The following is a 68634-nucleotide window of genomic DNA, read 5'->3' as shown; positions in this document are numbered from 1 at the left end:
AGTATCTCAGATCGTCCGGGTCTTGTTTCGTAATCCAATATATGAATGATTCAATCGGATAGATTGCCTTGCCAACTACGGTTAGCTCACTATTATTCTGCCAGCAGGAACTGCCAAATAGAGATCACTGCTTGCTATTCCTTCTTCTAATTGAAGGAGAATCAAGTGATTCTAAAGCAATGGCATACATATACTTTTAGTAAATAAGGACGTGATTCAAATATGGGTACCCCCTAGACAAAAAATTATGAAGAGGTCCATCTCTCACAGCCTCGTCAAATTACTCGAAGAAATGTGGCACAATGACATTTCGAGCCGATTAATGCGGTTGTGATAATACTGAATTGTACTCATAATAGATGGGAGAATTCAAGTACCAGGATGTTGATCCATTCATCTTCAACAATTGATGCTAACGGGGACACTTGGGCAAGAATTGCAGAGCAATATCCCCTTGGCTAGGCCTCCATATATGAATATGACAGGGTTAGAGGATGTAAGCACCGAGTTGAAATCGACTTACTGCACGTGATATGTGAACTCCTGCCTCCGCACCCACGTGCATGAACGTCCTGGAAGGAAACATTACCATCCCTTAGCCAAAGGCAAGAGTTCCTTTTAATGAGAAGCCACATTTAATGAGAAGCCACAGCACAATCACCGGGCCCGAGGCAGAACCGAGAAGGAGGAGCTTCGCGAGTTCATCACGATGAAGGCATGCCTTCCCACCTCCTTTCCTGTGTCTGTGTGCAACCTAACCTAAAGTGACTGCTCACCAAGAAAAAGCAAAAAGGTACGAAGAGGAAGTTGAGAATTTTCGAATTTATCCCCGACTTATTCGCATTCATAAATTTATTGTTGTTCCTTTGTTTTCCGTAACCAATCTCCCGAACGTTGGCGTCAATTCCGTCCCCGATTTTACTGCCATTCACAAATTCCACCAGCGTAACTTTTTGCAGGTTGAAGAGCAAGTTGTCACTTTATTACTTTAACCATGATTAGCATCTCACGATCGGCATCCCACTGTAATCAATTCATTCGTTCCTCCATAATAGAAGCTGTTTAAGTTCAAAGACTAATTTGAAACGGTTAGGAAAAACTTGGAACGAATTTGTTAGTGAGGCCGGCAGTATAACGCAAGAGATGGATAAGAAAAGCAAGAGAGGGAAGGAATTTTTACTGTGCCTTTGTCATTGGCTTTCGGGAATTCGTCCTTTCTGTCTCTCTCTCTGTCGCCATATATATATACATATATATATGGTGCGGAAGAGGTGGGAGACACCCATCAGCAGCAATGGAGGCAGAGTTGGTAGGGAACGGGAAGGGTACAACTACAAGGGGGCGCTGCTACTTCCATCCCATTTCAGAAGCCAACTCCCTCAGCCCCTTCGGGAACCTGACCCCTTCCGAGTTCTACGCCCGCCATTCCGTCTCCCACTCCGCTTCCTCCTTCCTCAACCCCAGGGGCCTGAGGATCTTCACGCAGACCTGGTCCCCTCTCCCCCCAACCCCTGTAGTAGGCACCCTCTGCGTTGTGCACGGCTTCACCGGCGAGTCTAGTTGGTTCGTGCAGTTGACGGCCGTCTCTTTTGCGTCTATGGGCTTTGCCACCGCGGCGCTCGACCTCCAAGGCCACGGTTTCTCCGAGGGCCTCTTCAACCACATCCCGGACATCAACCCCGTCCTCGACGACTGCTCCCACTTCTTCCACTCCTTCCTCTCCCAGCAACAGCTTCTGCAGCAGCAGCGCTCCTCCTCCTCTGCCCCCCTCCCTTCCTTCCTCTACGGGGAGTCCCTCGGGGCAGCCATCTGCCTCCTCCTCCACTTGCGCCATCCAGAAACGTGGGGAGGTGGGCTCGTACTCAACGGCGCTCTGTGCGGCGTCAGCCCCGCCTTCAAGCCCATGTGGCCGCTGGAGCACTTCCTCAACTTACTCGCGGCGCTGGTACCCACTTGGAGGGTCGTGCCCACGAAGCCAATCCCTGACGTCTCGTTCAAGGAGGAATGGAAGGCACGGCTTGCTCGCGCCAGCCCAAGGAGGAGCGTCGCCCGGCCGAGGGCGGGCACCGCCCGTGAGATCATGAGGGTCGCCAGGGAGGTGCAGTCCAGGTTTGGGGAGGTGAGCGCCCCCCTTCTAATCGTCCATGGCAGCGAGGATGTCGTCTGCGACCCAGCCGGTGCCAAGGAACTCTTCCAGAAGTCGCCGAGCAAGGACAAAACTATGCGCATGCACGAAGGGATGTGGCACCAGCTGGTTGGGGAGCCCAAGGAGAACGTCGACCTGGTTTTTGGCGAGATGTATGAATGGCTTAGGGTCAGGGCGGGGAGAGAGGCTTCCCGAGGCAGCGGCCCACCGGACCCCGATAAGAAGGCGACGGATGCAGATGGGCAGGCGTGATCATGTGATGTGAGCAATAGCAATTAGCCACATTTTCCCTTGATTACCTTGTCCTTGGCCTTCATCTCATCTCTCGTGGCCCCGATTAAAAAAGAAAAAAAAAGAGCTAAACTTGTGTCCTCAATTGCCGCACGTCCTCCTCTCTGCTAATGTTTATTAGCTATTGCTACAGCGTATGGTGTTTGTCGTCTTGTTTTGAAACTGAAGTTGTTCCCACGTTTTCTCGCTTTCATAATGGAAATGTCATTTATTATGTCTACTTTCTCTAGTTTTATGGTTGTCGATTGTCATAAAGCTTCCTTCCACACACCCCTCCCATTGGTGGAAATTGACAAAATATCCCTTCACTTAGGCCATGAAGAGCCCATCGTGTTTGTGGCTTTCCCTCTCTTTCGTCATTTTTTTTTTTTTGAAAAATTAATTCAATCTTCCCGGTGAGATAGCAGAGGAGGGTCACTCCAGGATCACCTGTATTGAATCAAAAGGAATCTGTTTCTTATGCATGCCGGAGGCACGCATTTGTGCAGCCAAATTAGAAAACACAAAGGGAGTCCCGATTTTGCATCGGCGAAGACGCCCGTGCTTGTTGGATGGGAGGGCCTCCTCCGCATCCGCGTGATATAAATAAAATTGTTGGTGGGAAACCGGTCGATTGGCAGTGGGAGGAGGGAAAAGAAAAGGGCTGGGAGTTAATTGATGGGTGAAGAGTATCCTCCACCAATATGTACATTTGATTTGTTACTCTCTTTTGAGGGCAAGACGGGGTTACTTAGGCAGACATTTGCATTTGTCTTGTACATCCAATCCAACCTGTCCTTTTCTTTTTTCCAGTGGGATTACAAGTATCGGAAAGCGAGACACTCTCTTTCTTTTCGAGGTTTGCATATATTATTCACACCATTCTGTGTATTCTAAAAAAGTTAGGAAACGAGGGAAGAAGAAGAGGGAGGGGCGACAAAATTAAGTTAAGGGACGTCCAATTCCAATCTCAACTACGTGTAAATCTGTCCGTGGGCCCCACTAGCTTTTTTTTTCCCAGAGGGCCATCTGTGGGCCCCACTTCCTTTTTGACAGGTTTCCTGTCATAATCCAAGCGAGGTTGGCATTCTGATTAGAAGAAGACGAAGGCCTGCAGTGCAGTCGTATGAGGCTGCAAATATACAGTTTAATTCCTTCATGCCATCATGCTTCTTTGTCTTCCCACCATAATAATTTAATCCGTCAGAAATTGTAGCCACAACTTACTTTAATAATAATAAGTGCACATCAAAATGCAAGGTTACCTGATTTCAGATTTGTGTAGTTAAGTTTCTTGAAAATGTAATCGATTGAAAAATGAGTTGAATTTTGTCATCGACACATCTAGAGGAGTACCCTACAACATGCATATACTAGAAAAAAACGAACTTGAGTAATCTTTTTGGTCAAGCAAGACGAGAGAGGCTTTTCGCCACGTTAATAAAAATTGATGGAATATTCCACCATCTATCGTCATAATCACCCCATATGCTGGCACACATATTTAATTTAACCATTAATTGTCTACCACGTTCTCTAACCCGGTAGCATGTTTACGATGGTGGATAATTAAATTAAATGGCTTTTAGAAAAATGAAAATGTTGGTGCTACCACCGTTGCCATAAAGGATTGGCGTCCATCGATGATAACATGCGGACCTAAACCTTGTGTTTCCACTAGCATCAGCTGCCTCATATTGAAGGGAGGAAACAATCTCGGCCGTGTTATTTCAAATTTTCCATAACCCTCGATCAAAGAAAAGGACTTGATGGTGATATTCTTAATCCAAGCGGTCGAAACATTCCCAAAAGAAAGAAAGAAAGAAAAAAAACACCCCAAATGATTTGGGAGAGTCTTCTAAATAACTGACAGTTAAACACTCGTCCTGCTCACCAGTTATCTGACCGTCCACCGTACTTCTTAATACTTGTATCCATCTTTCTAAACAAGTACCAAAACGTGAAGGTAAACTGCCGAAAGAGTTGCACAAGTTGAAGGCGAAATGCAGAGCCACGAAAGGGAAGATGTTTCGTCTTAAAATCCAGATAAAATTTTTCGTGCACCAATTTCGGTTCGGGAACCATAATTTCGATGCTTCTTAACTTGGTGACAAGCGGCAAGAACAGGAGTGGAAAATGCAGGGATGAGTATCCTACTCATCATTCCAGTACATGTTCATGAATAAGTGGTTCCCATTTGGCACATGCGGAGCTCAAGTCATAGGAGCTATCATTCCATGAGTGTTGCTTTGAAAATTATGTCGACCGAGAAGAAAATAAGTACCAAGTAATTGGCAGATCGCTGAAGGACGACAAAACCAGACAATTAAAAATTGATTGTTGCAGTATTTTCCTTGCATAACCTAACCATACAGAAATGATCTAAATATCATTTAAAGAGAACCATACACTAAGTCAGACATTTTTTTTTAGTTTAACATGTTTTCTAATAATAAAAAAAATTAAATGGCTGTTATGACATCATATATAAAAAAATTAGATTTTTTTTTTCTGCTTTAAAGAACGACTTGAACTAAAACATGCATGTTTGACGATGAATGAGTATTTGCGAACCTAGTAAAATGTTCATATTGTGATTAAAATCCAGGCGTTAAAAATGAAAGTATGACCCTTACCAGCTGTCCCGCCGACATAAAATTAGCAGACCACTAGGCTAACGGATAGAAACTGAATCTCAATTTCGTGTTAAAAAGTACTTTAAACAAAATGTGAACTATCTAATAAAGTATGATTTAATATAAATCATAGTTTAATCCAAGTCATTTTTTGCAAAAAGAAAAAAGAAAAGTCGTTTTACTCTCAAAATTATGATATTTTAAGAGCCGTTCATTTTTTATTATTAAAAACTTATTATTAAGTAAAAAAACGGATGCTAACTTAATATATGTTTCTCACTAAACCACTTCTAACATCATATCTGTAAAGATATATTGCAACAAAACATTTGAATAATTAATTTTAATGGGTCTGATTTTGTCATAGATGTCCAGAAACAGAGGGGTAGGCTGATAGTGCACAAGAGGGAGCCGTCCGTGGAGGTCTACAGCTTGCCTTCCGGTGAAATGGGCTTGCAGGAAAGAGACCTGAGTTACCCTTCAGTTTATGTTCTGGTAATGGGGACAACTTGTAAAGGTTTTGATTTTTTTTAATCCCTCAGAAGTTAGAGGCTTTCCTTTCACCACAACCCGTTTTATCGCAATATAATTAATGCATGTAAAAGCAATGGCTGATGTGGTCATTGACATCTAATCATATACATATAGATAGTATGCATGCGTACAAATAGGTGTCAATTGAAGGAACTTGAAAAGGAGAGAAGATGAATGGAGCAGGTTGGCTTGTCCTCCCCCTCATATTACATTGATATACGCAAGGAATGGTAATTAAACAACAGGAGGAGGCTGACACAATTGCAAGCAATATCAACACAGAACGTACGTAATTAAACCTGTTCAGGGCATCAGATCAAAGCAAGTGGTTTACGGATATAAACTGGCAATCTGGACAAGTATGGAAAGACGTATACAGAGTAACGCTTGCTATCCCTTTCCACATTTTCCTCATTCCGCATATATACCAGTTCTGGAGGATAAAAGGACCAGAACAGGTTCGCATGCGATTGGTGTATGTGCATTAGATCATAATGGCTGGCAAATAATCGAAAATCCAAGCCTACTTGTGGAATTAAGGGTCCATGCCCGACAAATTTATTATAATTAAACGAATTTTATGCAGCAGGGATTTCATTTTCATTCCGAAGCTGCTGCTACACGGTGTCAAAAGTCTCCTGGTTTATAAAAAAAATTGAACAGTATTAGTACAGCTGCAACCGCAAAGTTCACATCGAACCTGACACCCACATAAGCCGTTTATTTCCTGTCGGATTGGCACAAAAAACTTGGTACCATTTAAACAAATACTACTTGCAAACTTAATTAGGATGATCAAACTGTACGCAAGAACAACATAGTGCATTCATCTTCCAGGCTTTGAAACAAGCACTAACCACCCGTGCAAATGTACACAAGAAGCATCAAATCCTCCTACTTTATGCTCTTTACAACACCCTCCAATCACTTGCTGGCTTCATCGCCACACGCTGAGCACATAAAATGTTTTGCAGCAATTGTCAAGCAAGTAAGTAGCATATCAGAAAATTGTCACACGAGCACATTGAAGTATATGCCACTCATTGCACAGTTCTCTCGGATGATAAATGGTAACATCAATTAAACTACGAATTGATCACTTCACACGAACTTTTCTCTTGACAAGGTGCAGGTTAAGAAATCAACAAATGCATGTCTTCATTTTCAGGAAAATATAGCAGCGACAAAGGAAAAATATACGAAAGAAAAGGGAAGAAGACAGAGGCATGCATCAGATTTTTCGAATGACACCAAGAATGCAGTAGCACAAGCATGGTATAAGTCCAACACCTTTTCCGGCCAATATACATTCCACTTCCAGAATGAGCACAAAAATTGGTTTCACACACACAAGCACGCGCACACAAGCATCTATGATCTCTTTTATGGCACAGTGTAATAGCTAATCTTACAGAACAAGTATGAAGCTTAGGTAGGTAAGGTGGTCAAACATATAAGCAAGATTAGGTCTTCTCTCAGAGCGTGCACCTGCATATGGGGAACCCGTCTCGCGGAGTAGAGCAGCAGTCAAGAGTACTTTGGTGAAGGTCCACGCAGTGCTAAGTCGATAAAACGCCGTCAATCGTTTGTGGCGCTGTCCTACAGGTGAGGAACTAAAGAGAGTTGAAGTCGATGCTGCTCATTGAGCGGCTCTAGACAAATAAAGAGGTCTGCAGAGGTCTCCTAGGCATTCGATCACCATGGATGGAAGAGCGTCGTGGAAACTGGACTTGCTAATAGAGTAGAGTTGCAAATGGGGCTTTTACTCGAGGCTGTCCTGTTATTGAGCATATACTTGGTTGCATAATCCTTTCACTTTACCAAAGGAATCTAAAATATCATTTACATGCATGACATGGAATTTTGCTTCTTATACGAAATGGCATCCAAACACTAAGAACACCATAGAACAGTTCTCAGTTTGAGATTATTGTAGTGTATACTGCAAGAAAGATCTGCCCCTGCATAAAAGGGAACCTGATTTCTGTACAGCTCCCGTCTTACAAAATTGTCCTGGGTGCCTCTTGCATCCCATTCCCATTTAATTGTTTCACTTCTGATAAGCCTTCTTATCTATGCCGAACCCGACTTTGTGCCTTCTCAGCAGAAAAGGATCTAGGAAATCCATTGAGAGGGCTCCGTCAGGAGAGCCAGAACAGGCGTTCCTCCAGAATATGAATCAGTTAATAGTCTTTAATACACTAAATCTGAGGACAGAAACGACTTCAAGTTGATTTTTTGCTCCTAAAGTTTCAATGGCTGAAAGAAGCAGGGCAGCAGAGGGATAGCAGAACCTTTTTTTCTTCTTTTATCTTTTTTTTAATTAATATATGAAAATAGAAGAAGGGTCAAGAAATATCTCTCCTCAGCCAGTATGACACGATCAAACACGAGAAACCAAAAGGGAGAACGGTAATAGCTGATATCAGGCAGGATTTCTAAATTAGCAGTTGATCGACTATTTACTGGTAAAAGGAACCGAAAAAATGAAGGAGAGAGAGAGAGAGAGAGAGAGAGAGATGACCTCCACAACAGAAACAACAATAGCAGCACGAGAGAATCAGGAATAATTCGCTGAGTAGGATGAGAATCCAGTTGGTGGTGGGGATGGGAGGTCCATCGGCCTTGTCGGCGTCGGACTGCACTTGGGGGGTATCATCGCCGACGTCCGATGGCAACAGCAGGAAGGAAGAAGAGTTGTCGGGTTTGGGATGAGGGGAGGGGGAGGAAGAGGAGGCAGAGGTGTTGTGGCGCTGCCGCCGCTGTCTGTCGCTCTTCATTCTTTGAAGGTTGCGGTCGAGGTTCTTGAGGTAGTCCCACTTGAAGGAATCCCTCAACCGAAACGAGGGCCAAAGATGCATCTCCTCTCTCTGGCTCTCTCCCTGTTCTGTGAGGTGAGTGGCGGGCGCTAAAATGATTGGCCGATGCAAAGAAGACGCTGTCATCCCCTTCTTCTCATACCATTTTTTGAATTACTCGTCGCATCAAAATTGGGAGAAAAAGAAAAACAAGGATAAGAGGTTCTGGGGATTGGCACATCGCGTATCCACGGGAAGATTAACCAAATATAGATACATATCGGTGAGAAAGGTTGATCTCAAACCACGGGTAACATCCGCACATAATTTCCAGTTCCGGATTTGTGGAGAGGGTTGATCGAAGGTAAGGGTCCACTTAGCCCCAAAGTCAACCACCTGAATGCTGGATGCCTGTAAGGTTTTGAACTTAATTCAACTTACAGTGCGGCCATTTCTTAACAGAGAATTTCAGAAAAGAAAAAAAGTGTTGAGAAACATTCAGTAGGTTAGGTTCTACAAGAGTGGCAAGACGCCCGATCACCCTGCATTTTTCTATTAATCAGTTCTTATTTTAGGACGTGTAGATTTTATCTGGATGATGCGGGGCCTTTCAAAACTGATTCTTCCCGAGTACCGTGATCCAACAGTGGAAGAATTTCTGCTTATCGGTACCTCACAATGAATTAATTTATGCAGTTCCTAGAAAGAGAACTTCCCCACCTGCAAAATGGGGAGCTTAAGAATATGAATAAGATGGAGTTAACTATTACTGAGGGCATTTGACTATAACACTGTTGGCAAAAAGGAAAAGGAGAGCCATCAACAGCAATAATAATAATGATACTGTTGGGAAGGATATAAGTTTATTGTAATAATGATCATAAGAGTTTTATATAATATCATGTTTTCGTAGCCTTGAATTTGAAATGCAAAAGTAGCCGTTATAATTGTTGGGTTCAACCAACACAAGGAAGGTGAGGCAGATTGGCGTTCTCCAGCTGCAAAGAGCAGGTGGAGTGTGCTGATCTACACCGACCACCATTCATTTGGTGTTGAACGTCCGGACCCATCCCTTTTGATTGTCGGACCGTCGGTGTTTCCGGACGGATCCCGTGCCTCACACCTACCAATCCAATCACCATGGATGGATGGGTGAGCTTAATTTTCCTTTTCATTTTCGCTTTTATAACCAAAACATGAGCGATAGACACATGGAAGGAAGACTGCAGTTAGCCAGCAACTAATGTGATTGATGCTACCTCGCTACTTGAAATAGAAAAAAAAGGATGAACATAATTAGGAGGTTCGATGCTGCATAATTCAAGGAGCCGGTTTCGCAGGTTGTGCCGCACTAGCGTCACGCCGGCGAGCGACGAAGACATAGTAGGCAGACAGCGCCAGAAGCACCAGGAAGAGCAACGTGAAGAAAATACCAACTGCTCCTGCCGCTCCAATTCCATGGTTACTGCCCGTTGCTTCGCTTCCCTCCACCATCACCTGCCTCCCACGTATCGGGGTGGCATTCGGCTTCACGGACGACTCTGGGGACATCTTCTCCCTGGACGAGGTGGGCGGCGCCTGGGGATTGAAGAACTCCACCGCGCTTGGTGACAGCTGAAGAGGAGGTTGGTAGGCCAAGCCATGAGGTGCCCTCAAGGGGACCCCGGACTCTGGCGATTGTGACAGAAAGAAGGAACAGAATGAGAAGAGGAACAGGATCCCCATGAAAGAGATGATGAGGAGATGGAGGGGAGGTATTGGGGTGGGAGCTGGTTGCTTTTATATATAGCCAGGGCATGCATCGAATGCCAATTATGGTTTGCTTGCGAAGGCGTATTGCTCCCCGCCATCAACACGGGATGGTGGTGGCGCTTAAGCTACTCCTTGCGAATGCATTTTAATCCCAAACAGGTCTTTCTTTGCATATAATTGCATTTGGCGCGAAACAATGGCAAGAAGCTAGCGCCCGAGGTCAAATCTTGGTCCTGCACTAAACTCATGAATCGGGCACCAAACTAGATGAACCTTAAAGTGATTTTAGACATGTAAAACTCGTTTGTAAAAAGATCACCTTGTGAGAAGGTGCAGTAAATTAAGAGTGGAAGAAGAAGATAGATTGTGTTTTTGAAACACGTTCTTAAAATGCATATTCCGAAGAACATTATGTGATTGTGTACATAGTATACTATGTTAATTTACTTGAAAGGAAAATGATGAAGTTGTCGAAGTATATGTGATTTTGTCAAACACTTTTTATTTGTTCGCAGTTCGCACTCAGAAAGTCTTTACGTATACCATCTTATACGCTCGCCGCGCAGGTTAGCTCCCTTATTGGCATCTTCAAGGCAAATAGCTGGAACTCCAAGTAGACGTCTTCGGTGTTCCCCTACTCGGATGTTGTAATTATATTTTAATCCATACATACAGATGAGGGCTCCTATTAATAACGTGCAAGGAACTTTAATTTGTTTAATTTTTAAGAGAAAGTGGGGGCAAGCCGTTCGCTTGCGTCTGGATTCAGGATGGTGATGACAAACAAGCTCGGTTCGGCAATCATATTGCCAACAAACGACCATGTTTGCTGTATATACATATATAATGTGGCTTTTAGTTTGGCACTAGTTATTAACACCAAGTGTAACTCAGGAGATCGATGCTTAATCAAAAGCAGAACATTAATTCTTCACCTACTGTCTACTGCAATGCAGTTGACTCGGAACACCAAATAAAGTTGCGGAGCAATGAAAGTTAACAGCACTTGTGATTGTGATCGACGATTATATACTAGGTACGTAGGAGCAGTCTCACATATATTGTGCGAAGACGGTGAAATTCATAAATAAATAAAAAAAAAAAGACAGTACACACCACACGTACGTACGTAACATTGAATTCATTGATAAAATTGAGAAGCCTAACTTGGTGCAGTCCCCAGGGTGTCCTTGCAACTCTTGTGACGCTGGTAAATTAATTTATCATTAATTGGGAGGAGGCGGGGGGCGCCCTATCCCGCCCTCCAATCCATCATTGCGCTCTTCGGCCTTTTATTCCTTCATCGACTGAGCGTGACCCAGTCACGCTTGCTTTGTCTCCAAGTCTAATAATGCTCGTATGTTTGTATTCATTACAATCCGCAAATTCCCGAGGGAAACCCCTTTTCCACCCCCATCGCCGATTCACCTTTACTTTGTTGATATTTCCGTCTTTCTTCTTATTTATAATTTTATCAAGAATTTTAGCTTTTTCTTGTTTTTATTTCTTCTCCATACTTGGAGTAACATTTTAAAGTTTAGTTTACATAGAAATCTTCAAAAGAGGTTGGTATAGCTATTTGTTGTTATAGTTTTTTTAACTTTTTTTTTTTTTTAATTGAAACCAAAACTGTTAGATTTACAAAATTAAGAGCCCACGTCCGAGAATGGTTGGGTCCTTACACCTGAACAAACATAAAGAAAACATTTTACTTTCATATGTGAATGATGATAGAGGACCTCGCATGACCAGAAATCCATATCAAACTGATGCCAAGCCAATGACAAGGAGGGGGAAAAAAAAAAAAGAACAAGAAAGGAATGATCACAATACTTCTCCTCAAATTTGTTTTCTCTTCCAAAGTTATTTAATTCCATCCACAGGTTTCCCAAACCAGGATCAAACCTTTGGATATGTACATGAGACATTTCCATGATGCGAAATCTTACGGATTTAGGAGTTACAAGTAGGTGTGGAGACAGAGACCATTTTACAGAATGCTGTTTAACTATCGAAATCAACAAATGATTTACAAAGAGCCCCCACAAATGGTAAACGTTATGTAACACATGAAAGGATGAAAAGCACTCCCATCCTATCTGAAATTCTCTATTACTTTTCCTTACCTTTATTTTCGGCATGCTAAAATCAGTATGGTTTTCAGCTACTCTCTCTCTCTCTCTCTATAGTGCTCGATGAAGGTGCGACTTTTCTTTTATTGTGACAATGGTTTTCTTTCATATTTTTCTATTCAAAGAAGTTTTTTTCTTCGCAACAATTTTGTTTTCCATTGCCTTACATTTACTTTTAAGGTTATTCTAGAAGTACTGCTGACGCGCATTCTGCTTTCACAAGACCATTTGGGAGTCGTTCTAAAATGCGTTTCAGTTTCAGAAAACCCCGCAAAACATGGATTCTCCTGCTCCCTCTATGCAACGAGGCAACCACCACTGACTACCCAAGGTTACGGAGGTCTTAGACTCTGCCTCCCTCCATCTCCCCCTCTCACGATCATTCTCTTGAACTTTCAATGCCCGTGCACCAAAATCAATTGCCTCGTAACTGAAACTTAAGGCAAACAAAAATAAAAACGTACCGCAATTGATTGCATCGAAGACCAAATTTGAGTCCCTAAGGTTAGAACGATTTTGAGCTTCAACAGAGGAAAGATGAGATAGCGAGAGATGAAAATTCATTCAAACAAGACACGAAGGGGGCAGCGTCATTTGGTTCGCAAGGAGCTTCAATGGTGGCATCGAAAATTAGTGAAGCAGATGTCGAAGTCAAATTGTTGTAACTGCAATACTTTGAAGAGGGCCCTCGTTTTAGTTGTTGAATGGATGTGACCAGTGCGCGTGCGCGTGCCTAATTCATTGGCAGACAAATTAAGCAGCAGAAGCATTTTATTTCATACTGTGAACCCCAAGTTTTGACAGTGAATCGTGCCTCTCGTGCACGCGCAGAGAGAGAGAGAGCCCAGTCGTTAATTAGGGTTGCTGCGGAACGAGCCCATAGCCCTGGCAGAGGCCCTTAGGATGTGCTGGTGATAAGCAGCAGCTATGGCGGCTCCGGCGAATGGTCCCGCCCAGAAGATCCACTGTGCAATTAATGTCGCCCCGACGCCATAACAAAGAGTGAAAACAAACCAGAATTAGTGGTCGGCCGGAAAATGTCCACAAAAATTCTGCAGCCGTCAGCCACGATCGACGGTTGTGTCTCTAAATACAGTAAGGGGTGTGGCGATGAAATAAGAATATTGGGGACTCACATGAACACGCCAAGTCTCCTCGTGATTGTAGATGACGGCAGCCCCCAAGCTGCGAGCGGGGTTAATGCCTGTTCCCGTCAGGGGGATGGTGGCCAGATGAACCATGAAGACGGCGAACCCAATGGGCAGCGGCGCCAGCACCTGTTGGAATCGCCCAAAGTAACTAATTAATGGGCTTATTCGTGAATGTGCATGTTTAGGGTGTTGTTCCACTGAATTTCTCCGAGAAATTCTCACGAAGCCTTTCTTTTCTAGTTTATGTTGTGTACGTTCAATAAACTTTGGCAAAGGGAATTTCAAATTAGGACGTGTCACGGGGGCGAAAAAATGGATAATAGATGTTCGACTAATAATATTAAGCACGCATGACTTTCCCATGCATTAAGACAAGAAGCTGAGACTCCCTCTACTGAGGATTAATGGAGGGGAGAGAGAGAAGCGGCATACTGGAACGTGGGAGTCGCGCGCGTTTCGCTTGGGGTCGGTGGCGGAGAAGACGGTGTAGACCAGCACAAAGGTTCCGATGATCTCCGCAGCAACTCCGACGCCCCTGGAGACGCCGGACGCGAGACCGTTGGCGCCACCGCCGTAGCGGACGTAGTTGGCAGACTGGAAGCCCTTCACCAGACCAACACCGCAGATCGCACCTAGGCACTGAGCCACCATGTACATCACCGCCCTGACCAAGGAGACCTTCCTCGCCAGCAAGAGACCGAAGGTGACCGCCGGGTTTATGTGTCCCCCTGGTAATCATTATAATAAAACAGTGAGGCAGGTGCGACCAGCTACGCTACACACACACACCGTCGAAAGAGAGAGAGAGAGACCTGATATGCCGGCGGTGCAGTAGACGAGGATGAAAATCATGCCGCCGAAGGCCCAGGCGATACCCAGAATGCCAACGCCGGCACAGGGATCGGTTGATGTGGCCGCCTGGTGTTTGTACCCTATTACGGTGGCCACCGTAATGTAGAGGAAGAGGAGCGTGGCGATGAACTCGGCGATGAGCGCCCGGTACAAGGACCATCTGGTCAGCTCCTCGGCGTCGATGAGCGGGGCAGGCGGAGGGTCCGCGTAATCCCTCCCGCCCATATCCGTCGTCCCCCCTTCAACGCCCTTCCCCATTGCGGCTCTCCCTCTCTCTACCCTTGACTTGGGAGCTGCTGCTGTGTCTGAAAGCCGACCGAGGGTGTTGGTGTTTAGGTAGAATAAGTTGATGCTACGCCGAACGCTCTTATTATATTTATGGGAAGAGGGTGAGACTGAAGGTGGTTACTCACCAAAGTTGTATCTGCAGAAAAATGCCGACCAGACCGACTTATCGCGTCATAGTGGGGGCAGCCACCGCTGGCGCTGTCCCCTCCTCCTTCTCCTCGACGTCATCCATGCATCAGGTTTTCGCCATCTCACATCCCTCCTCCCACGCTCAGTGTCAGTGCTAGTGCTTCTGATTTTGACAAGAGGGCCAGCGGAGTGGGTGGCGTCTCTCGACCACCGCCGGCGGAGCCACGCGCGGTCTGGCGAGGAGTCCAACCGATCGTCGAGCGCCGGACCATACGTCTACCATGGCAACCCCTACATTCACCCTTCTTATTTTAAATAATGGACCAAGTTTTGACCGCGACCGTTGCCAGCTCCTTTCTCTTACTCTTTGAGAAGCAAATGCCTGCGCAATTTTACGTAACTGTTCCGAGTTCCCACCGTTCCATTCCCTGCTGAAGACAGGGACGTTTGTGTTATTACTGGTTCGACCCCTCCTCGTTATGTCAATTATTCACAACTCACTCACGCATACAAACACACTCTTGTTCACAACACACGCACATACTTTCTCTCTCTCACTCTCTCTCTCTCTCATACAATATAGTATTATTGATGATGACCTGCGACTGCATATTTCCACGTTATGTAATCTTGGCATCGCCTTTTTGTCATGCACCTTTCGACGCTACTGTTTTCGCTGGCACAATGACATTTGCTGGACCATATATATGGCAAAAATAAGTGCATTGACCGACCTTTATACGTCAGATTCACTATCGACCACATTCCATAATTTAACTTAACATTCGTTTGACTTAACCTTCACAAACATAAAAGTGTCCGTACCACTGGTAGTAAATCGTTGTCCCGGTTCAGTAACTTTTGTAGGACTTATATATATCTCTTTTAACCATTCTGTTTTGGGTTCGCATGAGCCAAATTCTTTTTCGTTTACCTACACAATATATTTAAATATAAAATTATCCATTTTAACATGACATTTATTTATTTATTTACTTTGTTTCTTCATGGAATTTGTTGCATCATATGTGTTGCTGACCGCCGGGTAAAGCCAAGTTCGTTTTTTAAGGCAGCCAAACTGAATGCTGCAGGTCACATCAAATGGACAACAATTGATATACGTATATTTGTATTAGAGTTAACTGAAAGACATACAGATGCATTTTCTTTTCTCTAAAGTGTTAATTTAAAATTTGACCGAGAGCTATTTTTAGTAATACACAGGAAGTAGTTACTATGAACAATGCCTCGTTTAAAATTGTTTGATTCATAAAAAGGGAAAAAAAATTATTCATTGAGGACTCTCAGATATTATATTATGAGGCATTGATTTATGCATTGGGTCCAGCTACGGCCTCAGAGCTTCCTACACCACACCCTTGCCCAAGCGTGAGTTGGGTTGGGGCAGAGGAGAGTGGGAAGACAGCACACGGACACGCACTTCCTCCACCTTTTCTTTTTCCCTCTTCATCATCATTTGCTTTTGCTTTTGCTTTTCTTCCGCCCCCTCACAAGTCCTCAGTGTGCATGCGTGGAAACGGGTTAACAGGAAAGAGGTCCACATCATCGAGAGCCGCCCATTACTCGACAGCCACGAGGGAGGGTGGACGGCCAGAGGCAAGTCAGCGGGTGGAGCCGAGTAAAATTTACATTCGGTCCCGCAAAAAATTTTTTGAAATTTATATAGTGACCTTCCTTAAAAAAATTCCCTATCTCCGGCCGTCATCATCCTTTGGTTTGGCAGGCTGGCAGCTTCCAAATGCACCGATCCCGATAGAAACATATCTGGATTCCTTTGAAGATTTTAGATCAGATTATAAAGTTGCCACGGTCATTACCAAGATCAGTTAAATATCACAGAAGTCACTGAAAAGAAATCTTAAGCATTCCAAGTGTCACGGGCCGACTCTTTCGAGCCCTGCTTGGCCCGCGCGGCGCCGAAGGTTTCCTCAAAGCCTTCGACCAGCCTGACTCTCTCTTGAGTTAGCGGAAACGTTCATCAACCTGTTGAGACTGTGGACTAGACGAGGAGTGCAAAACACTCGACATACCATCACCCATGTTTTATCCCATTGTAGACCATCGGCAAGCCGTGGCCATGAGGCCCTGTCAGAACTTCGCCATTCCTCCAAGTGCCTATCTACATCCATGCGAAATTTGGGTAGGAGTAGACTTCCCTTGAGAGGAAGTCCCCAACCGAAGCCAGTTGACAACTATATGTCATTAAGTAAGGCGGCCGACCATCGCCTTACTCGACGACGAGCATTCACTTGCTCACTCCTGCGTGACTCTACGCGGTTGTGGAACGCAGCATATGCGTCCACTGGGGGAATTGTCCCTAACCCATGCGCACCCCTTTGTGCATCCAAACACTACGCGTGGGGAACCTATCAGATTCCCCAACGACGAACTTGCACTTTCAAATGGACTGTTCACCTTGATGCATTTATACGCTTCGTCGCTGCACATTCCACGTGCATTGCTTTCTGCTTGACTTAGCGTTCGATTGGATCTCACATGCTTCCTGAGCTTATACCTAAACTGGCCAAGCAGTATATCCATCTACTAGTTTGGCCGGACCAGACATAGTCAGCTAGTCAGCCGGCAACACCAGGACAGATTTAGCTAATTATCAAAATCTTACCGAAACGTTGGTAGGAAATCCCCATCCACTGCGTAAAATTTATCAAAGTCGCCAGCGTACGTTGTCTCCGTGCACTATCTAGCAGGGATCGGATGTGGATGTAAATATCATGTACCTTACCAGGGAGAGATCGTTTTCTTTCCAACCTTCTCCTTCATTTGTTTACATAGTATACCTCCAGTTAGATATGTAAACATCCGAACAAAACATAGCTGAGTTCAAATTCAATCATGCCAATCTACATCAATTTGTTTGACATCTGGATGATCCCTCAACGCAAGAAAATTGAAATTGAACGACAACATTCTGCAAATCAAACATAGAGGAGGCTTCATACTCAATACTAACATACGTTTCTACACCAAAAACAGAAAACCAACAATTGACTGGAAAAACACACACACACACACGTGTCCAGACTAGGCTCTGCAATGTATACACACAAACATGAACATAAAAAGGATTTGGTAAGCGAGGAACCTACTTTTGAGTGGCACAACAGACTAATCAACACTTTCCATCCTGCGCTACAAAAGCCCAGCCCTGATGCATCGCCAAACTGGCTAGTAGGGAAAGGTCTGTTAGGGTCCTTCAAACCTAATATATTTTCATTAGAAAATAGTTGCTTGTTGATGTTCGGGTGTCTTGAACTGCAACCTTGCATTTCATCCTCTTCCAATCTGAAAAGAAAGAGAACAACACTGTGAGATACTTTCACTTGACATTCATAAGATCTAGAAGCTAGGAAACGCCATACTACCACCTAGTAGTGGTTCACAGTGATTGCCACTCAAAACTTCATTTGGACTTGCAAGCAAGGAACTCTTTCTATTAGATTACAGAATTTCAACACATAAAAGCTATCATGTTGCACACACTGTCAAAGCTACAATTAACAAAACAATCTTTTGATCTAGAGAATTTACAGGCAGCAAAGCTCAAGAAGAAGTGAACTCTTTTCCAAACAAATAGAATTATTACTGACCATGACAATGCATTTGCACGTGTAAACACAAAAGAATGGATGATACATTATACTTATTAATGCAAGACAACATAGATCACCTCCATACTGGTTAACTAGTTCTTTACCCTGATCCTGAAGATATAACATAAATATTCACATGAGTATAAATACCTTAGATGTGCTCTCTCTCTCTCTTCCTCTGTCTTTCAAAACATCTATTTGTAATTGTTGCAAATAATTACATAGTAGTTAAGTTGTTTATTTCAGATGCCTAACTAATTAGTTGGCCAATATAAGCATAAAGAATTGTCACTCGGTAATTTACAATTTTCAGAAATCCAGGTGAGCAGCACCTACCTGAAATTATACCTACATGTCATGTCAAGAAAAGTGATCATTTGATTTCCACATATACAGTTGACTAGTCCACATTATCTGGAAGTACACTTTCTTACTACAGTATGTAGCTGATAACAAACACATCAGTTGATATCTGTGCTCAACTTTTCTACATATTTTTAAAGGAATAATTGATAGTCCAGAGACACCCTTGCAAGAAAATCTAACGTATCTTTTCAAAAGCCAACTAGTAAGAAATCTGTTCAAGAAGGCTACAAATACTGACCAGCGCCCACTAGGAGCGGCAGGAGCCTCCTAAACTCTGCGCAACCATATGTCACAGATGTTTTTCCTTCGGATGCCCCCTAGATCTCTTTTCTACCGATGTCAGCTAAAGGCTTCCTTGAAATGAAAGAATATAATCTGTGTCAACAAGCCAACATTGGCCAGTATTCACATACTAAACAATCTTGAAAGCAGCTAAGACTTAGTTGTTGATGATATCGACAGATGCCCCTAGTTTCCATTCTATAAATGGTGGAGATACGAGAAGTCTTCTCCTTTGATTTCCACCATAGATTACCTCTACCTCAGTCCTCCCAGAAATGGATGTTGTCTCCATTCCCGATGCTTTAGGATACCAGGTCTTTTCACGCACAATCACCCCACCCAAGCCAAGCCCTGGAATATGTTGTTCATTAGGCTGCTCCTTGATAGGTACATCTTTTAAATTGTTTTGACCACCAAGGGATGAGGTCGTGCTAGTTATTAGGCCCATGCTAGCCCCTTGGCCTTTCTGATAGGAAAAAGACCCACGCCTCCCTCTTCCTCCAGCTAGCAGATGCTGTTGCAACTGATTACATCTTTTTCACCTCATTCACATTCATGAAGCAAGAGCCGTCATTGAACTGCACTAAAATTTAATCCTGGTGATCTGCACATCTTAATAGTTTTTTATCCCAAGTTGAACAAGATGCCTCTCAACCTTTTAGTCCTCAGAAGTTTTAAATTTCTTGGCTATGCTCATCTGCTTATTCTCCTCGTCTTTAAAAGGCTTTCAAAGTCCCCTGAAATAGGGTGCCAGAGAAGTCAATTTAAAAGCCACGAGGAATTGATGCATGTTGCATAGAATACCAAGTCTTCGCCTCAATACACGGCTAGGCCTAAAAAACTACAATCATGTTCTAGCCCTAGGGCCCCCATAGACTGCTATCCCCTCTCATGTTGTAAAGACTGATGCTTTGTCTCACCAATAATCTCCACATGAACACGAGCCATCAGTAAAATGGTGGAACCGGTTTGCATCCCTCACTATAATAAGACGGTGCATCACTTTTGATATGAACTTTGTGGCAGTGTGACAATCTAGGCAAACCCGCAGGTTCTTGATAATCCTAATGGGTGTCCCAGGTTCGGTGCTAATCAGCCCAAGAGCGATGGCCAGCTTCTCACTATGAACGTTGAGCATGCTTTCCTTCTCCTCTTCCTCCACATCGTGCAAAGCCAAGTCGGTTGCAGCCCTGTAACCCACTTCCATCATCTTTCCAGCCAACTTCTCCAACATTTTGTATATTTCACTTGAACGAGGGTGGCTCCAGTCACCGGCTCTGAACGTATGCACCTTCTCATCTAGCTCGATGAGGGTATAGCCACGCGTTTTCATCATCTTCTTGCTCCGCACCAATTGACGGACTCCCGCGGCCTCCTGCCAACGCCCGCTCGTGGAGTACACGTTGGAGAGCAACACATGGTAGCCACGTTCTCCGGCTCCAACTCAAATAACCGCTCGGCAGCAAGGCTTGCGAGTTCAACGTTCCGATGAACCCTGCAAGCTGCAAGCATGGCTCCCCAAACACCTGAAGTAGGCCTTATGGGCATCGCCCTGATGAAATTGAGTGCATCATCAAGCCTACCGGCCCGGCCGAGAAGGTCGACCATGCAAGAGTAGTGCTCAATCTTAGGCAGTATCGAGTGATCGCAGGTCATTGATTGGAATAGCTGCCACCCTTGGCTCACTAGCCCGGCATGACTGCAGGCGAACAACAAGCCTACGAACGTGATGTTGGTAGGCTTTGTGCACAAACGCAACATATCCGAGAAGAGTTCCAAAGCTTCCTTGGCATGCCCATGCATCCCAAAGCCCGCTATCATGGCGTTCCAGGAAACAACGTTCTTGTTGCGCAATGCATCGAAAACATCAGGAGCCTTATCAACCTTCCCACATTTGGCATACATGTCTATTAGTGCAGTGGAGACAGACATTGTTGGAGTCGTAGCCCTTGCTGACGATCAGCTCGTGGATCCGTTTTTCGAGCATCAAGGCACCCAACTGCGCGCAAGCAGAGAGAATGCTGGCCATTGTCACCGGATTAGGCTCCACATCCTGCAATTGCATCTCCTGGAAAAGCTTGATGGCCTCCTCGGTACATCCCATCTGTGTGTAGTTGGAGATCATGGCATTCCACGACGCCAAACTTTTACCAGGGGTCTGGTCGAACAGCTGCCTTGCAGATTCCACGTTGTTGCATCTGGCATACACAATCATGAGGGCAGTAGCGATGGACGTGTTCTGGTCCATGCCCGCCTTGACCGCATATCCATGTATAGAACTCGACAACATCAAATGCCCAAATGGTGAGAAGACTGGAATTGCGGCCACAATGGTGCTGAAATTCACACAAGCACCTACAGTAGCTCTCATTTTGGTAAACAAGGAGATGGACGCTTCGATGTCCGCGTTGAAGGAATACAGGGAAATGATTGCGTTCCAAGATATAGTGTCACGATTCTTCTGCGTCTGGTTGAAAAGGAACGAGGCATCTTGGACGTCTCCGCATTTTCCATACATGGAAACAAGGCCGGTGATGACACAAGCGTGAGAGTCGAACCCTATCTTGATGGAAAGGCAATGTATCTTCCTCCCAAGTTCCAATCCCTGCAACTCTGTAGCTGCTGGAAGAAGGGCGGAGAGGGTAGTGCCGTCGAACGCTTCCCCAGAAGATACCATCTGCTCGAATAGGCTCAGAGCTTCTTCAAAACAGCAGTTTTGGACAAGCCCGGAAACCATGGTGTTCCATGAGACTGTATCACGCTCAGGACACCTGTCGAACAGTTGGCATGCAGAGTTCAGATCCTGGAAATTCAAATACAAGGCGGTAAGGGCGGAGGAGACGAACCGGTCTAGTCCAAACCCATGGAGTATGGCGTGGGCATGAAGCTGCCGACCAGGCTCGGGCGACCGGAACGCGGTGGAGGAGGAGACGACAAACGCAAATGTGAAGTTGTCGGGGGAAAGGCGACGAGAGAGAAGGCAAGAGTAGAGGGAAAGGGCAGAGACAGGGGACACGTGTTGAGCGTGAGCTCGAAGAAGGACATTGAAGAGAAAGAGGTCGGGGTTGGGAGTAGCGGAGAAGAGGGACTGGGCTTGGGAGAGGCGGCCGAAGTCGGAAAGCCTGTGGATGAGCTTGGTGGCAACAACTAGATTCTGTTGCAGGCCGCCGACGATGATGTGAGACTGGATCTGGTTCAATTGGTCGAGGGTGAAGCAGTCCTTAAGGAGCCGCAGGTAGGTGCAGAGGTCGGGACTGCTTCTCAGTCTACTACTACTACTCAGGCTGGGTGTTGAAGAAGAAGAAGAAGAAACCACCTTCCTGCAAAACATCAGAGGCAGCCGAAAGAAGGCGAGGAGGTCCAGTCATGTGGTCTGATAGCCTGGATGGTAGGTTAGTGCTTAGAGGCTGGAGCCTGCTCCATAATCAGGTCAGCTTAATGTCGTTTGATAACTGTACCTCCGGACGGAACAAACGCGACGTTCTGTCCACCACCACTTTCATGTTCGTGCTTTCACTTGTGTTTTCAGTTCATAGGTTTGATGGTTTTAGGAACGAAACACCGGATCTGTGTTGCGTGGCCTATTTTGCCTATTGTATCGGTTCTTTGATAATAAAAACATCTTTTTTGTTAGTGTTGCTTGTCCTCAATTTAACTAAAACTAAAAAAAATTATACATTAAAAATGATTTGCTTAGTATGACACAGTTAGCATCATCTTTTTTCATTCCATATTCTTTTATCATTCGGTTTCAAGTAGAGTGAATTTGGTGGATATATCTACAATGGGAATAAACTTCATTTAAACTAAAAAACGTGAATCAAGCATCTGAAAGGCATAAAAAAAAGGTTCGGGTGTGAATGGCTTAAGACGCCAATCTCAAAATCACCCGATGAGCGGTCAGCCATATATTAGTCTATTCTCACTTCTTCTCCAAAGTGCATTTAAACTAATTGGACATAAAAATTTCTTTAACTACTCTCTCGCTCTTTCTCTGTGTGTGTTTTTCAGTTTCCCTCAAACATTAAAGAAATCACACATGAAAAGTGCAAGACTAAAATAAGGGGAGAAAAACCACACATCAAAACCAGGAAAAGCACAGGCAAAATTAAGGAGAGAAGGTTGACAGCATCTGACAAAGAATCATTTTTTTCTAAGAAGCAATCTTTTCTCTAGTGATCCTTCGTGTTCAGTTATATGGGAACATGTTCAAAGTGATCAATCTTTTTAAGATCGAGAAATAGTGTAGGTACAAAACATTTCAACACATGTACAATTCGATCCGATTTACAACATCAAACATTGAGCAGTGCTCCCCCCTTCATCAAACATTAAGTAGAGGAACGACGGGCACATGAGAGAATCAAGGGTTGCAATATTGTCAGTGCATCCAATGAGCAACAGAACCACAAAAAGGTATTCTACAAATAACTCGGCAATAAAAGTACCTCCATCAATTTGCTTGACATCTGAATGATCCCTCAATGCAGGAACAGGAATTGAAATGACAAACAACATTCCGCAAATCAAACATAGAGGAGGCTTCGTACTCAATACTAGCATACGCTTCTCCACCGGAAACAGAAGGCCAACAATTGACTGGAAAAAAACATGCGTTCAGACCAGGCCTTGCAATAGATACACACAAACACAAAAAGGACTTGGTAAGCCAGGAACCTACAGCAGACTTATTAACACTTTGCATTCTCCACTTCAAAAGCCCAACCGCTGATGTATCACTAGATTGGCCGGTAGGGAAAGGCCAGTTAAGGTCCCCCCAAACCTAGTATATTTTCATCAAAATAATTCCTTCTTGTTGTTGGGGTGAGTCTTGAACTGCAACCCCGCATTTGATCCACTTTCAATATGAAAAGGAAGAGAATGACACTTTCAACACTCTTACTTGACATTCATGATGTTTAAAAGCAAGGAAACGCCATACTACCACCTAGTTATGGTTCTTATTGGTTGCCAGGCAAAAAAAAAAAAAAAAAAATTCATTGGACTAACCAGCAGAGAATACCTTCTATTAGATTATAGAATTTTAACACACAAAAACTGTCAAAATTGATGTTGCACTATATCAAAGTGACCATTGACACAAAGCAACCTTTTGTTCCGTATAATTTACAGGCAGCAAAACTCAAGAGACGTGAACTATTTTCCTAACAAACAGCATTATTACTTATCATGACAATGCATCTTCACATATGCAAACACAAAAGGATGGATAGTAAACTATACTTATTAATAATCCAAGACAACCTATATCACCTCCATACTGGTTAACTACTTCTTTACCTGATCTAGAATATAAAAAAAAAATATTCATATAAATATAAATACATTTATATGAATTTATATCGTTGAAGCTACTTCCAATTCTGGTAGAACAAGACAACGGCGGAGACATAAAGCCACCTTTTTCCACTGTCTTCTTCTCCATCTGAAGAGAGAGAGGAAAGAGAACAGGCACACACAGCACACGTGAGGAGAAAGGTTATCAGAAGCCAGCAGAACATTTAGCTTCTACTTTTGTAAGGAGAAACGGTTGCACTTTATATTAAGAAAGTCTATAAATACCCAAAATAAAAATGTAGAACTTGTTCTTGTCCATTTCGCTAGCTTGTCTCTTCATAACATCCTTGGTTTCATTTGTCTTGCTCTGCATAACTAGCTTGTGAAGCCTTTCTTCAAGGCTCTCCATTTCACAGTACTACTGCTTGACTTGTGCAACAGTTACGCTTTCTTTGTGACCAAGAGATATTACTTCATCAGATGCAAAAAATCAACACAAAAGCCATCCTGCAAACGGCTTCTTCATCAAGTGAAGGGGGAAATTCAGGAATGGCAATATGCATCTATAGAAGGAGATAGTGCATACATACGTACACACACACGCAGACACAGACACAGACACATGAAACTCAAAGATAATTCAAGAAAGCCAGTGTTACAGCTCTATTCTTTTAATATGGGTTTTTTTGGTCAACTGCAAAAAATTAAGAGTGTTATTTAAAATTTCGATTTTATTCTCTTCTGAAAATTATAGAAGCTTATTCTGAAAATTGAGATTGGTGGCCATTTCTTAAGTGATTTCTGCCAATGTTTGTGAGGGGTGGGGGGAAGCATATGATAGGACCAGAATTGCTAACTGTAGACAATCTTTAGTGACACATGCACCCGATGCAAATGCACGGGGGCATATGCATAATAACACCATCGCGATGCATCGGGCCGGTGTTAATGGTGGGGATCTCCATGATTCATGGAGGAGATGGAATATATGTATATATAGAATCAAATCGGGTCAGCCCTACATCTATGTACTGCATTAGGAGACAAAAAGTTGTAAGCTACTTTCACATCCTCACTTTATGTGAGCATATCTTAGTGAGGAATATTCAGTACTACATTAGAGATATTAATATGTTAGCCTTTTGGATGAAATATCGTAGTTATATGCATGCTTCTAACTTGTAACTAATCATGGCCCTTCATTCATGGCCACTTGGAATCCTGGTGAATCAGAATCATATTATTCCTCAGGATTGCCGTCAAAATGGTTTCTTATCCTTCTCTGTGGGGATCGATATTAATTTGAGGCACATACGTAGTGCATCTACTGTTTGCTTGGGTAGTTTTCCCTACGTCCCGAGTCCACCCCACTTGATCGAATAGCAATCAGTTTTGCCGAACAATTATTTATTCACAGCCTGCACCTAAAAACCATCGATTTGATTTTAGAAAATATGACCATATATAAAGGATCAATAATTTATTGGGAACCTTGCAGACTTTGTGGGCATGATTTCAAAAGCGGGACTTAGGCTGATGGATTTTGTAGGGCTGCCTAATCTTTACAACTAACCATCAAAAGAAGGCCTGCCTCTACTATTGCTAGTCACAACTTACTCAAGTAAAGTGAACCGACGGAATAAAGTCCGGTGGCTTTATTTGTAGCTTCACAAACAGCCAGTCCGGTGTTGTCCATCTAACATTTCGCCGGATGAGGATCAAAGAATATTCCCAAAAAAATGTGAAGACGAATGGGCATTAAAGAAGAAACAGGTAGTTTCTGCCGTAGATATATGGTGCACATGTAGAAGTGGTAGTTTCTGCCGTATATGCGTATGGCTTCTTAAAGAAAAGAAAGGTGCCATATTCCGCAACTCGATGGAGAGGGAGGGAGGGAGAAGTAGAGAAGTCTTCTTAATTTTCATTCATAAGTAAACCACCAAAGCGATGTGGATCCAGCAAATTAATGAATATAAGAGCACTGAAAAAAAGGTGTCTGCGATAATGAATAATGGGCCATCACTGCTTTGAATTTTGTGGCCATCTCCTCATCATCAGCCAAGTCTCCCCATCGAGGATGTGGACGACGTCAAGGGCCGCTGCGAACCGGACTCTTGCCGTCTTCATTAGTTTCATTCATACCTCTCAGCCGGACATCTCTACTTTACGATTCATTGTAATCGTTTTCAGGCAAATGATTTAAGACCCCAATACGTATTATTGCGTGTCTCCATGGCCATTCCGCTCTTTGCATAACTTCACTTCGACAGTTTGAATGGACAATGTAGAATATCCAAAATCACAAAAATTAAGAAAAGAAACAGCGAAAGTTTAACCCACATATTTCATTAGTTTAATACAATTCCGATATTAGATTTTTTTTAAGAGTATCATCATATTTATTTTAAAAAAGAGCATTTTGGACAAGTGGACAGCAAAAGCCACGCATGCACCATGCATGTACAGTTGAAAACAAGTAACACCCATGATACCGGATTTGACCCACACGCTACGAGAACCGTATTTTTTGCCAAATGCGCCTTGGCAGTGTGAGTCGTGAGTGTCACCACCACAATTTCTGAATGGGGAGAAAGTGAGGCCGTGCTCCTTGTTGATTACCTTCAACTGCATGCTCGATAGCTAGCTTCAAAACATATTCGTGCAGTGTGTACATAGTCACGCTCCCCTCATTTTTCTTTTGCTTCATCTTCGAGATGCAAGAATCCGGTGGCGGCAGCAACTAAAGGAGACTACAAGCGGCTAGCTTTCAAACGGTCCCGTCCCTCCTGCCTACCCATCACAAAAAACCAAAGGAAAGGATCGACACGCTAGTCGCCACAATCATTATTACTAGATTGACTTTATCATTTCAGCTTTCAACAATTACAATTTATTATGGAACACGGATTCCGGTTATCTGGATCTAAGATATATAGATGCTGTGTAATTGCCGGTTTGTAGTGCTATAGGTTACAATGACGGCGCCGGATTTCTCCATCTAATAAGCCAAATGCAACTGCAACAGGACTTGTACTTCTTTCAGAAACAGGGTTGTCCATAGTTTTCAAGTGATCATTTTAGCTGCCAAGAACTTATTGGAAATGTCGCTATATATTTTGCAACAAAGGATATGAGAAACCGTCTTTGATGAATGTGCATATATGTTTGTGGTTTGTGTTCGTGCGCCTGAAATTTGCCAGCAGGTTCATTATGTTTCGGTTCGACTTTAAAGAATTGTTCCATACCATCTTTCTTTATTTTGGTGTTTGCAGGGGATGCGTCCTTGTTTTCTTTTGTTTTTCTTCTCTCTCTCTCGTTTTTGTTTCTTCTTTAATGGGTGGCTTCCATTTTCTGTTCTGTTTCTGGTATGATTTGTCAACTAGTTGTCTTCACTTATTTCTTGGTATTTACAGATCGGAAAAACTGCCGGCATGGTTTTACGGTCAGCAACCCAAGAAGGTGTAGATGGTGATCCAGTACTCAATGGGAAAAAAGGCGGAAAATATTAAAACGAACTGATAATAAATGGACAGTCGGACACCGCGCGGTCAGCAACTGCGTAAGCTCGAACGTTCCCCCTGCTTTTCATAATTGTCAAAGCGTATTGGTTCGTTCACCAAAAGGCAAATGTTTCAGCTTTAATAAAAGAAAAAGAAATGTTTCATTGGGGCGAAGAGAGAGACATTTCGTTGGGGAGATTGAGAGAGGCAGAACAAGTTGAAAAGGTACGCGTTTCTTGGTCACCCTCCTCTTGCAATATATTAATTGAGCCGACGGCCGCAATTAGTGATATCAGACTTCAAAAAACAAGATGTTTGACTCCGAAAGTTCATACTGTTCCAACGTCTTTTTAAGCAACATTAGGAAATAAATGCCGGCATTTACGCTTAAAATTTTGCACGGTAGGAAGAAATTTAAGAATAAAATAAAAGAGGAGAAGGAAATGCAATGCACGTAAAAGAGGAGGAGGTCAAAATGTAGAAAGGGGTGGTAGGGGAGGATGATGCCCTTACTCCCATCACAGTGCACGGAAGCATGCTGATGAAAAAGCTCATGGTTGACCCGCCGTAACCCTTTTATTTTTCTTTTTGAAAAAAAAAAATTGGCTAAGAGGACGATGTGAAGAGAGGAAAAGAGAAAAGTGGTAAAGGAAAAGCAGGCACCGGACCAGACCACTAGAAAGACAGAGAGGAAGCGGGGGAGGCAGCCGCAGGGGGGAGAGAGAGAGAGAGAGTCTCTGTTTCCTCGCAACGCCGCTCCACACTTCAGATCTCCGTTCGGCAGGTCCTCCTGCCTTCTCTTCTGGCCCCCATCTTCCTCACCGGATTACCACCCTCTCCTGCTCGCCCTCCCCCCTGCGCCGTTCCAGCAGCTTCCATTACGCTTACCCACATGGTTGCTGGCAAAATATCCAGTGATTCTGGCGGCTGAAGCTGAAGCCCGAGTCGTCCTGCTAAATCCGATCTTTGTTTGTTGCTTCTCGGTGCCACTCAATCGACGGATCTAACACTTAGAGTAAGAGTTTCAGGTTATTTGGTACGTGGGGGAAAACTTGTTTCCAAAATCGCAGAAGAGATGTATAAGAACCAGCTGCAGGAGTTGGCACAGAGGAGCTGCTTCAACCTCCCCTCCTATACCTGCATACGGGAGGGTCCAGATCATGCCCCCAGGTTCAAGGCCACCGTTAACTTCAACGGCGAGGTGTTCGAGAGCCCAAACTATTGCACAACCCTCAGGCAGGCGGAGCATGCGGCGGCGGAGGTAGCGCTGAACACTCTCTCCAACAGGGGCCCCTCCCAAGCTCTGGCTGCAAGGATTCTGGTCAGCTGTTTCTTCCACTCCCCTTCCGACCTCTCTTCCTTCCAATACGGCGTCTACTTTTCTTTTTCTTGTCCCTTGCGAGTTTTTGTTTAGGGCTTCTTCGAAGCTCTGCGCTTTCTTGAGCTTTTCCCTTTTTAGATGCTTCCGTCTTTCAATCTGGCTAGTTGCCGTTCACACTCTCTCCCACCCCAAGCTAAAGGGAGCAGTTTTTTGCGGTGGTTAATTTGGTGGTGTTCTTTCTTCCATTCATTTATGGGAAATGTTGGTGGTATGTGGAGCTTGTTCCAGTCAATGGTTGATATCTTCTCCATTGCATCCCTTCGCTGCGTCCTCAATCCACCAGTGCCCAAAATCACGTTAATAAAGAAAGATGATAGGCTTCTCTTATTTATAACCACTATATGGTTGATGATGCCTCCCTTTAAATCTCGTTTTACAGGATGAGACGGGTGTGTACAAGAACCTGCTGCAGGAGATCGCTCAGAGAGCTGGGGCTGCACTTCCCGTGTATACGACCGTCCATTCCGGCCTGGGTCATCTCCCCGTGTTCACTTGCACGGTAGAACTGGCGGGGATCTCGTTCACAGGGGAGCCGGCTAAGAACAAAAAACAGGCGGAAAAGAACGCGGCGATGGCTGCCTGGTCTTCACTTAAGCAATGTATGTATCATCCTCCCCACCCTACCTCCGGCTTTTTCCTTTTCTGTGGAGTTGGTCTCTAGGGATGTTGTCAAAGTAGGGTTTTCAATCCAATCATCTTTCGAGGGACTTCAGAGAGTCGGCTGAACCAAATCGCTCTTGAATGGAAAAAAAACTGAGAACATGAATTTTTAATGGCGGTGGTTTGTAAAGAGACACACTGTGTGTGTGTGTTTGTATGTATGTGGCACTTTGAGGCCAAATAGATGGAGGGAAGCCTGTGGTATGCTTGTGAATGAAGAAGCCCGCCCAAGTTGTGGTAGAGGGATGGGATCTTGGCTGCTAAGTCGGTCCTATCATTGTAGGTGAATGATGGTGTATATAAGAATTTTCACTGGTCAAGACAGCTGGGTGAAACTATTTCCAAGCCCCGCTATTTCGTCGCGTTTTTGTCGAAAGGTTTGCCTGATGGTGGCTCACATATGTAGAGGCGCCTTTAGGTCGTGTGCCTTCATCATCCCCCAGACTGAGAACTCCTTTGGACCTTGACGTCTATGGCTCGTACTTCTGTTTGGCGCCTGGACTGATGATGCCTGTCCGTGATCATGCAAGTCAATTCTCTAAACTTAAATACGATGAAGCTAAAGTACCAGCGCCATTTTTCTGTCGTAAGTGCCAGTGTAGGTCTCGGCTACTCATTCCACTGAACCGACATGCCTCCAGGCTACTGTCCTTACATAGCTCTGGTTGGTCATCGATTGCTTCCTGTTATTTCCTAACTTGGAAGTCACCCGTGATTGAATTTCTTAAGCATCCCAGCGAGACAATAAGCTCCATCTGACTTTTGATCGGAACCAAATGGCCCAAAGTTGCTCAGCAGCTTTAGCTGCAACATGGTGTCCAATTTCGATTTGTGAATAATTTTGCTTACTTATTGTAAACTTTCAGTGGCAAAACAAGTAGCGGCAAGCTCGTCTGAGACCGAAAGCAACGACGAACAGGAGCAGATCACCATAGCTAGAGCTTTGGTGAACTATCGCCTCAAAGAGATGACGTTACCGTCGAAGGGCGTGCCAACAATGCCAAGGAGACCTGCATCCCTTGAGCGAAAGCGGCTCCTCGCACCACTGGCAGAATCAAAGATCCTCCCCCTCATTCCATCAAAGCCCGCTGGCCCACGAAACAGGGTACTCACTACGGCGGCAGACTGTAGCCAATTGCCTCAGCCCAAGGTATCACCGTCATTCTCAGGGCCACCGCCGTTCCATGGCATTAGGCACGTCAGGTACCCAACTCCACGATTGCCTTATCTGCCGTATAGGGCTGCGTATCATGGATCGCCTTCCATGGCACCGCCAGTGACAATCCGGAACGCAGTTCCTGTCTTCTCCGCAATGCCACTCCCACCGCCGATGTGTCGCCCCCCTCAAGTGGTAGCCCCGCCGGTTCAGATAAGGCCAGTGGTGCGCGTGTTCGCTGCTCCACCGCCACCTCCACGTCCTTCACCATCGTCGCCATCACAAGTAGCGGCCTCGGCGCCCACGCCGTCGCTGCGTGCCACACAGCCAGCAGCATCACCGCGTCCAATACAACCAGCAGCATCACCGCCAACGGCAGCACAACAGGAGCACCATAAAGAAGTTAACACCATTGATCGGCAGATAGAAATAGCTGCAATGGAGAGTTTGAAGCAGCTGGAGCTTTGATCTGCAACAGCGCAAGATGCGATTAACGACACTGAAAATTTGTGTCTGTTTCACCTTTCCTGCTTTCTCAAAGATTTTGAAAGAGGAAAAAGAGGGGGAGAGAGAGAGAGGGAGGGAGAGAGAAGGAAACGATGAGTCCGATAGAGTCTTAGACCCACGATATACATTTTTTTCCATATCAAAGTAGAGGACAAAAGAAAGTTTGGAAATAAATTGTTGGAAGAACAAAAACTGGTTCCGCCCATTGCCACCGTGGTGCGTCGTTAGGTACGAATATACATGGCCGCTGTCGTCCACGCGAAGAAAATACGGCGGGGGAGGGGGAATATGTATATATATATATCCTCCATGCCAAGCAAAATGGCACACCCTACAGAGCGGCTATGGTGATTTGTGGGAATGGTGTTGATGACTTCCTAGTAGTCCGTGGGCCATTCTGTCCGGTCGCTAGATTTATGAAGGGGCCCAGGGCAGATGAACTCGGGCGGATGCTTCTTGCTCACACAAGGTTGCTTGATTTCTCCGCCTTCTGTTCAATTACTAGCGCCTGAGTAAAAGGGTTCACACTCCTAAAGAACAATTTCGTTGACATTGCCAACTATGTGAGAAATCAGATGGCACGAGTTACGAGCATGCTGTTGTCCTGCAGAAGCCAGCAACCCTTTGAAATTTCTCGCTTCTGAAGAATTATTTATAGCCATAGCCACCCTCACCACCAACACCCCCCCTTAAAAAAAAAAATTGTAAGTTGGGGTTTGTATATGTACACACACAGACGCACAATCTTTACAGTACGCGAGATAACTCAATTACGATCATTATGTAAATTCAATATCTGGGTGAGTTTTATTGATGATTTAAAAGTTTTATGTGCAAAGTTATTTTTTCAAAGTATCATTTCTTTTATAAAATAAATTTTTCACGACACTTTGTAAAACAGTTTACATTTTGTCCACAGTATTCTTATAATTATCCAATCCAGAAACCTCCTTTTCCTTCAAATTTATGTCTTTGCAAATGCTAGGGCCTGAAAATACCATCTTTTGGAAAATGAGCTTCACAATTCCATGCCCATTTTTTAATCACAAAAGAAGACAATCATGCGTTCAACCACCTTCAAATGAAGACGCGAACTTTTGTTATGGCGGATAAGGATCATCCGGGATGGACTTATCAACAGCTGCACAAGATAGATGTGCCAGTTGATTGGAAAACCTGAAAAGTGCTAGTAATACAGAAAAGGAAGTCTTCTAAGCCTTGGACCACCGAATTTCTCTATCCTAATACCGTTGCACGTAGTGAAGAGGCACAAATCGAAGAACAATTAAGGATGACTGGCTGTTGCCGATTTGTTTGAATTTGCACAAGCTAAGAAAAAGCCAACACCGTACGAAATGCGTTCTCATAGAGGCTACAACAGACCGACTAGAACAGGAAAAGGTGATACGAAGGCCCGCGAGAAGAACGAGGCACTTAAAGAAGATTAAAGCAACCCAGAAGAAGAAAAAGGAACCAACATCTGATAACTTACAAGTACAATTTGAATTTAAAATTCATTTTGGTTCTAACTAGAGAGTCTAGCCGAAGATAATAATACAACACTTTTGTTCCAAACCTTTTTTGTTTGTATTCTTTTCATCGGCTAAAACTTCTGATCACAACAAAATGTCCTCCTGATTTTTCAATAATATAACATTCCAGTTCCCTTTCCGGTCGTGAAGCTGAAATCAGAAGATTGGCTTTTAAGGACAATTGCCAATCGCGGACAAGCAGCTTAGAGATGCCAGCAACATCCATAAATGGAAAAATACCTGCCCGGGGCACAAATTTCAACTGCATAATGCCCCATTTTTCAATGACATGATCGTTGGTCATCCTACAGAGAGTTCCTTTGCCTGTCTCTCTAGTCTCTAGCAAGTACAAAAATAAAACATCCTCAACGACGCTCTGCCACTTTAGCACATCCCAATATAGTGGCCTTAATAGCAAGAAAACACGGCGCCAACACATTCTATCTTGTAAAAGCCTGAGGGCCTGTTCATACACAACACTGTTCTGGCCACAAGAACCGTATGGGATGCTGCTTACTTTCACTTGAGAAATAAACTAGGAATTGTATTTTCACAGGGCAAGAGAAAAAAGAACAGCTATCAAGTAACACACATACAAGGGGTCACCGAAGTACCATCTAACACTTGGCAAAAGCAGCTTCCAGAACCCTTACAATGAGAACCAGACTCAAATCCGAAGTTTCCTGAAGATTTTAATAGGACTAATGACAGTCAAATGTGCATTGGTATGCCCATATACACCAGTTATAGAGGGTATTGCATCACTCATGCGTCCAGTTGAGCTCGCTTTTGCCTTCCAGCATGTTGCACCTTCAAAGAATATTACACCACATTAATTTTTATCAAGCAAGTAGCTAAACTTTGAAACATAAACAGCTGACCAAGAAATGACCAACATTCCCATTTTACAGTTAGTTAGCCATGCTTAGATCACCCAGTGCCATAGAATACAGTATTTCCAGCACAAAGCACATTGTAAAATAGAGACTGCTGCACCACTCAAACAACCAAGGAAAATGTTCATGCCAACATAATAATTAAGAGATCTCCAACCTTTCACCACAGAAGGGGCGAGACAAATCTTTTAAACAATCATGTGCATGTGTGTGTGTGTGTGTGAAAAGAGAGAAAGAGAGAGAGACCTTTCACAGAAACATCAAATTTCTGACCTGTAGGATAATGTGCAGACATCCACGCTTTAACAGGCCTGCATAAAAAAGGGGCCAAATTAGTCGAGAGACAATCACTGCCATAGTGGGGTAAGGCAGGTGGAAGTACCTACATCAAGACGGGAGCGACCATAAACAGCTTCAACCCATTTGATCCACGGGATATTACATCATTACCAGCTGGCTGAAGCTCATCAAGACGATGCCAAGAAATCCCCTGTATGGCAGAAGGTAAAACATAAATGAGACCAAAAACTCCTTTTGCTTCAACTTTCCAGGCTTCTCGTCACATTCAAGCTCTTGAAAGCATTCAGGCCATTATGCAACATGCTGAAATTTGCTTAAGCTTAGAATAGTTCAAAAAATTAACTTGGGAAAAGAAACCCTAGAGAAACAGCTTAATCTATGGGGAATAAGACAGGGTGATCTCCCGAGAAATTAACTCATGAAAAGCTTCTTTCGGTAACTTCCCTCGGGAATAAGACAGGCTCATCTCCCCATACACTAACTCGTGAAATTTTGGTAACTACCATCCTCTTACCCCTTTCTTGCCCTCACCTTTCTCCCCTGTGAATGTGCCTGTGGTATCATAGCCAAGAGAGAAGCATCTTCCAAAGGTATAAAATGTGGTTGCTTAAACACATAGGAACAGAGAAGAGAGAAGCGAAAAATATAAAATATGCAAATAGTAAAGAACATTCCTCATTCAAACTAAAATTGATGAATTCTGGAATTACAAATAGTTAGGACTTAATTGTTCTCATAATAAGAATACTGATGTCATTAGATATGTGAATTTCCAAAGCAATTACTTTCCTGTTACCAAAGCAGGTGTTAAAGGTATGTAAAAGCTTCCAGTAACCAACGTTTTGTCCCTTTTCTCTAAAAATTGGTAAGGACATGATAGAAGCATACTAGTAGAAATCCCGAAGTCATAGAAGAAAAAAGCTTCGGCTCATAAAGAAGTTCCATCACCATAAAATGAAAGTCAAATTGCAATGCAGATCACGAAAGAGAAAAAAAATTCTGACAGCCCAAAAGGACACATGAGCATGAGAGAGAGACAGGGAGAGACACAGAGACTCAAGGATGATAGTGGTCACCAGAGAAAAGTAGTGATAGTATCTACAATGATAGTAGTGGCCATATAACAGTAGATAAACAACGCTGATGGTGAGAATAATAATCTGTAATCTTATGATTGCAAATGGGGAAACCGTGGTGGTAGTGATAGCAAACAAAGAACGTAGATGATGATCAAACACTCAGCATGTGAGAACACCTCAAATGAGAAGTTGACAGATAATCTCAACAAAATGATTGCAGTTTCTAATGTGGATGAAAACATACGCTTATTTTTTTCTTTGTTAGAGGTGCAAAGACCGTATCTTTCTTCACTCCAGCAATAATGTAGAGTCTCATTCTTTGCTGCCCTATTACAACTTCAATATTGTCTTCCAACTTCAAAAGCTTGGAAATGTCAAATCCAGTTTTCTCCAAGACCTGATTTATTGTTGAGAAGGAAAAAAGAACCACTATTATAACTAGTGAAAAGAAGTGCTCTACCATAACGAGCAGATAGCAATCAATAAATAACTATTTTTTACACTGTTAGTGAGTCTAATTGTCAAGGAACAACAAAAAGGAAGACTAAACTGCAAGGAAGGACACACAAATAACAAACAACAGAATACAAAATCTTTCCATAAGACAAGTCACAACATATTCAATTGGAACTTATTCAGAGCATAAAAACAAAATATACATCAACGCCTAGCTACAAAGAGTTAATACCTCTCTGATTGCACAGGTGTGGTCCTCCTCATCCTTGTTTTTCTTTCCAAGGGGAAAACTCCAACTTGCACCAGCTTTCCAACCTTTCACTAGCAAGCATTACAAAAAATTCAATGTGCTATTTGCATCAACCATACAACAATATCCTGACTCCTCAAAAAAGGAATAGAGAATATGGTAGTGCAAGAAAGCATGAACAAACTAATCTCTGCTTGCATCTGAAGGGATGCAAAATTATCAGGACAATGGAAACTGCAAGACAAAGAAAAACTTCAAAAGCAACAAAAAGACAGACATTTTGAACTTTATGACCATGAAACGCAAACTGTACTCTAACATCAGTCACACAGCATGCTTTGAATTCATTTAAATTGCCAAGGCTCGATTTGTGGACATGGGATTTGATCTAATGTCAAAGGAATACCCCATTTCAGATCTCAGAAGAAAGAAATAGACTCCAAAGTCCAAACAGTATACCTTTTAGAGGAAACCTAATAACTTACCTGCTCATAGGATTTGCCTAAGATAATTAAAGCCGTCACTGGTACTCGAACTTCGTAGGACCTAAAGTCCTCGTATATGTCATCAATATGAGCAATATATGGTCCAAGTGCTGCACAACTATTGAACACTATAGGACTTAAGAAAATAAAGGGCTGTCTATCATATAAAATCCACACAAAACAAATTTATGTCGCAAATTAACCAGTTACACCTGCACTGTTCATATTTATGGTCACTATGCAGAAGAACAACCATTAAATACTATGAAGGACAAAAAGAAAACAAAGGGCAGTCTATCATACAATACCCACACAGAACAAATTCACTTAACCAATAGCTACTTACACCTTTGCAATATTATTTTTAGTCATTCTGCAGAACCATTAAAAAGCCAATAAAGCTCTCGCACTTTACACTTTATTTAAGACACTCATGAACATGTGTCTATGGTCCAAATCCATGAGCATATTAGACTCTATTCTTGCTCGACATGGTGAAAAGAACATGTGAAATAAACAGTAACCTGCCTGCAAAAGAAGAAATCTTTTGGTGTCACCTTATGGTGTTTAGCCTCCAAGTCCAACATAGTGAGGCCAAGTTCAAGTTTTACATGCTAGGCTACCTAGTATTATAGGTCATCACTCCATTCTTGTTGGATTTCATTTCTATATGCTCAGAATACCAATTGGCAAGACTCAGTTTTCAGGTAAAGATCCAAGATATAGTTCAAATCTGGAAGGGAGGTCAGATTACAAACCCCACAATTAATAAGTGACTGATCTCGTGATTGTGGCCCCATTTGACTCACCTTGATTGTTTTACCTGCTAAATCTGAAGTATGCCTGACTGTAAACTAATTGCAAGTGGAACCACAACTTTCAGTGCTTCAAAATTTGAACAATGCATCTGACATCTTACACATAACTAGGACATGCAGGCTCACTATCAATACCAGACCATACTTTGGAGTATTGGCAGTTTTCATGGCCAAATGCATCTTTGCAACAAAGAAAAGAATCTTTCAGTTTAGTTTTGACATTGCACAAATTCATCAACATGGAAAAGAGTTATATGGAAAAAGATGAAGTTGTATGTCCTTTAAGTTACAGTCAGAAAATGAAGGGAAAAAAACACTGGAAAGTCAAAGAGGTAAATTCCCGAAGCGAAAGTGACTTGATTGATGGATTCTGCTCTACTGAATTGTCTTCATAAAACCAGTGGGCTTGCTCCACAAGAAACAATATCCTCTCAAAAGACTTTATGACTTCCTTAGGAACTTTCAGGAAAACATGGCTGCATGAATAAGATCTAACAGCACCCTATTGATTCAGCTCCAAACAGAACTGACTAAAATAATATTTCTTTCATAAATGGTCAAAACTCAAAAGTTTGTTCCATACACCTCCATAGAAACCTGCTGAGGTTATGAAGGCCAAGCACAAAAGGATTAAATAATCAACAAACAAATAAATACAAACACAAAATTTCCTTTTCTAAACATGTTGCATAACCTTGAAGCTGCAGAACATGCCACAAACAAGAAATGCACACATTCCGCAAAGGAATACCAATCTTGCACAAACCTCAGTCTCAGGATATTCAGGCTATCAAATATCAACATCCACAATGGCTCCTGTCACCCCATTATTGCCAACTTTATCAAAGTAACACGTAACACTGAAATCTCTATACAGTGAAACTAATTGTTGCCATAAGGAAACTTTTCATGTTGTGTCCAATCATTTTAGGAGTTAGCTTAGATATGGAAAAAAAGTTAATGGTCATCCTTCAAGATCGTCTGTCTGCAAAACCTTTAGGCCTTTTGTTAAGAACTTATGCTGGCACTCAGGTGGCTCTGCAGATAAAAAAATTCATCGTATTGCAACTTTCTCAAAGTACATAGGTATTTACAAAACCTGATAAACTTCATACAACTTCCACAGTTAAAGGCATTTTCTTGTTCAAACTATGTTCAATCCTACCTGCAAGAGATAAGAATTTATCATTAAATCTAACCAAAGGAGATTTCTCAATCAAGCAAGAACCATCATAAGCTTCTTTGAGCATGACAGTGCTTCTTATCCCCTTATTTGTGAGATAGAATATGCCATGGTTCCTCACCAAGCAGAGCAACAACCTACATGGTAGTTGATATTCAGCATGAAAAGCATCTAATTGTGCAGAAGTTAATCGTTTCTCCACAGTTAAGCTTAAAAGCTCATGAAGTACAGCAACTGCCCGTTTACGTGCTGCAGGACTGGCTGGATTGAACTGCCTGGCATTCAAGTACGGGGAAGGAAACGCCAGTTTCTGCCATTTATGAAACTCTTCAAGATACCTCATGTTTGGCCTAAAGCCAGCAGGAAATTTGACTCTGAAAGAAAATGGACAGGAGCAGTTGCCATCTTTAGTGAAGTGGAGCCTTTTCCCATTCATTGGATCCATAAACAAGTTGGATTCACGGTGAGTGACTGCTAATGAAGAGTCCCAACTCTCAAGTTGAAGATAATCATGTCCTTTGAACTCCTGCACACTAAAGAAATCTGGATAATTGGGAATCAGATCCTCCATAAAGTTTTTGGGTAAACCCAACTCAGGTTGGATCAAGACAAGTTTAGCCAATGGAATTCTACAATCCATGGACATCATCAACAACTTTCTTAGGTTGGTGACAACAATGGGCTCCATCATTTCCATAACATCTTTTTGCTGTTCAACGATTGAGAGAGCCTTATCTGTGAGCTGTAAGACATAAGGTCTTCTACTTCCTCCAGTAACCTTGAAAATTAATGGATATCTCTCAATGATGGACATAAAATTCCATTTTTCAACAATACCCACCTCCTTTTCTAAGTCTCTGAGAAGGATACATCGATTCTTTTGGTTGAGAATGATGTTCTTGAGTTGTAAAATAAGTGAAGGCTTCTTCTGGAGCTCCATGACCCTATCGAGATCATGTTCCCTATAGTAAATTTTCTTCTTGGGTCGTCTGCCTGAGGATTTGAATGACTTCTGAACAAGAAAGGGAAAGCCCCATGAAAATGAAAAGATCCTGCTACTAGCACTTGACAGTAGCTGCGAAGAGTAAGCAAACTTTTTGCCACACATGGCCATCCAATGGACGCGACGAGCTCAGTTAGTGCCTAAGGAAATAAAAAAATGTCATAGTTAAATGTGAGAGACCATTAGATAAAGTGACTCCATGAACAAAGGATTTATGTCAGATATGGAAGAAGAATAGGAAATTACTCTCTCTCTCTCACTTTCCCTCTCCCTCTCGGTGGCTTTGACCAAAAAGCAAGTGCATATTTGGTGGGTCCAATAGAGAGAGAGAGAGAGAGAGAGAGAGAGAATTCTACATGCTTCAACAAGGTGCACCAAGGAAATAAAAAAAATGTCATAGTTAAATGTGAGAGACCATTAGATAAAGCGACTCCATGAACAAAGGATTGATGGCAGATATGGAAGAATAGGAAATTACTCTCTCTCTCTCTCTCTCTCTCTCTCTCGGTGGCTTTGATGACCAAAATGCAAGTGCAGATTTGGTGGGTCCAAGAGATAGAGAGAGTGTAAGACCCACGATTTTTATTAAGTTTCTTTAATTATGGGAACGTTATTATGGGCAGGAAATCATAAACGGTAGGTTTAAATGACTGAAAAAATGAAATGGAAACTGCCAATTAAATGAAAAAGAGAGAAGCTATAGAAAGAAATGAAAAAGGAAACGAAAAGAAATTCCTATGACAGTTACAAGGGTTGTGAAGGGGGCTATTTAGATCTGATGTACAGTAATTAACCCTTTCTTTACTGCCTTCATAGAAGAGAAAACTCAACGATTAAGAATTTGAGAGAAAGAAGGGGAACGTCAAGTGGAGATCCTCATTTTTTTGCTTTCATCGATTGGTGGCGGCAAGGAAGGGAGTTGGTGCTGGAAACTCATCTCGATTAATAAGTATGGGAATGTTCAGCTTTGGTTGGATCATGTAGCCTTTGTATTTTTCTGTTTTCTGGTGGATAGATATTTATATGCATATTATACTAGTTGATCTATGCATGTTATACCAGTGTTCTTCGGTTCTAACTATCACTGAATTTCTGAAAATGAACATCGATAAGCATGTATGGGGAATATTCAGTTGTGACTATCACTGAATTTCTGAAAATGAACATCGATAAGCATGTATGGGGAATATTCAGTTGTGAATAGATCATGAAGCCCTTGTATTTTTGACTGGTCAGAGATAAATATGCATGTGAATCTATATATTTTCACGCCTAGATAGCAATAGACGTGGGAGGTGTTGTATGTTAGAATGAGACTCGTACTCTGGTTCTAGTATTTCTGATTTCTTAGATATAAAGCATGCTATATTTTGATTTGAAGTGTGAAGCGTGTTAATCCATGATGGCTGTTGAAACTCTCTGGTGTTTATATTATCTGAAGTTGTTTCTCATTCCACCTGTGAGAAACCTAGACTAGAATAACACAGCATGCATATTTGAGAGGAGAGATGCGTTAGAGGAATCAGTCGCTCACCGACGTACAAAGATCAGTGTCGGGGGTCGTCTTCTTCACGATAGTAGCAGAGGCGATTTGGGGGAAAAGATGAACACGGTACTGATGACGCAGATTTTACTCCTGCGTCGTTCCTCCTCGTTGGCTGGTCCATCCTTGTCGCAATGAAATGGGAGATTGAGAGAGACGCACCTAGTTCGGCTGGTTGTCTCCCTCACAGAAACTGTGCTGGAAGAATGAGGGCAGAGGAGGCAATGTTGGCTGAGAGCGTCGGACAGTCGGTGGGGTGGTGGAGAACCGTGGCGTCGGAGCTCGCAGGAGGATGACGTTCCCTTCTCTCCCCCTCGAACTGGTTTTGGGTGATTGCAGAAGCAAGGGAAGCCACCGCCCACCGTGGGTTGAACGTGAGGAGAGGAGCTCTCGCGCGAGGAGAGAGAAAACGCAGGCGTGAAATGAAGAAAAACGAGCGTCGGCCAAATTTATATCAATGATGAAAAATTTCAAAGCGGGTCCACCATATTATCAAAATTTTTGAAAAAGCTGTTATAACTTTTAAGCGTTCATGCTGCAACGTTTTTGCTGAAAAGCTCTTCAAAAAGAGGCTTGGGAAAGTGATTTTCAGCAAAAACCATGCATTTAATAAGAAATCACGTTTTGGTACCCTCTGAGTTCAAAAAAAATTACAAAAAGGGGGTTTTATAAATTAAAAACGAAATATTATGCTTTATTACTCTTTGGTCCTCTAGTTGTGTTTAAAAGTTCAGAAAAATGGTTCTGAGATTTATTTCGGAACCGTTAGAGGCCATGTTTTGAGAATTTAAATGTAAATTTCTCGTTTTTAAATGAGGATGATAATAGTATTATTTGAGGTTTTAAGACAAGATGTGTTTTATGACTTGTTGCTTTTGTTCGAGAAACCAAGCTGAGGGTGGTTTCTGTGAGAGGTACTAGAAGAGGTCTAGTGATGAGAAACCCTCATTTTTGAAATTCGAAGGCGAAACGTGGACTTTGTGTGATGGTTTATGCGAGTGCGAGCTTTCTGTTCTGCCCAGTGTTTGGTTTCGTCCCGGAAGGTAGTGGTGCGCGTGACTCACTGTTGACGCACACTCCTCTGGCTGTACTGGAGGGCCCACAGGGTATTGGGCGGCACAAGGGCCCGGGGTACTGCTGCTGTGTTGGGAGAGAGACATCTCCTGGTCCATCAAACCGGGTTCCTAGAGGGGCCATGCTGTTGCAGTGGCGATCTGGGATATCTCAGGATGCTTCACTTCAGGTACCCTCGATCCGTTGGATTGCCTGGTGATGATATATTCTGTTCTGCCCGTGAGTTGTGCCCACGGGGATTTCTGTTGCTCGGCACGATGACCATGACATTGTCAAAGAACCACGGTTGGAAGCCTACGAAATTTTAGAGGTTGTGCACACCTCGTTCTGTGTGATGTAACTCTGATATGTGTTAAGTTTTGGAAAACTTATGGTTGTAGTTCATAAGGTCTTTTTTGGAATCGTTTTATGAAACTAAATATTATTTTGGGCCATGTTCCATTCATGGCTGGATTTTCTCATACTCAGAGGAATTCTGACCCTTCTTTCTATCTCTACAGGTAGTCCTTGATAGATTTTGGCTTTGGAGCGACGACCTCAGTCTTGTGATGGACGGGCATTAGCATTCTGGGCACTGCGTCGGTTTTGGAGACTTGTGTTTATTTTTGTTTGGGTCCAAGTATTTTATTATTGAAATAAAACAATGTCTGATTTCTTTATGTTCTGGTCATGACTCAATATTGCTTCTGCTATTATAGAAATGAAAAGAAAATTTTTGGTGTCAAAAATTGGGTCGTGACAAAGAGAGTTCTACAAGCTTCAACAAGGTGCACAGCTTGACGATGTCTGATGAGCAAATTAGAAGAAGTAGCAAAAGGCTTTAAAAGTTATAGCATCTAATGCCTCAAGGTATTTTACTTAATAAAGCATAACGAGACTAACTGTGGTCACCATAAGAGTGAATGTGAAGATGATGACGTTGTATTAGACAAGTTATTATACTTGAACCGAGTAATTTGAGTACATTCTGTTTAATAACAGTACAACCACATGCATAAAGTTTCGTTATTTGTTGATGATGGCCGATGTATTTATAAGAGAACAAGTTGTACTAAATGTTACCGCTGCTAGAGATTTTTTTTTTTGAGCGTTAGTTGGTATACGAAAGCACCCACCCTCGGAGCTGCATCTTGATTAAACCATGTTCGAGGGCATGGGCATGGTAGTGAAGATTTAAAGGTGGCGGGGGAAGAGTCGGGTGGGCAGGATGAGGACTCCAACCTAGCGGCCGGTGCTTTTTCCATGGTCCCGCCTGGCTTTAACTAGAGGCTCTTTCCGGGCCATAGGTTTTTCCTTGTTTTTCCCACAAAGGACGAACCATATCCGTAATACTGATGTATACTTATTTATCTATTTATGCATCCAACCTTTCAATGCTAAGAATGAATGACTGGAAATGTTGAGGAGGGGCGAAATCTGAGTTGCTGAATCTAAGATGGAGGAATGAGGTGTGATTAGCACAGGAGGGAGGAGGAGCATCTTATTATTGACAAGCCGGGGAGTGGGACTGCGGCTCCGTGCCGGCAGCAGCAATGCAGGCTGCTCCCCTTGGATCTTCCATTCCTTCCCATTTCTCCCCTCTCTTGCTGCTGCACCGTCCATGCCATCGCCACCACGTTTCTTTCTACTCTCCCTCTATGCCATCCTCTCTGCCCCGAAGGATCGCTTTTGTTACCGATTCTTTTCGCCGGATACCTGACTCATCCACATCGGGTATGCACCTTCCTCTTCTCCGCTCAATACTCATCCTCTTTTCGTTCTTTTGTATTTTGTCTTTTTTTTTTTTTTCTTCCGCCCTTTTGGGAGTTTGATTGCCCTTGCCCAAATTCTCCTTCGACAGCATGCGCATCTCGGACATTAGCTATTTTTTCTCAAGAAACAGAATTTATAAACATCCTTAAAAGGGGCTCCCTTTCCTATCCGACAGTAGCATGTCTCCTCCTGGCTATTTCTGCAACGCTTCTCGTCATATATTTGTAATGGATTTCAGTATCCGTTTCATGATAACAAATTTTCGGTTGAAACCCCTTTGCTGGAGCTTTATTGTAAACCTTCTCTTCCTTTCCCCTTATTTCCTTCTCGTTGTGGCAGTGTTTTACTGCATACTCCGGAGGAGCCTTCTCTGCTTATGAATTTTCTACAAAATGCAGGCCCTATTGGCCTCGCGGCACCTCGTCTCGTTATTCTTCGCCGGTTGATAGAACTTTAACTTCTCTTGGTTGGTTCAGGGAATAGACTCTCACTCGGTTGTTTTGGATGCGTGAAAAAATCGTGCCCATAAACAGGAGTATGTCGAGCGAGTCAAGCTGTTGATTTTTTTCCACCTGTTTGCCCTGATATCGTTGTCAGAGAAGCACGGGCGGAGGATTGCTGGGAAATTGCTGAAACCCACTGTAGCTCGTTCTTCCCGAATTATTCATTTCCCTTCGACTTGGCACTGCGGGTCAATCGCTCGGTGTCGCTGTTAGCGGCCTTATCCCTTCCTGTTGGACATATGAAGAAGTGCCTGGTAGCAGTTGTTGGTGGTCCCGTGGATGATAGCCACTTGTTCGGCGGCGTCATGGATATCAAGGTATTCGGCTTTGAAGGGAAGTTCAGCTTCAACAGGGGATATGTTGCGGGAATACTGACGATAGACACGTTGGCTGATTTCCTGCCAAGGAAAGGGCCGCTGGGCCAAAGAAGGTGACTCCTAAGTAATCATTCTTTTGATCTTAATCAAATTGCCCCTTCATGCTTGCCTGCAACTCATAAGTTTCATAATCTGCGTAAAAGTATCTCTTTATTCTTCTCGTTTGCATTTGCATGCGCATAAATCATAGTTGAAAACTTGTTCCCGCCTCCCATGCCTTAAAATTTGCTGAAATGCTGCACATGAAAATGGTTGAACTCCGTGTTGCTTTCCTCCATTCTTGTTTTCGCCACCTCTCACCATTCGTACGCATTTCCTACGGAAAACGGTGTGAAGAATGTTTGGCTAACTCACATGTATACTCTATATCAACTTGTACATGTCGGTAATCGCATTGCCAAGTTCATAAAATAGCTCTATCCTTGGGGAATTGTGTTGTGGGAGTGTATCCAACAAATGGTTGAGCTTTTGTGCGTGCGCCAACTTTTATTGCCATTTGTAAGTTCTTTCATCCGCGCCCGATTCTAGCCAAATACAATTTTGTTCATCTTGACTGCTCGAGTCTCGATGCCTGCTTTTCCAACTGACGCTCTTTACAACTTGTTTTTTTTTTGTTTTTTTTTTTTTTGCATTTTCTCTTAAGAGCTTGTTTGAACAAAACATTAGTGTGAACACGGTATGGAGTTATTCTGACACATTGAAACCTGCTTGTGTAAGCAGACTTTCTGCGGCCATCGTCCACACCTGACATTCTGGGAACCTGGATCCGGTTATCATTTATGCGTGATACCTTATCGATCTTGAGCTAGTTTGCACTGCATCTGTCATCACCACAAATTCTTTCAAAATGGAGTTCATTTCAAACTACACTAGTTATGTTCACTTAAAGATAGGTATATGTTAACGTGCACATCTGAGCTTTCATCTTTTGTAGATGGTAGAAATTACCATTCAACATCTATAAGTCTCTATGGTTCTTGTTTTACAATACCCGCCTTAGCAGACGGTACTATGCTGCCACGTCTCTCTCCCTCTTAGTTGTTGCTTGCTTTCAGGACTGGCATTGCATATATATCAAATGTTGCTGTGAAGCAGAGGGAGAGGCGGAAGGGAATAGCGAAGCGGTTGATTGCCAAGGCTGAGGAGCAGGCCAGGCGTTGGGGTTGCCGTTCCCTCGCATTGCACTGCGACGTCAACAACCCTGCGGCGGTTGCACTTTACAAGGCCCAGGGCTTCAGGTGCATCAAGGTTCCCGATGGTGCCAATTGGCCTGAACCCAGGACTGCAGCCAGCTCCGAGTTTCACTTCATGATGAAGCTCCTACCAGTAACTCCCACCGCCACCACCTGAACTTGGCCCTCGCCTTTGCCTCATGCACGTGCTTAGAAGCCAAGATACATATAAATTTATATACATCTCCCTGCTGCCAGATGATAAAGAGACGGTGGACAACAGTATCGCATGGCAAGCTATTAATTTCCACAGTTGCTTTTTATGAGTAATGGCAGATGGCAGGAGAAAAGTTGGCAAGTTGTGCGCGCCCGCGTGCTTGTATACGTCAAGTTCGATGGCCTGTATATATATACATAGATGGATCTTAGAGCGATTATATTTCGTGATCATATTTCAAGCACCCCCAGTTTATCGTTGCATTTTCTGTCCTTTATGATAGAGCAGAAAAATTGAGCTGGTCAAGGATGTGCTGCGCTGTGCCTGAGACTGTATAATAACAAGCAAAAGTGAGTTGCGTCGGACCAGGCAGGTAGCACACAGAATGTGTGCTTCAACGCAATAGGTATGCGTCACCAACGTCCCCATCTCATTGCAGGTTTCGTTGGAACGGACACAAAACCCGCAACATATCGCCACTCACTCCGCATGTTAACCACCAGGTTTCGGTTGAGGTGCATGAACGGATAACTGGATGGCCATAGTTGGTCATCCCAGCCAGCTCATTCAAGCGGAACTTTTTTTTATTAGTTACTTATTGTCCAAGCAACTCAAGACTCTCCACCTTTTGACATCGTCTCGTTTGGTACCATATATTGGAAAAGTTAATACACCTGCCAACATAGGCAATACTAACAGAATGCAGCAGCCTCTCTGGAGTTGAATGCCGTCTTAGCTTCAGTAGTTAAAGATTGCAGATCCCTTCCCGTCAACCATGAGAATCCTAAACCTGGTTAACAAACCTATCCAACGCGGATGTTTCCAAGGCCGAGAACTCTTTGAGGGATGCCATCACAGAAAGGCCAAGTTTCACAGCGTCCTCGTAACTTTGTGCCTGCGACAACATATAGTGTAATATGTTGCAAACACTTGTTTCGGGAAGACAGGCAGCAGTAAATCACCAAGCTACATACTCACCTCGATGTTTAGGGGCAGAACAGGGTCGTGAAGGGACAGTCTCAACAGGAACCAACCGCCAAAACCCGAAGCTCTAACCTGTTACAAAAGGACAGAAGAAACATGCTTCCGTTACAAGCTGACATGCACATGCTCCAGGATAAATCAACTGTGATGCATATGGTATCTTACTCCTTCATAGTTTACTGGTGCTTTGTTTAAATTTGGGTCTGAATCCACTCTGTTCTCCAAGTGTTTGAGGACCACCTCGCCATACTCACGGAAGGATCTACAAACAGGTGTCAAAATGGCAATCTCAAATTGTAAACAACATCACGAGAGCGGTTCCTGTGGCATTATTGCATTGCAATAGTGTAGTCATAGGTACATTAACTAGAGAATAAAATGTTGGACTCGTCGCTTGGAGACCCCAAACTCAGTGACCTTGGTATAGTCGCATAAGCATGGTAAATATGCACTTTCTAGGTCAGCAAGCCCAATAACCCCCACAAATGCTTTCCACACACACACACACACACACACTCTTTTTGAGAAATCCAATTAGGATTGACCAGCTCAACTAGTCCCTGCATGCTCGTGCATTGACTTAGTTAAACTGTGCTTTTTCCATTTTCCTAGAATACAAGAACATATGTTTCCACATCAGATACAATGCGTACCCTTCAGTGACATCAGGATGGTGCTGATCTATTCTTATTCTCAGTTCCACTGCTACTCCAGGCTCCTCCAGGCCTTCCACAAGATCAGTCAAAACTTGGCTTCCCCTGCCTGCGCCTGAAGCCCTGGCTGACGCAAGTTTATTTAGAAGCTTGACCTAATTGAAAAAAAAAATTATCAGAAAAGAACTAAATGATCCGAGTACATATTTATTAAAAAAAAGGGGTACGCCAGGTAAGATCCATCCTTCAATTGTAAATATAAAAATCAACTGATGCTTGCCATAAGATATGCTCCATCATCAAGCCAATGATTCTCCTTAAGAGCTCCATGTCCGCTGGTCTCAATAGCAAGATGTGATTCAACCCCAGCCATATTCTGCCACACACACGAACACCACACAATATATATTTGCTTAAGATATCCCATTAACATATAGTATCAATGTTTGAAGAAGCCATACAATTTATTGAACGATCAAGAATATTTGAAATGTACAATTTCTGATTATGAGGGAACTAATGGTGGGCAGAAGGAACCAAGCCCCATAATGAGATCCAGTTAAACATATGCAGATCTTAAGTGTCTACCGATCTCTCCCTTGGTATCTCATGCTAATTCAATTTTTTTTAAAAAAAATGAATGAGGAAACGAGAAAATAACTAAAAAATTATGAACTATTCATGATATTTGATGTTAGGAGGAAACATTCTTGTGAAATCCAAAGTGTTACAAATGCATTTTAGGTGATCATGCAATCTGTACTGCAGCATACATGTAATCACAGTCACCGACTATACTCACCAAGCGAATAGCTTCGTCGATGACATTTTTATACCCTCTTTTAAATCGATGATGCTTCCCTCCTGGTGAGAAAAGCAACAGTTAGGAAGAATTCAAAGGTGAAAACATATTAAAAATTTAAAGCTAAGGCAGAAGTTTCTGAACATAGCTAGCTCACCTAGTTTATTTTCAATAAATGTAGTCAATCCATCTGAGGTTACGCTGTCTGTTACAATTGTTGTTCCGGGATGCTGTTGGCCAAAGCACAATCAAAAGAATTTCCACTTTCAGGAAACAGGTAGCTCAAATCTCTACATGAAACAATGCAAATTGTTCACATTGACACTTACTTCCTCCAGAATTATAGCAGATATCAATGCTATTAGTCGGTTGCGGTTGAACTCACGTCCAGTTGAATCAACAGCAGCAGATCTAGGAAACGAGAAGAATAAGGTGAAGGGAAAAGAACTGGTTCCTAAGGCATTGGAAAGAAAGAGATAGTTCAACCTGTCAACATCAGTGTCAAATATGATGCCAAGATCAGCCTTGTTCTGAAGTACAGCTTGGGTAATAGATTTCATGGCAATTTTATCTTCTGGGTTGGGAATATGGTTTGGAAACATTCCTGAAAATCATAAGGGAGAAATAAGAACCAAAGAGAGTTGGTCAATTGCAATCACATAACTCGGAGGAACAGAGGTTCTGATTGTGACAGTACGTTTTCTAATAAAAAAAAAAAACATGCATGTTAGTTGTTAGGAATTAAATTTAGAACCGCATGAAAGTCGAACAGAAAAAATTTAAGCGACTTGTACAAGATGACAAAATTTTGTTGAAGAGTCAGAAACATAAAATCAATATGGAAGCTATGAAGTAAAATATACACTTAAAGCAAATTTAGGGAAACATTTGAGAAATTACCATTGGGTTCCAAAAACTGACTTCCAGAAGTAACTGCACCCAGAGGCTCAAGCACTCTTTCCTGAAACCATTGGTCCCAACATTAAGTTATTGCTAGGAAGGGAAAAAATCTGAAAAGGCATTGGGGATGCATAGGAGCTCATTTAGTCAGAAGATTACCAACTCTGTGGGACCCAAAACATTTTAAAACATGAGATGTTAATTTGCTAGAACTTCAAATTGCTATACCCAAATGAAAAAAAACTCAGAATACCTTCCTTATGGCCTTCTGTCTTTCTTTTACATCTAAATTCTAGACATAATTTATGCACGAAATCATTCTTGCGTAATAGGAAAAATAAAAAGTACACAAAAAATCATGACACAGATCTATAATATCAAGATTGTACTCGACCTATTTCCAAACATCTATGGAGAATATCCAGCATTTTAAAATGGAAACAAAATCTATTCATAAAGCATAATGGGAACTTGCATTAAAAAATGATGCAACATGAAGAAAAAACAGGTCAACAACATTCCTCTCACCACCTACACAGGCACACACATACAGATGCCATCACATAAAAAATTGATTTGTATAAGACAATACTCACCGCAAAAAAACCACCTGAACCATTTCCAGCATCCACAATTATGTGAAACCCCTCCAATGGTTTCTCTGTCAGTGAATTACAGTTTTAATCAGCAAGAGAGAGGTATTGGCTACTTCAAATATGAATTCCAGGATGCTACTCTCTTAAGTTTTTTTTTTTTTTAAAAAAAAAGCATATTAGCTCTCTCTCTCAACATGCAGATATATATACACATATGCATGACTATCAAACTATAAACATACCAACATCGTTTGCAGCTTTACGAACTGCTTTTACAAGATCTGACGTATAAACTGTCATGTAGTCAACTCTCTTAATAGAGGAGGAAACATCTCTTGGCTCCTTAACTTGCTCATGCATTTTCTCGTATATGTTTGCAGCACGCTCTAGGATGTCCTTTATGTCAGTCTTGCCAAGGCCTCCTTCATTTGTGAAAAATTTAAATCCATTTCGATTGTAAGGGAGATGACTGGCTGCAATAGATAAAGTGCTACATGTGTAAATTTTTGTGCTCCATTAAAATGCATTAACAACACAAGTGATTGTAGATCTCAGAATTTCAGAAGCAATTAGAGAAAAATGACGACTCAGGCCAACATTGCCAGTGGTATACTACGCAAAATATGACCAAGTTTTTGACAAATGTGAAAATAAAAATTAAACAGAATCAGACATGACAAATTTGACAGTTCAAACCCCACAGTACCCTGAAAATATGAAAAATGAAAAGGAGGAATCTCATACACAAATCCAATTTTCCTTATACGACTCGATAATGGATCACGATAAGCAAACCTGTCACCATTATAGAACCATCAACAGGGCAGAGGAACTCCTCATTTTCTGTAAGTGTGCTATTAAACATTGCCGGTGTAGATGCCAACCTACAATCACAAACATGAAGAAGAGTGTGTACTCTCAAACTTTCAGAGTTCCAAAATAATCCACTAAATCCCTGCCCAAAATGGATGGTTATACTCGAAGGAAATTCCTAAGAAAAGCTGTATTTTGAAGAAACCTCCAGGGTAAACCCTGGCGACAAATAAATTTCTGACCATGGAAAAAACCATGAAAAAATATGCTGGTCTATAGTTTTCTCCAGTTGCACAAGAATACCAATTAGGCAGTACAGTTAGTTGAAAAGGACATGGAATCAATGGCCAACTTTACCCATATTGTATCACATCAAGTCCAGCACTAATAATTCCACGAGAGACAGCATCCTGTGCATTTACAGAAAAGATACTGTTGCAGCAGTCAAAAAATGACATCTTCAGAAAGCAAATTAATTAGCTCTCGAGAGAAAATTGATTACTTAAACATGTTTGACATGAAAAGAGTGATGGCTACCATGTAACACATTTAGTAATATAAAATTAAAAGCATACATCTTTCATGCTCTTAAATGCTTCATAGGTTTATTTAGTCAGATGTGCTCATGGTTACTGGCAGAAAAAAAAAAAACTAGAACGAACCTCGACCAGGAAGAGGCTTAGTGGAATTATTTGGAAGAGAATTGGACATGATCAAATAAAGTGCAATTCACAAGGAGTATAATTGATGGTGAAATATGCAGGTTAAAATGCATTTTGTAGGGAAAGAAAAACTACAAAGCCCTACAAGCAGAAACAATATATTATAGCTACTGCGTGAAAATAAAGGAAGGAACACATGATTATCTCCAAAGTGATTTCAACATTTTGAAAAGCAGCTACAGAAAGTTGTTCCAGCTATACGGTTGGAAGTTGCTCCAAGCGTATGGAAAACTCTAGACAAAAACAAAAAGAAGAAGCTAAGGAGTTAACTAAGAAGTATTAGAAATAAATTAGTCTTAAAATCTTTATTTGGTTTTTGGGAAACTAAATAAAATTGTCTTCTTTTCCTGTCAACTATCCTGCTTTGCTTTACCATGTGCTATGACTTACAAAATTATGAATACAGTGTGGTGATTTCATAAATGAGTTGTACATGCAAAATCAAGTGCAACTGTATTTCCATGAAACTTCATTTTCATTCTCAAGTAAGCATCTTAGAGAGCTTACCATTATAGATCTACAAGTAGAAATGCCACATTGCAGGTTAAAAGATACAATAAGAACACTAAGATATCCAAATAATAGAAATGAACTAGTGCACATTTACCAGAAATAACAGGAGTATCAGGCTATGAGCAGAAATCATTAAAGAGCTAGGAAAGGAGCCACTAAGGAATCGAAAGGAGAATGCTGAGGATTAATCCTACTGTGGATGTTTAATCAGTTTGCAACATCACTATATTTTCGTAGAATACTGAAAATTTCAATGACAAAACTATTTATGTTGGATAAGCATGTAAAGAAAGTACTTGTAAGACTTGTGCCGAAATCCTTGAATCATGCCCCACAGAGATTCTCAAACGCTTTGATGACTCAACTTTCTTCCGGTCCAGCAACCATGCAGCAAAAGCAGCAGCAATTGCTTCTGTTACGGGTTCTGTAAGGGTGACAGGCTCCCCTTCAACCCCAGCAATGGCAACTCCTCTGATATCACTGCAAAAATGACCAGCATAACTGAAACCTAATTGAATAACAACCAATGAAACATATGCGTTTGTTTTTGTTTAGGCTACAGACACCACCTGCACTACTCGCAAAAGTTACATGCACATCCAAGGAGTCAACAGCATAACTTAGGTACTAGAAACTCTAGTTGGTGCCAGTCATAAGCCTGTCTTTGCTACATGTTTATACGTGTGAATCAACTTCATGTTGCACAAAGCAGATATCAAGGAAAATACCGACTCACGCTAGCTTACCTCCCATTCTGAAGCTTGTGAAAATCAACCTTCTCCAAAGAAGCAGAATCTACTGAGGCGGAAGCTGGAACAAGGAAGACATATAAAATGCAGAGAGCTAGATTAATGATCACATAGAATAAGATTAAAAGTCAGAACTAAATGAAATTGTAAACATTACCAACCAACTGAGAAATATATAGTTAAGGGCTGGAGGTATGAACTATGAAGCATGACCACACAAATGATCAAAGAATATGGAATGAAACATAAAATACGCACATGAGACTTTCAAGTTAGTGAAAAAAATTAGAATGACTTGGGTCCAATCTACACGTGAAGTACAGAACAGACCATTGCAAAGGACACTTTCTGGACGACGGGGACCAGAGTGGTACTTCGATAATGTGACCACTCGGATGGCTGACCCAACGGCTGGCACCAACTTCCTCTCTTGGAAGGGAAGCCATTTGCACATATTAAGGGTAGGGCCATTCCTGCAATAGCATACGGATGTTTTCCTATTCCACTGGCAACTTTGTGCCACAGAACGATGTTGTATAGCCTTCCAAGATGTTGCTGCATCCAAATTTGAAACTTTATCAGGTTTCTGTATCACGCGGAATCAAGGAAAAGGGTGAAATGAGACCCACTAATATAGTCAACGAGTGTTCTTAGAGTCAGGATCATCATCGTTCATATGTGATGGTAAAAAGAAACATATATAACCATGCATCAAGAGAGATGGCAATACAAAGTTCCAGGTAACAACTAGACATTTACACTAGATTAGAGATTTACGAGATGACATTGTCTTACTGGCTGTGATAGACAAATGCCCCGTAGAATTAGCGGCAGGAAACAAATGGTTAAAAGAAACTTCATTTCATGCGCCAATTTTGAAGTTCCGGAAATTCCGAGCCGTCAAATAAACTACCTTCTTAGAGACCATCAATACGAACATCAATAGTTAAAACTAAATTATCATGCTCTTTTCTATTGGCAAGAAGCCCAATTCAACCATTACCAAGAATAACACTCGATTCACGATAACAGTAAGACAAAGTGGAAGCAGATCGGTGAGGGAATCTATATTTTGTGCGCGTGCGTGAAGAGAGGGAGGGAGGGAGGGAGGGAAAGAGAGATAGAGAGAGAGATAGAAGAGAGAGATGAGGACCTGCCATTGTGATATAATCGGGCAATTAACCTGAAGAAGAAAGCCAAAGAAGGCAACAACGAAGGCCAACCTTGACTGCCCTCCCGTTCAAGAGATAGAAACCGCAGGGCCAGGGGGCACAAACCCAATTCACCCACCAACGCGAAGGTGGTACAAACTAGAAGGGCAGTTGCTCCGAGGAGTAGCTACCGGCCTACCGCCTCTCCTCGTTCCCCCTTCCCTCTCCTGCTTGTGGCATCTGGTCTCTCCGTGTGCCATTTGGTTTTGGCCGTTTCCTTAACCCTGCCCATACAAAATTATACAAGTACCATTTTTTTCATTATCTATATATATATATAATATATATAAAAAGATTCTTGTATTTTTTCATACGAGTTGAGATGGATAAATCTTTGGGCCCTTCGATACAATCATTGCATGGTTGTGCTAGCTTTTTTCATTAAATCCAAATAAAAAATTCTTCCGACTTCTCACAACATTCCATTCAATGTAATGCATTGAACAACTACAATTGGATGGAGGTCTAGATTGTTGGAATATATACATATATAATTTGGAGATCTTTTGAATGGAAAAATCTTACAATTTATCACAATATACTACCTAGTGTATCCGGATATCTAAGCATACACATCCGATACAATGATTCAGGTGATTGTGATTAAACACAACTCCAGATATCCTCATATATAGTATTCGTCATTCTTCAAAATTCAATGATTTAGGACGGGAAAGGAAAGGTCACGGGGCGGAGGTATAATAAAAAAAGAAAAGAAAAGAAAATAAGATAAGAAATCAACTAAAATGGGCGACGCTTGCTGTCTGTCATATTGTTATCTATTATTTGGGAGAGGGAATGGCGCAATCGCCTTATAATTTAAATAGTTTGCATGCATGTCAAGGGAGAAATCAGAAGTGCATAAAATCTTTAAAACGTTCGTTACTTGACGCGAATCAAAGTGATCGTTCTTCTGATAGGTGTGTAAAGGATTTAAAGGTCCAGGGAACGGGACAAAAAACCCATTTTCTAATTACCACTTGGCCACGCTCCAAATTTCCTCCTAACTTGAAACTAAAAGGAAGGCCTGTTGTTGTTGTTGGGTGATAGAAATAGATATTAGAACTTTCTTTTCAATTATCGTCCTTTTGAGTGTCAAGGAGGACCTAGCTATCTATGTGATCAATGATGGAAACGCTTCCTCAATTGTAAAAAGGGTTTCATGTGGACTTCCTTGAGATTTATGAACTAGTGAACATCTGGCTGAAGAAATTCTGTAGTCTAAAATATTCGTGATCTATGATCATTGAGGTCACCGGCGGTACAATTGCTCCATCAACTTTCTGTTGATCCGATCATCCCTGGTGCTAGGCTACCTTATCGATTCTTTGCTTTTACGAACTGAAAAATGAGGGCTGGTGATCGATCGGAGTGTCCCATCGCCTGCAATATATAGTTTCTTTTCCTTTCCACCACAGGCAAGCAGCCATCTTAAATCCATGACGGAGCATCTTTCTGCCCATGTAACAAAGAATACACACTAAAATCCATCATTTTAGCAAAATAAGAATCTCGGGCCCAAACTTAAAAATTTTCACTTTCTATTTTACGCCGTGAAAAAACCTGACCCTCACCTAATATGCCAAGGCGAAAAGTCTGGGATTAAATCCACGACCCACGAGTAGCTCGCGTATGACCAAGTAAAATTAACTTTGGTTCAGTGGCAGAGCCACATGTGGGCACTCAAAAAACTTATTTATTTTTACATCAGTGCTTTGATATATTTGATTGTTTATAAATATATAGGTGCCCCTAAAAGCATTAAATGTATTGAATTAGTGCTCCTCCAGCCAAATTCTGGCTGTGCCAGTGCATTAGGTTGGCTCCTGTAGGAACCAACCAACTTGTCCAAGTAGCCTTAATATTTTTAGTTTGAAGTTATAGCATGATAAAGCATGTTTAAATTCTTTTATTATGCCTTGTTCTTGTGATGTATAATGAAAACGATTTTTGTTAAACTATTGATGCTGTGTCTCAAAAATTTAGTCGTATCCTTTCGGCTTTGATGAACTTTAACACAGTAAAAAAGAAGAAAGTCGGTTGCCCGAGTTCTTGTTACATATGCCGTTAAGAATGCAAGTACAGAACTGCTATAGGCTAGCAATCAAACAGCTTCTGATGGAAGGCAGATCAGGGAGTCACATTTGGCGTTCATGAATCAAAACCATTTGCCATGGAAATGGCGGAAAGCATCGTAATTAAGGAAACTACAATCGATGCACATAATGCGAGTCACCACGAAGACGGAAACAAAGGGTGGAGACCTGGAAGCTAACGCCCTAAAAATTTGATTTGGGATGTACATCCTGCTACATGTACATTGATCATATATATATATGAAGCAGGTGTCTTGGAGGAAAGAGAGGGTCCAGCAGATGATCGAGTTTGTCCATCTAAATGGCATGGCCTACACCTCACATGTACTAATTAAGCTGCTTTCTGCAGGAACTGGATATATAGATGAACAAGCTGATCATCGGCTGAAACCAAGCACAACCCAAAGAAAGTAACAAGACACAACCCAGACAAGAATTTAGTGGCCCATTGATCACATTAGTGGGATATGTTATAAAGAACAAAATGCTGGAAAGGAGGACATATGTGCACACACATGTGATGAGAAATATGTTGAAAGAAGGGGGGAAAAAAAAAATCAAAGAATACAGAATAACTGAATAAGAACATTGGCATCTGCCGCCACACTGCTAAAGTCTCAACGGACACTACTCTCAAACCAAATGCCAAAAGAATACATGAGACATACATACCTACCTACGTACTACAGCCAACTTTTCCTCTTTCAATGTTCTGATCACCCGAAGTTCTAATTCTATTGCTCCTCCTTGCTTGACACCATCTTCTTGTCGTTCCGTTGCATTCGATTCTTCTTTTCCCTTTACCTACAAGCTACCGTCCTCCCTCCCCCTCGCCCCCTTCTCTCTTTCCCTACTGTACAAAACCCGATGAAAAGGAAAAGATGCAGTCCCCCTGCAGAACAGAAGGAAGAAGGAGCGGCAAAAGGAGAGGGAGAAGAAAAAAATTTTATAAATTTCTACTAAATGCTAAGCGCCTCTAACTGCTGCTGCTGGCATCCTCCTCCAGTGCTTTCACATGTAGCCGACCATCGTGTCCCTCAGAAACAGAAGCTCGTGCTGCTGCTTCTCCACCAGCCTCTCATCAGCGGTCGCACTCTTCTTTGTCCTCATCTCCATAACCTTCTTGTGCGAGTTCGAGTGCTTCGACGCTACGAACGTGGGGCTCGCAGCTGGCCGATACTCAGGGAAGAGCCTGCCGGATTTATAGCGGACGCCGCAGGCATTGCAGAGTGTCTTTGGACCCATCGGCCCCATCCTCCATTGTGGTGTTTTCTGTATCCCGCAGTGAAGGCACTTCCTCACCGCCACATTCCCCTGCTCCAGCATTGCTTTTCTGTTCCTCTGGCCGCCGACGCTCTTGGGCACCTTCCTGGATGGTGGCTTCGACTCCGCGAAGGACTCGGCCTCGAACTGGAACTGGGAGGAAAGGTCACTACTGGAAGGATTGCTGGCCGATGAAGAGGGGGAGATGAGATTGTTGTTGCTGCAGTCGTCGTCGTCGCTATTGTTGGCGGTGGTCGTGGGGAGCCGGGGAGAGAAGGCAGGTGGGCGGGGGCGTTTGCTTCTGGCTTTAGCGGGAACAGAGGGTAAGGCGTCGTTGCTGCCGAAGCTGAGAGCCTTGCCGGAGCAGGAGCTGCTTTCCAGGACGGAGACAGGACTGGAGGTCCGGAATTGGGTGGCGTCGCCGACGATGTGGCTGCTGCTATTGTGATCCTCCACCGCAGCTGTAGCGGCAGCAGCAGCAGCAGCAGCAGTAGCGCTCCCCCCCGAGAACGAGTCCTCCACAAAATTGGACAACCATTCCAGCTCCGCCATGTCTTCGCACTGCTTTATGATTTAGAACCATCGTTAGCACCCAAACCGCGATGAAATGGTTGAAATTTATAGACTAAAGACCATTTCAACTTAGTAATTAGCTTGGTACGTTGCAGATGGATATATGTATCAGATAGATATATGTATAGAATGGATGGTATTAAGGGCGATGAAATTGAAACACAAGATGGAGAGTGGGGGGGCGACTTACTGGAAGGGGGAAGTCCCCAGCATGGTGGTCGAAGCCGCCTTCGACGTGGGCAGTGAAGGTGCCGCTAGTAACGCCGAACAGGTCGTCGCTTGGCCAATTGATGTCCATGCCGTCTCCAACCTTGCCGTCCATATCTTCGTTGGGGAAGTCAAGCAAATCGTCGATGTGGTCAAACAAATCGAGGCTCAGCTCCGATTCAATCTCTTGCATCTGATCTCGCAGACAAAACGAAGCAATCGGGGCAGGTCAGCAGACCCACAAAGTACAGAAACTATTTATATGCAAGAAAGAGAGACTGAAGCTTGAGAGGGAGAGGCATCGCTAATAGCTCCACGGTAGGGCTACTGCTCGTCCAACGTCTTGAAATTTAGAAGAGAAAAGGCCTCAACTGTGATTGATAATTTGATAGGAGGCAGAGCCTTTTCTTCAAAGGCAATGCAGGCTTGCACTTGAAAAAAGCGAACGTTATGTACAGTAGTTAGGTGCGAAAATTGGAACTAAAGAAGGTGGGAACAAACTACAAATGGGGAATGTGGTTGTGGATCCAACTTATTATTGTGGCTCTCTCATTTCCTTTCACCACATTGGAAGCAAGCAATGTGAAAAGATTAAAAGGGTTTGGTAGAAAAGGATGGACGGGGGGCACCGCCACCAACCGAGAGGAGAGGGGCGTCATCATGATGGGACCGTCGGTGGCACTGCAATGAAGTCTGGACAAAGGAACCCCTGGAAACTTGAACCTGAAGAGCGTATGTATGGACTGAGAGCTGTCTCCCCTGAAGGCGTTATGGTCGTTTACACATACATTATAACACCATCTATTTGGAATATAGCTTGTCTAAAACGTCAAGTGATAGTCACTTTAACCCCCAAAACAAGCCTTATATTAATAAAATCACAAGGGAATTCTCGCTTCCTTTTTCATGGATGGAATCCATCCAGATACGGTGGGCGCACGAATTTCATGACCGGCTCGATCCGATGGTCTTGATTTGTCCAAGGTCCGGCGGTTCACCGTGTGTGCGTCGGTGGCCATTTATTATTTCAGACTTGAATTGTGATTACGGAAGGAGAGAGGAGTGGCGCCCACATGGGCATCTGCCTTAAAAATCATGATCCGCGCTCCCCGTTCGTCCCCTGCTCTTTTTTCCCTTTTTTTTTTTTTTTTTTTTTTAAATCAAAAGGGAGGCGGGGTCTCTCCGTTTCCGACTTTCTACAAGGGTTGGCACCCATTGTTCTGCTTCTGCGGAACGAGACAGGGGAGCGAGCGGCTGCCGCTCCCCAGATAAGCTGTCCTACGATTGCGCCGTGCGTCCGGCGGGCGAGATTGACGGGAAGCGTAGCTCGCGTTCTCCTCCAAGACAATGCCCAATTAGTCCCCACCATGTTGTTCGTGTCTGCTTGCCAAGGGAAGGAACATCATAACAGACAAAAGAAGGTAGAGGGGGCCAAACGGAATAAGAATTTTGACCACCGTTGGCCATCATCCAGTGAAAAAAAAAAAAAAAAAAAAACGCCTGTGAGGTGTCGGTGGTATTTGGTAGGCAGCCCATTTCCTTAAAAGTTTAGGCTTCCTCTGAACTGTTCAGCATCCGCGAACTTACATGAACGTCCTCTAGACACACACACACACACACAGAGGGAGTGAGAAAGAGATACATACCTTGATCTTCACGTTGGCACAACGGTCGAGCTTGAGCTTTACTGCTTTCCTATCCTTACCCAAAAATGCATCAATTCTGCGAGTAAGAGAAACGATGCTTGCCGTCAAACGATGAGAAGAAGGAAGAAAGTGTTTGACCCTCTGTTCAGTTTGACGGTCGAAAACTGAAACACAGAAATTAAGAGGAAATTGCCGAAATAAATGCACCCGCTTCCCCTTCCTTTCCGAGACGCCGACCAAAGTGGCAAGCCTCGGAAAATGGTGACCGAAATTGGCGCAACTTGGTATGCCCTCAAGCCGGAGAAACCATTTGCCTTCCCCGCATCGCCGGGCAAATCACTCGGCTCCAGCAATCAACCGAGGAAAAGACAGAAAAAAAAAAGAAATCACAGAAAGGCGCATCCGCCTTCCCGTTGCAAAATTCCCCACCCAGCCCAGTACCGACCCTTTCATCTGGAATGGCGCCGAGATTCTTCGAAATCCCGACAAGGATGAAAATTAAGGAAGCCGCGGTGCCATTTTTAAAGCTGAATTGTTTGTGATACTAACAAAAAAGAGACACAACACATCCCAACTACAAAAAGGGTTCTCCTACTTGCTACTTGCTTTCTCAACTTCTGAAGCTGAGATGCCATTACGACAAATTTACTTGGCAATCAATCAGCATATTTTAGTGCGCTCAGGAGAAATGAAGCAAAACGTAAGGCATTATATAACTACAGATAGTAAGAAGTAGATGAATTTCACTCCACAGGAACAGAACGTGAACAGGGGAGGGGCGCTTTAGAAACCAGGTGAAATTAGCTGGTATCAAAAGGGAATGGCCGTTTATGGAGAGTTGTTAAACTTGCATGTGAGAGGGAAAGAAGAAGCGGTTCTTACAGTTGGAAGGGAGGGGCATTGAACTTGAGGAACACTAACAGCAGCAGCGATGAAGTCGAAGGGAGGAAACAAAATGCGGGCAAGAGACTGAGGCAGTGCACTCTTATACCGCAAGCTGACAGACAGGCCAAGCCAACAAGAGAGAGAGAGAGAGAGAGAGAGATGATTGCGGAAGAGTGAGAAAGATGAGGGGTTAGAGGTAAAGAGGGGGCAATACAGGTGCATCATACATACATAAGAGCAGAGGCTTGAGTTAGGGGAGAGGTGGGGGGGCTACGCTGTCTGCACTCGATCGATGGTTGGTTGGTGGATGGAGACTCGCTCTCTCTCTCTCTCTCGCGCGCGCCTCTTCTGCTGACTCCCTGCCGCTGCTAGCTGTCCTTATTCATCCTTGCTGGCTTGACGTTGAAGGCTTACGAGTTACGATGACGACGACTCTGCCGCTCCCTTGTTTACCCCTTTTATTCCTTTTTCACTCCCTTCCCTTCCCTTGCTTTACCAGGGCCACCGCTCGACAGCTATTTATTGCCGCTCAATTTCTGTTTATTAAGAAATGGTGAAGGCTGGAGAATGTGAGGATTCCTCACTTTTCCACAGGCGCAGGCCCGCTTTTGCCGCAAAGCGCGTCACCCCCGACCCCACCCCGTCGCCTTCCGGAAGCGCCTAAGCCAAGTCTGGAGCTTCGGCTTTTTTTTTTTTTTTTTTATCTTATTTGGAATTTGAATATGCATATGCAGACGTTCAATAAGTCAGTAGTTTCTTTTAATAAAGATTTAACATTGCACTCGGAAAAAATCTCACGAACCAACGGCTCCAAAATTTCTACATTTTGAACACTTGAAGACATGTATGCAATGTGGTTTTTTTTTTGTTTTTTTGTAAATAAAAGAAGCATGCCATGCGAGGAGCAAGTGTTTCATATAGAGGAGGCTGATTTGGAGGGAAAGTGGAAGCCAGAGGCGTCATCCTAATTTCATTAATTGGTTTCTTCAAAAGCTCTCGTGGATGTTCTTCCTCTCCTTCCCAGACTAGACTAGTAAGAAATAAAATTGAAAATTAGAGGATGTGAGGGACTAGGAAGCTATTTGACTCTTATAGTTGATGGATTGTCTCGGGGGACCCGTGGCTTGAGTGAGTTGAGGGTGGGCTCTTTCTCTTTTCTTTTAAGGGCAATGTGGTATAAATGCAATCGATGCGACCTCAGATGGGGAGTGGGATGGAGGTAGCATTAATTACAATTATATCTATTGCTGATGCACATATAACCAGATTTACCTAAACACATGACATGAAATGAGGGGGGAGGGGTTGAAGTTGAAGACATCAGATCACCCACATTAATTTAATGTGGTTATTACGGCAAGCGACCAATCACGTGCTCTCTTACCGAGCCACTAGACTGGATGCTCTAAATATATAATCTAACCCCATGTGGCATGCGTCACTCATGTGCTCCAATTTTATCCTCGCTCTTCCATTTGTTATTATTATTATTTTTTTTTTTAATTTTGCTCTCTCTACATTTTGGTGTACCTCCCACACCCACATTTAATTTATGGGCTGCGATTTACAAGTAGAGTTCGCCTGAAGCGGTGCCGTGGCTTTTTAAATTGAGTTGGCGCAAGGTTTTAGTCCATTAATCTGGATGTTGGATCATACTTTTTCAACTGCAGACTTAAAAAAATTGTTGTGCAATCATATCTTAGAAATTTTCAACCTCCAGTTGTTTATATTTGTGGGAAACCATTGATATATATATACATGAGTAGGAATGGAAAGAAATGTCTTTGAGAAGCAAAAACAGAGTCTAGGAGACGAGTACTAAGGTTTTGGTGTTGGTTTTATAGGTGGGTGTGGTAGTCACAAAGGCCAGCACATCAATTAAAATTAAGGGGTGAAGTGGAATGGATTGGATTGGAGTTGCCTTCCATTAATTAATTAATTAATTACCATCTGCTCTGCATCCGCGCTTCCCTTTCCCTCTCATGGACTGTTGGAAAGAAAGGGACCTTCTAACAGGCATGCACGTGATGGATGGGTGGTGAACTCCAGGAGGAGAAAGCTTTAAGCTTTTCTTCCTTTTCCAGTCAAAGGCGTACAGGGAAGATAAATTCCTCGGGAATAAAGTTTTCCACACCCGTCAAACGTCCACCGGGAGACAAACGATCTTGAGCGCCGACAATCCAATTCTAATAATTCTAATTCTAATATAGGGAGGGCCGAGGCAGCCGAAGCCCCCGCCGCGCCGTTGGAAAAGAGGGACCGCTTCTGCTTCTGTTGCGTTGCGTGGTGGCCCCGAGCTGCATTGCAACATCCCCTGCCGCAGCTGGACAGCCGACACTGGTATGGCTGTCAGCCAAGAAAGAGGCGACTGGTGAGAGAAGGATAGGATTTATGAAGTAGAAAGAAGAGCACGCTCCACATCCTCCCCTGCATCCAACTGGAGAAGAATAAAAAGTTTTTATTTGAGGCAAGAAGGTGAAAAAGTGGGCAGAGCAGAGGCGTTCTTTTGTTGTCCATTTTGTAGTCTTTGCTTCCGACTCTTCCTCCCAACTCCAACCCCATGGAATGGAAGAAAATGAGGCAGTGGTATTTTATCGAAAATGACAAAGAGGAGGTGGAATGCTAAATTACTCAGGACTATGTAATAAGCAAGCATATTGGGTTGGAGAAGAGACAAATTCCGCTTCGGGTCGTACCAATTACAACAATGAACATGTTTTTGCTCGCCCCGCTCTTTAATGAGGCCACGGCAGCTGAGCCAGGTCCACCGGCGGAGCGGAGAGTCGACAGATCAGATCCCCTTGCCTGCTGTCGGTGACCGACACTGGAATTCCACCGACGAGCTGACCGGCTATAGGCCGTTGCTTTGCAGGAGAGGACTTCCACAGCTCCAGCGAGGCTCACGTGGCTGGCTGCCAATTGCTCTTCATGTGACGTCCAGGTATGCAAATGCAAATGCGAGTCGGTGCTCCCCTCCCCCCAACCAGCAGCACCAAGAATGAGTGAAGAGAGGAAGGTGATCCATCCACCGACACTTCCGCCCACCACAGTCCTTCTTCCTCTCTCGCTCGCATTTGGTTCATTTCGGGGGCAAACGTTTTCCGAAAGATCGCCGACTTTTCCGGGGCCCCAACTCTCCCCCCGGAAATTCCCATCCCCTGCGTCCCTCCGCCCTTACATGCTCGGTGCTTCCCCTCACAGTTTCTTGGCAACTCGTTCCTATATGCTTCCGTTTCTGCACTCGACAAATCAATAATCAATTAGAAATTACTGATTCAGCTAGCCTTCACACTTTAATTTTTTAGTGGCCATAGCTGCTCCAGGATTCAAGTCCTCTCCTCCAATTTCATCATATCATCAAACAAATTACAATTCGCGTAAATGGACGTTTTGATCCTTAATTTGTGCTTTTGTTTATAAGAAAATTTGGCTGGACCAATTGTTACAGACCGTCATTTACGACTGCTCGGGCCATCGCTTTCCTGGCGAGCATTTATCAGGAGGAGAGGTATGTATATATAAAAAAAAAAGTTGGTCTCACTTTTCTTAGCCAATTAAGTCTAACCTAAGCACATGGTAAGGCCAACTTAAACAATCTTTTGCGGAGTCCACCACATCACTAGTTAAATTTACTGGTAATAATATATTAAAGGGGTTTGTTGTTAGTCTACGATAAGCAAGCTTGTGGAAGTGGAACAGAAGCAGCAGCAGGACGCTCACGAGTTTTAATGACTTACATTTTGAACGGCCTAACTTTGAAGGACGACGGCTCAAGAATAAATAAAACAACAACCCAACATTTGTGCTGGTCCGTCCTGGTTCAGTGGTTCTGGTGGGGAGAGATAGACCCAATCGACTAGCCTAGCAAGACAACTCTCTCTCTCTCTCTTGTGCAAACACGCGCCGAACACAGCTAGCGGTGGGTTAAGTTGGGGGCCTACCACCGCAGCGACCTGCTCCCATCGGAACCAAGGAAAAGCAGTTGAAGACGAGCTGTTCAAAAACAGGAAAACAATCTAATTAATTAGATTAAACAACACCACATTCAACAAACAGCTAAAAAAGAAGAAAAAGCTAAGTCCTCCTGCTTCTCCTACTATACATGCACTTCGTCAGGCGATGTGTTTAATCCCATCCTTTGATGCAATACTCTCATGTATCAGACTTAATTACGAGAACTATCTAAACTATCAATTCAAGGAGAGCAGAGATGAAAATTCAATTGCAAATATAAAAATCAAGTTGTTTTTCCGTTTTTTTAAAGTTCAAAATACCTTTCAAAAGAGACGACAGAGAAAAGATAGGGAAACAATTAAATTTTCCTAAACTAATTTTTTTTCCTTTTTAAGAGGTATTTTAGGCTATATAATTAAAAAAAAAAAGTTTATCTTTTCATGTCAAAATGTTTGTCAACTGAGGAGCTTATAATTATAACTTCTCAAAGGGATAGGAAACATAATTAACCTTTAATATATATAATCAATCTCTAGAACGGCCAGAAGCAATGTTGGCCTTAGTTTCTCCCTTAACTGCTCAAAATTGCTCGGATCTTCCATTTCGAAATAGCTGAAGAAAGCGCTTGACTCTGCCACAACAGGTCATAGGCACGTTTCATGGTTTGGATATCTAATTTTTACAATTCTAAAATAACTCTGGTGAACTACAAGTTTAGAAATCTAATTAACCGGAGAAAGGAACATTTGAGCCCTGGCAACAGTCACGATCAGAATTTCAAGTTTCACATCCTCAAGCATTATTTATATACCAAGCAACTTCACCATACGTACAGACGGGGCCTTAGAGTTTGGAGTGTTTAAAAGGTCGAGAATCCCACGGAAGTACTGCTATATAGGCGTTAGTTTCAATAGTTTCACAGTAAATTCACATACATGCAAATAGCTAGCCATACCCACCAGCTTCTCTTCATGCTAGGCAGTGAATGCAAATTTGTTCAGACAGCTGCATGCGTCACATAGTATTGGACGTAATTAACTAAATTTCAGAAAGGTTTCTTCAGAAACTCATAGATTATTCAATTGAAACAAATTAAATATGAGGAAGCTACTATATATACCTGCATCATTCTTAGCTACAGTTGCTGCTGCTTTAGGTTGGAATGCTAGCTAAGAAATCACTTGTTCACCAACTGCTTCAGCAAACATTCTCAATATATATGACGATATGAATTTTCAGAACGCCAATTGCAACGCAGGCATCACTTGTCATTTACATTGTTTATGCTGTTATAATTGGGTGACAAATATCATCTATATATATATATATATATATTTACTGTACTACCTCTGAGATTATGTATGCAAGAGAGAGAGGGAGAGAGAGAAAGGTGGAATCAATATATATCTTAATTTCTCTTGTTTTAAGGTCAAATTATCCTCTGTGCTTAACATGGTTGTGTGGGTTTTCTTATTGAATGTAGAGTTACAGTTCCTGAGCCAGTTGCGGCCTGTTTCTGTTTCGTCCAGTGTGGGTACTAGATCTTCTATTGCAAACTTGTTAAGACTTTTTGCTCTGATTTCTTGTCTCTTCTATATGCACGAACCTGCACAATTAAGTTGGGGCTTGCAATATATGAATCGGGAACAATATACCAGCTAGAGTGAACTTCATCCCCTACTTGATTGCTTGTAATATTGTTTGAGAGTGGATTGATGGTGTTCTAGTATTTGTTTAGATTGAATATATATGATGTCAATGTCATCCATGTTGACTGGTTCAGTTAGACGATGGACTCAATGGACTTTTAATATAATAATGCCTGGGAGCTGAACTCATATTGGCTATGACAGGTCGGGAGAGCACTCGGAATTTATCCGCAACGCTCGATTCCCTTGCAAATGAATTTTACAACAAGGCTCAAACTTACGTTTTTTTTTTTCTTCTTGTTTTTGTTGAACAAGTCTAACGCTAGTGAAGCTTTTTCATTTCCTTTACTACCGGCGTCTATGGTTACGTTGGGATGTGAAATATGCATCACGTATCCGTTAGAAGACTTGATGTCCCTCAATAAGTGTTGTGAGGATTAAATCAAGAAGCAGATATATGGGATAAACTGCAGGGTAGGCATGCATTTCCCTTTTTCATACAATACAATGCCATTCAAATTAGTATGGCAGTACGAAAGGGTTACAAAAATTTGCCTAAACAAAGAGAGACAAACAACAAGTCACTGTTCAAATTTTTACAACTTAACAAACATAGGTGGTCGGAGAATTGCTTTACTGAAAAAATATTATTTTTTAATATAAAAAGATTAAAGTAACTTTCGTTGGTCACGAGAGAAGATGATCTTTACAGGTGATACTTTTTTTTATCATTTTACATCTAATTAATGTTTTCTTTTCTTACTAGGCATCTCTTTAAGAATCTCACTTAAGTACATATTTATTAACTTTTAAGAGTTGAGCATCGAGTGGCAGCCTTCGCTCCATTTTGTCAAAAGAAAGTCAACCGGCTTTCTTTCTTGGCAGGTGTTCTATATGATTTTTTTTTTTTCACTACTACAAAAAAAGGGTATTTATTGACTGGTGGAAAAAGTCGCGTTAGAAAACATTTATCTTTACTAAACATCTGTACAAAGGAATCAGAACCAAAATATGTGGATTCCTGTCACTAAAACTTTTTTTTTTCCTTTTAGCTTTCACATGACCATAGCAATAAAATTGCACGTATAAGATACAAAATTAGAATAATTTTTATTAATTGGCAGTTCTTTGAGAATTTCACTTGAAAGTTAACGGGAATTTGGGGACGCCTTCACAAACCCATTTCCAGGAAACCTGATTTTATGAAAACTAAGTTTCTTAATAAGTAAAAAAAAAATGGTTTTTGTGTTTGAGTGATACACCCAAAACATTTTTTTTTTTTGGTGAATAACCATATGGGGATAAAAGTTATTCACTCACCTTTTCCCTTTTGGAAATCAATTAAATTTTCTGAAAATGTCATCCAAACTCACCCAACATCGAGTTTTGAAGGCAAACCAGGTTTTAGAAACAAAACCTAGTATAAGGAACAAGCTATAAATTTGTGATAAACTCATGGAACGCTCAAATAGGTTTCCTATGAATATGACCCCATTTGAGTTAGATTTATACAACACTCAGATGATGTTCATTTGACCCCTTAGAGACCATTGAAAAGTTGATGAGCTCTCTATTATTTAATGGGGCTTAGCTTACCACCACATTATTCTAAAATGTATACTGCCCCTGTTATTTGATGGGGCTTAGCCTACCTGCACATTATTCTTAGACGTATATACTATTGGTACGTGTATAACTATATTGGTCTGAGGGGGTAGGACAGACAGAACCACACAGTTTTCGGCAATTAATCAGCAACACAAGGGATGTCATCAGCAATAAAGCAGATACGGGTATTTGACACTGCTGGATCTGATATTAAGATAGTGACCACTGAAAAATGTTCCCGCAAATTAACCTGCTGTTGACGAATCATATGAGATGCGGCCTGGGGTTGTCTACCCACACGTTCAAGTACAGGAAGCTTACTTTCTCTGTATCTTTCCAAATATTGTAATCAAATTATAAGAAGAAAAAGTGCAAAAATGAAAGATATATATATACCCCTTGCCAATAGGTCCTTCGTCATCCATGGCAGCAGGTAGTTCCATGGCCAAGCATCTAGCAGAGTCGGGACACGCCGTTCCCTCGGATACTTCTCCGCAGTTTGAGCGGCGGAAGCTGAATTAGGGTAAAGCAGATACAGGGCTGCCCATTCCACATTCTTCTCGAAGCTGCTGAGCACTCGATCCAGCGGATGCCGCTGTATTGTTAGCACCGAAGTTTTATCCTTGGGCAATCTGGACATCATGTCGTACCCACGGTGTGTAGCAAACGTTCTACAGTTGGACTCACTCCGAAGGTTTAT

At 42.6% G+C, this 68634-nt stretch overlaps 10 protein-coding genes across 12 annotated transcripts; 3 read left to right on the top strand and 7 right to left on the bottom strand.

The window, feature by feature from the left end:
- The first annotated feature begins 1199 nt into the window (after positions 1-1199).
- LOC116265900 (caffeoylshikimate esterase-like) lies at positions 1200-2657 on the top strand. Its single transcript, XM_031646893.2, has one exon. The coding sequence runs from the start codon at positions 1295-1297 to the stop codon at positions 2396-2398; it is 1104 nt and encodes a 367-aa protein (XP_031502753.1). The 5' UTR covers positions 1200-1294; the 3' UTR covers positions 2399-2657.
- Positions 2658-9613: 6956 nt separating this feature from the next.
- Positions 9614-10146, bottom strand: LOC116265278 (uncharacterized). Its single transcript, XM_031645832.2, has one exon. The coding sequence runs from the start codon at positions 10107-10109 to the stop codon at positions 9705-9707; it is 405 nt and encodes a 134-aa protein (XP_031501692.1). The 5' UTR covers positions 10110-10146; the 3' UTR covers positions 9614-9704.
- A 2875-nt stretch (positions 10147-13021) lies between these two features.
- LOC116266329 (aquaporin PIP2-5-like) lies at positions 13022-14932 on the bottom strand. The gene is made up of 4 exons (XM_031647495.2): positions 14232-14932; positions 13852-14147; positions 13405-13545; positions 13022-13233 (listed from the first exon to the last, which is right to left on the bottom strand). Exons 1-4 carry the CDS (start codon positions 14527-14529, stop codon positions 13120-13122), a joined length of 849 nt encoding a protein of 282 aa, XP_031503355.1. The 5' UTR covers positions 14530-14932; the 3' UTR covers positions 13022-13119.
- A 2713-nt stretch (positions 14933-17645) lies between these two features.
- LOC116265384 (pentatricopeptide repeat-containing protein At4g30700-like) lies at positions 17646-22489 on the bottom strand. Its single transcript, XM_031645956.2, is given in 4 exon segments — positions 17646-18012; positions 18925-20396; positions 20399-20903; positions 20905-22489. Coding segments are annotated over 3 exon segments (2412 nt in total). The 5' UTR covers positions 22300-22489; the 3' UTR covers positions 17646-18012; positions 18925-19884.
- Positions 22490-28373: 5884 nt separating this feature from the next.
- On the top strand, positions 28374-31662 carry LOC116266302 (double-stranded RNA-binding protein 2). The gene is made up of 3 exons (XM_031647459.2): positions 28374-29087; positions 29527-29746; positions 30674-31662. Exons 1-3 carry the CDS (start codon positions 28842-28844, stop codon positions 31429-31431), a joined length of 1224 nt encoding a protein of 407 aa, XP_031503319.1. The 5' UTR covers positions 28374-28841; the 3' UTR covers positions 31432-31662.
- A 1587-nt stretch (positions 31663-33249) lies between these two features.
- LOC116265592 (mRNA-decapping enzyme subunit 2-like) lies at positions 33250-43333 on the bottom strand. Its single transcript, XM_031646312.2, has 7 exons — positions 43205-43333; positions 41015-41087; positions 35966-36054; positions 35522-35674; positions 34285-34388; positions 34145-34209; positions 33250-33812 (listed from the first exon to the last, which is right to left on the bottom strand). Exons 1-7 carry the CDS (start codon positions 43331-43333, stop codon positions 33670-33672), a joined length of 756 nt encoding a protein of 251 aa, XP_031502172.2. The 3' UTR covers positions 33250-33669.
- On the bottom strand, positions 38326-41443 carry LOC116265590 (protein WHAT'S THIS FACTOR 1 homolog, chloroplastic). The gene is made up of 2 exons (XM_031646310.2): positions 41007-41443; positions 38326-39612 (listed from the first exon to the last, which is right to left on the bottom strand). Exon 2 carries the CDS (start codon positions 39581-39583, stop codon positions 38396-38398), a length of 1188 nt encoding a protein of 395 aa, XP_031502170.1. The 5' UTR covers positions 39584-39612; positions 41007-41443; the 3' UTR covers positions 38326-38395.
- Positions 43334-43390: 57 nt separating the features above from the next.
- Positions 43391-46538, top strand: LOC116265619 (uncharacterized). The gene is made up of 3 exons (XM_031646354.2): positions 43391-43802; positions 44375-44774; positions 45777-46538. The coding sequence occupies exons 1-3, from the start codon at positions 43622-43624 to the stop codon at positions 46069-46071; spliced, it is 876 nt and encodes a 291-aa protein (XP_031502214.1). The 5' UTR covers positions 43391-43621; the 3' UTR covers positions 46072-46538.
- Positions 46539-46676: 138 nt separating this feature from the next.
- Positions 46677-54277, bottom strand: LOC116265618 (uncharacterized). 2 transcript variants are annotated; one of them, XM_031646350.2, is made up of 18 exons: positions 53996-54277; positions 53173-53397; positions 52840-52903; positions 52390-52573; positions 51216-51268; positions 50841-50929; positions 50288-50518; positions 50046-50110; positions 49450-49510; positions 49036-49153; positions 48879-48960; positions 48707-48779; positions 48550-48611; positions 48028-48123; positions 47748-47902; positions 47260-47356; positions 47089-47166; positions 46677-47005 (listed from the first exon to the last, which is right to left on the bottom strand). In XM_031646350.2, the coding sequence occupies exons 1-18, from the start codon at positions 54000-54002 to the stop codon at positions 46895-46897; spliced, it is 1851 nt and encodes a 616-aa protein (XP_031502210.1). In that variant the 5' UTR covers positions 54003-54277; the 3' UTR covers positions 46677-46894. The 2 variants fall into 2 exon arrangements, with proteins under 2 accessions (XP_031502210.1, XP_031502211.1); XM_031646351.1 differs by lacking the exon at positions 53173-53397 and having other exon boundaries at positions 53996-54276.
- A 2300-nt stretch (positions 54278-56577) lies between these two features.
- On the bottom strand, positions 56578-61061 carry LOC116266325 (GATA transcription factor 8-like). Of its 2 annotated transcripts, none has more exons than XM_031647489.2 (4): positions 60721-61061; positions 59839-59914; positions 58176-58385; positions 56578-57976 (listed from the first exon to the last, which is right to left on the bottom strand). In XM_031647489.2, exons 3-4 carry the CDS (start codon positions 58383-58385, stop codon positions 57161-57163), a joined length of 1026 nt encoding a protein of 341 aa, XP_031503349.1. In that variant the 5' UTR covers positions 59839-59914; positions 60721-61061; the 3' UTR covers positions 56578-57160. The 2 variants fall into 2 exon arrangements, with proteins under 2 accessions (XP_031503349.1, XP_031503350.1); XM_031647490.2 differs by having other exon boundaries at positions 56578-57973; positions 60721-61055.
- Between the last annotated feature and the right edge of the window lie 7573 nt (positions 61062-68634).

This window comes from Nymphaea colorata, chromosome 12, assembly GCF_008831285.2.
Source record: "Nymphaea colorata isolate Beijing-Zhang1983 chromosome 12, ASM883128v2, whole genome shotgun sequence".
NCBI lineage: Eukaryota > Viridiplantae > Streptophyta > Magnoliopsida > Nymphaeales > Nymphaeaceae > Nymphaea > Nymphaea colorata.
The sequence above is the reverse complement of the archived record's forward strand: the minus strand, read 5'-3'. Positions and strand labels throughout refer to the sequence as shown.

Bases quoted from the DNA above. Each gene is read 5' to 3' on its own strand.
- LOC116265900 (XM_031646893.2), top strand. From the start codon at position 1,295: ATGGAGGCAGAGTTGGTAGGGAACGGGAAGGGTACAACTACAAGGGGG.
- LOC116265278 (XM_031645832.2), bottom strand. From the start codon at position 10,109: ATGGGGATCCTGTTCCTCTTCTCATTCTGTTCCTTCTTTCTGTCACAA.
- LOC116266329 (XM_031647495.2), bottom strand. From the start codon at position 14,529: ATGGGGAAGGGCGTTGAAGGGGGGACGACGGATATGGGCGGGAGGGAT. The intron at 14,148-14,231 runs GTCTCTCTCTCT...AATGATTACCAG, and splicing joins CTGCACCGCCGGCATATCAG to GGGGACACATAAACCCGGCG. The intron at 13,234-13,404 runs GTGAGTCCCCAA...TTAATTGCACAG, and splicing joins AGGAGACTTGGCGTGTTCAT to TGGATCTTCTGGGCGGGACC.
- LOC116266302 (XM_031647459.2), top strand. From the start codon at position 28,842: ATGTATAAGAACCAGCTGCAGGAGTTGGCACAGAGGAGCTGCTTCAAC. The intron at 29,088-29,526 runs GTCAGCTGTTTC...CTCGTTTTACAG, and splicing joins CTCTGGCTGCAAGGATTCTG to GATGAGACGGGTGTGTACAA. The intron at 29,747-30,673 runs GTATGTATCATC...GTAAACTTTCAG, and splicing joins CTGGTCTTCACTTAAGCAAT to TGGCAAAACAAGTAGCGGCA.
- LOC116265590 (XM_031646310.2), bottom strand. From the start codon at position 39,583: ATGGCCATGTGTGGCAAAAAGTTTGCTTACTCTTCGCAGCTACTGTCA.
- LOC116265592 (XM_031646312.2), bottom strand. From the start codon at position 43,333: ATGGAAAAAGCACCGGCCGCTAGGTTGGAGTCCTCATCCTGCCCACCC. The intron at 35,675-35,965 runs GTATTAACTCTT...ACAATAAATCAG, and splicing joins ACACCTGTGCAATCAGAGAG to GTCTTGGAGAAAACTGGATT. The intron at 34,210-34,284 runs GTAGGTACTTCC...TTTTTTATGCAG, and splicing joins ATGGTCGCTCCCGTCTTGAT to GCCTGTTAAAGCGTGGATGT.
- LOC116265619 (XM_031646354.2), top strand. From the start codon at position 43,622: ATGCAGGCTGCTCCCCTTGGATCTTCCATTCCTTCCCATTTCTCCCCT. The intron at 43,803-44,374 runs GTATGCACCTTC...GCCCATAAACAG, and splicing joins ACCTGACTCATCCACATCGG to GAGTATGTCGAGCGAGTCAA. The intron at 44,775-45,776 runs GTGACTCCTAAG...GCTTGCTTTCAG, and splicing joins GGGCCGCTGGGCCAAAGAAG to GACTGGCATTGCATATATAT.
- LOC116265618 (XM_031646350.2), bottom strand. The intron at 51,269-52,389 runs GTACTTTCTTTA...GTAAATGCACAG, and splicing joins TTTCGGCACAAGTCTTACAA to GATGCTGTCTCTCGTGGAAT. The intron at 47,006-47,088 runs GTGAGTATGTAG...ATGTTGTCGCAG, and splicing joins TTCTGCCCCTAAACATCGAG to GCACAAAGTTACGAGGACGC.
- LOC116266325 (XM_031647489.2), bottom strand. From the start codon at position 58,385: ATGCAAGAGATTGAATCGGAGCTGAGCCTCGATTTGTTTGACCACATC. The intron at 57,977-58,175 runs GTAAGTCGCCCC...TAAATCATAAAG, and splicing joins CTGGGGACTTCCCCCTTCCA to CAGTGCGAAGACATGGCGGA.